The 71,674-nt window shown below is 45.7% G+C and overlaps 1 protein-coding gene across 2 annotated transcripts; it reads right to left on the bottom strand.

Moving 5' to 3' along the window:
- Positions 1–15,046: 15,046 nt before the first annotated feature.
- Positions 15,047–47,153, bottom strand: LONRF3 (LON peptidase N-terminal domain and ring finger 3; the record flags this gene model as incomplete). 2 transcript variants are annotated; one of them, XM_079727634.1, is made up of 12 exons in its annotated part: positions 15,047–15,202; positions 18,323–18,472; positions 19,484–19,646; positions 20,254–20,412; positions 22,559–22,680; positions 24,901–25,015; positions 33,169–33,259; positions 33,958–34,219; positions 36,224–36,379; positions 40,301–40,423; positions 43,565–43,683; positions 46,334–47,153. In XM_079727634.1, 12 exons carry the CDS (start codon positions 47,151–47,153, stop codon positions 15,047–15,049), a joined length of 2,436 nt encoding a protein of 811 aa, XP_079583760.1. The 2 variants fall into 2 exon arrangements, with proteins under 2 accessions (XP_079583760.1, XP_079583761.1); XM_079727635.1 differs by lacking the exon at positions 36,224–36,379.
- Positions 47,154–71,674: the final 24,521 nt, after the last annotated feature.

The following is a 71,674-nucleotide window of genomic DNA, read 5'->3' as shown; positions in this document are numbered from 1 at the left end:
CCACAAGGCCCGTCTCAGACTTAGTTGCACCTCGTAATTTAATGATTTCATAGCTTACAAGAGGTGTGGCTGCCAGGTTGCTATAGAAACTTTTGCTCCACTGACCTTTTTTTTCCCCCTAATAAAATGTTAAAGTTAAATCAACTATCCAATAAGGGATTGGGTATATGTTAAGTATAATGTGCTCTTCCACACCGGTGAATGCTTGAAAGCCTTTTACCTCAGACAAATTCAATTTTGTCTCCTGGGTTTTTTGTTTTGTTTTGTGTTTTTACATTTTCAATCAAATAATCCTATTGAGTTCCCCAAAAGGAGAGATAATAACCTGAAAATTACCCTCAATTGTGTATACTCTTGCCAAAGGACTGGCTTCAGTGTCATGCCTACACTCCACAGGCTGGAATGCAGAAGGAAAGGCCAGGGCATTTATAAGATATGGCAAAGAAGAGTTGGAGGTATCGAAGTCTGGCAAGCCTGAGGTCACACCGCAAAACAATCAGCTAAATCTCTTTTCTAGGCCCAAGGGATTAGGCCACAAAAGCCCCGAGTCCTGTGCCTGGGAGACCCATGAGCAGAGGTAGGGGCCCAGGCAACCAGAAGTCAGGCCCCAGGCAGGTGGCTGAGGAACGGTGTAAGTCCCTAAGAGCAAAATTGAACTTGGGGCTGAATAACTGCCTTCTGATATAATGTTGGGGACCATAGACGCCTCCTGTCCAGGAGTGGTGGCACCAACTAGTAGCTTGGGAGAGCTATATAGACCCCCTCATATCCGTCTCCCAAAGTTACCCTCAAATAAAAATATTAAAAGCCTTCTTTGTTAAGGACAACTTATATTTTAAAATATTGGGTAAAAGCTCCAAAGGACCATATTTGGAGACTTCTGGTTTTCCTGCTCCTCTACCATGTACCACCTAAATAGAAGTAGTGTGCTAGTTATATAAACTCAGCTTCAAGACAGCCCCCGGCCACACGGAGTGCCCCTGCTTCTTGGCCCAACTCCCCACCTCCCACTTAATAGATATATAGATATTCTTTCTTTATAGATATCTTAGAGCTGCCGCTTGGTCTCAGGATGACCCTTGGTTTCCAAGTAATAGAGAATCAAAGGTTACACAAAAATAATGTCGTATTTTCCTTATTTACCAGTCTTCATGGCTGAGTCCAAGAAGGGCTGGGATAGGGCAGAGGGGGACGCATTCTAAGGCAGCTTTCATTCCCAAGACAGCCCAGACTAAGCAGGGCTCACAGCTTCCTTCTCCCAAGGGCCCCACCTCGGGCTGAACAACATCTGTGGGCTAGCCAAAGCATTAGCTAAGGATGAGGAAAGAAAAGGAAGGAACAAAAGGAAGTAGGAAAGAGAAAAGAAAAGAGCACCTCAGGTCAGGTGTTCCTCTCGAGAGCATCTCCAATGGCTGGAGCACTGCTCAAAATTACCTCAATCCTGGGAACTCTGAGGCCATCACCCATCCAACTTTGAATGTGCCTGACACCTGGAAACTTCTGCAGTTGAATTACTCTCAGGTTACAGATGCAGACCTGAATCATAGCGGTCAGTGGTCTTAATCATAAGCCACAGAAGCCATCTCTAACTGATGTAGGGAGAAAATGTATTTATTTAAAGGTTCTTGGTAGCTCACAGAATCCCTGGGAGAGCTAGGGAGCAAGCTAGCTGTAGAACTAGCCCGCCCAGGACATTCCTACAGTTGCCTTCAATGGGCACTAGACATGGCAGCCTGACCTCTTAATGCTCTCAACGTTGAGCTCCATCTTGATGCAACCATTGCTGCTGCTCGAGAGGCTCTGCCTCCCCCAATATTCATCAGTGGGGACTTCCTCAAATATTGGAAGGGGGTTTAGAGTCTGGGAAGTTCAAAAGAAAGGGGGTGGAATTCATTCACTAAGGCTGCCATAACAAAAATAACACAGATTGGTGGCTTAAACAACAGAAATTTATTCTCTCACAGTTCTGGAGGCTAGAAGTCCAAGATCAAGTGCCAACAGGTCTGGTTCTCCTGAGGCTTCTCTCCTTGGCTTGCAGATGGCCACCTTCTCACTGTATCCTCATGTGCCCCTTCCTTTACTTATAAGGACACTGGCCGGATGGGACTGGGACCCACCCTAATGGCCTAATTTTAACTTAATTAACTCTTTAAAGGCAGTATTTCCAAATACAGTCACATTCTGAGGTACTGGGTGGCGGGGTTGGGGGGCGGTTAGGGCTTCAACATATGAATTTTGCAGGGGACACAGTTCAGCCCACAACAGGGACAAATGTTTATTTCCCCAAGTTTGCCACCCTGCGCTATTAGTTTTGGAGGACTCACTACTCCATCCCCTTGACCCTTCTAGGGGCAAACCAGGTTGTCTTCCCCTCCCGCAATCTTATCTAATACCAGCTACTTTTCCTTCTCTACCAGTCCTCTATTGAGGTCCCAGCAAGTTTTGTGGCTGCGCTTACCCAAATTAATACATCTGGAGTTCTTAAATCTCCTGATCTGATGTTCTGCTAGATGAACCATTGAACTTCAAATTCCTTCCTCTAACAGCAGCTAGTTCCTATATAAGGTATCAACTCATGTCCCAAGGACCAGATGGGTGGGGATATCCAGGAAGATATGACTATCATGTTCCTCAAGATAAGCTCTGAAGAAAATGATTTAGAATGTGGTCCCACTGCCCTTAGAGGGATCACAGTGTATGTGCAGCACTGTTAACCTAAAAAATGTTAGGTACAGGGGCAATGTTTTCATTATCAGAAATGCACTATTTTCTTTTTGCAATGCACTTCTAGGTCAATGTGGAGTGTTAACCCAAGAGTTTGTCTATCTAGTGCTCATTTTGAAAAATTCCATAATCCCATTTTGTAAATTGGTAGTCATTCATTTCCCCCAATGGATGGCTATTATTAGAAGTGACCTAGCTAGAATTCTGTTTGAAAAGAGTAAAATGAGCTGGTTTTATTTGTGAGCCCCACATATACATCTCTGGACTCAATGTGATGACCACTTTTCTTTAGCCATATAGACAGAATGTTCTACCATTTAGCTCCACAGCTAAGGGATGGGAGAGGTGGGGAGAGGTGTAAGGCTACTCCTGGAACAGGAGGGTTTTTGAATGGTGGAAGCCAGTAGAGGATGGAAGGAGAGTCAGAATGAGACTTCTAAAAAATATATAACATGGCTTCCTGAGGTGTGGGTTTTGTTTCTCTTCTGGCAAAGCCAAAATCTATGGGGATCATAATCAAAATGCAAATGTATATTGGGAAGCCATAAGGAAGCTCTTCAGGAGAATAAGGCAAAGCCCGTTTGTGGGAGATGCTGGGAACCATGGCCAGGAAGAGGATGATGAGGCACGCAGTGTTCAGAGGCTAATGGGGAAAAAGGGACGCTGAGACCAAAAGACCAGAATGGTGCAATGCGAGCCTCAGAAAATAAGGGCTAAAGGTGTAAAGGAGGGAAACCAAGTGGAAATATAACTATGGATCCAAGATGGGAGCGCTCAGTTGTGGTGGGGCAAGGACAGAGACTACCAGACGAATAGAACAGGGGGGAAACCAGGAGATGAATGTCCAATTGGCTTTAGCTTAGACCCTAGAGTCAGAGAAAGACTATTTCAAGAAGGGCCCAGGTCAAAAGGCAGAGAGTAAATAGAGCTGCCTATGGTCCTCTAGGCAGGATGGTCCATAAAGGCATGTCAGGGGGCTCTAAGAGCCCCCCAATATATGTACCTATGTATATGGCTTTTAGCAGATTCTCAAAGGCAGAACGACTTATATACATTTTCTATTTACACAGAATGGCCCCAGAGAGATTCAGTGAGTATTTACATTTGCTTGTTTTCTGGGTCAATTCTAGGCTGTAGCCAAATAGTCAGCATGCTGGGGAGACCAAGTCAGAGGGAGGTGTGGGGTGCAGTCCTCAAACTGGTCAAGACTGGGAAAGTTGGGAGTTTGGGTCCTCATACTGGTCAGACTGGGAAAGTTGGGAGTTTGGGTCAAGTTCAAATTTAGCATGTTGTCCTGATATGCTGAACCACCACCAAATCACTGGTATATTATGGGGCTCTTATGTTAACCTTGGTGACCTCAAACAATTATGGCTTAGAACTTCCTATTAAAGAGTGTGGACTTTACATTCACACTCATAGTGAAAGCCAGGCCTATCCCTAAATCTGCAGGGTCCAGAGCAAGCGTACCAACAGAAGTATGTGTATCATGTTTATACATATTGAAAAGTTGCAGATAAAGCTAACAAAAGGTTAAATAAAATAATATTCTCCTACCTTGACAACTATTCCTTTATATTGATAAAATCAAAACATTATAACTATGGTTTTCACATGTGGAAAATTAGTAAAATGCCAAAAACTAAAAAAAAAAAAAAAAAAAAAGAGTGTGGACTTTAGTGTGAAGAAAGTTCTTAGACAGAGAGCACATGAATGGGCTTCATTGATTCCGAGGTCTGTAAACTGTATATATGCAAAGTGTATTCAAAATAGTGTGTATGCCTTTTTCTAGAGAGCAGATACATAAAGTTCTGCATTTGTGTGCGACACAATAAAGGTGATAACTAGTGAGATACAGCAATATAAAGAATGATGAAACAACAAGGTCCTACTATATAGCACAGGAAACTATATTCAACAACTTGTCGTAAACTACAATGGAAAAGTATCTGAAAAAGAAAAATATATATATATATATAGCTGAATCACTTTGCTGTACACCAGAAACTAACACAATCCTGTAAATCAACTGTACGTCAATTTTTAAAAGTTGCAACAAAAGAATGACGAAATAAGGTTAAACTATCTGCTTGAATGACCAAAGAAGTCGGGACAAGGTTATTTCAGCCTGGAAGGGTTTTCAAGCTTGTGCAGTCCCTCTGGAAACCACAGTGCGGGTCAGAGCTGTGAAACCGAGTATGAAATTGACAGTACTTGTGAGAGGCCCTCCGCTGCCAGAAGCCTTATGCCAGGTCAGGGCAAAACATGGCCGGGGCAGCTAGGAAAGTCATTTGATCAAGGCCTTACATTCACGACCGACTTCAGGGTTTGAGGTTATCTCACAACGAGGCTATTTTTCATACATTCACAGAGTTTCACTGATAGGTCTGGACAAAGACAGCATTCATCATACAACTTAAAGCTTGTGTCCCATTTTCAGATGACACTGCATATACTGCAATGCAAATTAATTTTTATATAAATACTGGATTTATCTTGTGAATAGTAAAGTCATACTGTATTAAACTGCTCTGTAATTAAATATGTGAATGTGTTACCACAAATTTTGTAACCTTATCTTTGGCATTTCCTCATATTTTTGTTTGTTTTAATACATTGGAAGGATCATAAAATGGAAGTGGTCTGGGACTTTCTCAGCTCCTGTGATTTTCTCACTTAATGGTCAAGTTCAGCCATACATCTAAGCCCCTAGGTGTGCCCTCCTGTAATGGGCAGGGAGAGAGAATAAGCTGGTCAGAGAGAGGAGGGGATGAGTCCCAGCCAAGCCAGGGGAAGAGCCATGAGGACGCCTTTGATGGGAGAAAGCTCCCTGTCATGGTGAGAAAGCAGACTGCCTGGATTCCTATCTCCCTCCACAGCTTGATTGCTCTGTGCCTTTGAGCAGGTTCCTTAACCTCTCTGAGCCTCAGTTTCCTCTTCTATAAAATGGGGATGGTAATGGTATTTGCCTTCCAGAACTCTTGTGAGCACTAAAGTGCACTGCCTGGTACGTAGTAAGCACTCAATATATATTACATGCTTCTGCTATTATTATTATTATTATTATTATTATTATTTACCCTTGTGTAGTGGTGGTAAAAGTGAATCTCTCTAGCTGGGAGCTCCTGGGCTTGAGGATCTGCCAGTCCATTTTGTCATGACCTTAGTGGGATGAATGATGAGGATTCAGCTGCTTAATTCCACAGAAATCCTAGGCCGGGGGAATAGTTTCAGGCTTGTGGTTTGAAGGGGGTGAGTGTGGAGGGATGACCTCAAACAAAAGCATAGAGGGGATTGTTGTCTATTACGCCCATTTCAACAGCCGCTGAAAAAGTTGGTCTGAAAATGTCTTGTCAATCACACCATCTTGGCATCCCCAGAAGTCTCTGTTAAAGCACGAATAAATTATCTAAGAGCCCAGACCAGAAATCTGGACTCTTAGAACTTTGCATGTCCACATTAATTAGTTTTCAGGATTGCATTTTCCTGAAAACAGCTATTGGCATTGGGGGTAAGCTGAGAGTTGGAGAAAGGAAAAAGACCCAGAGCCAGTGCTGTGCTGGTAAAAATGTAGCAAACGGCTCCCTGGGAGAGGACCCCTAATTTCCAGTGTGCTGTACATCACACACTGTGGCTGGTTTTGGCTACCAACCTGACGTCACTGATGAGAGTGAAAAGTAGTACAACAATTAGGAAGTGATAAACTTTGAGTATCCATTATCCATTACTTTGTTTTTAATGTAATTTATTTAATTGTAAGTTTATATAACTCGTTTTAAAATAATGGCCGTGTTTAACAACTGCCTTGTAAAATTTCTGAAATCTTAACAGTTGGCTTTTGTGAGCCAGGATGAGCCAGCTCCAGCGCCCCACAGCCGGGGCCCTGGTTTGTGTTTGGTTGATCAAGGTGCGGAGATTCATCTGGGCCCATTGTCCCAAAGCCTTCAGGTCTTATAAATCACAACCCTCCACTCCAGCCCTGCCAACTCCTTTCTTTCCCCCACTCCACCCTGGCCTCCCCATTTCTAAAGGTTCCAATCACTCCGCAAAGCATGTCCAACCCACAAACCCTCACTTCTCTTTCTCTCGTCCAAACCCTAACGGGGCTCTTGGGCTCAGCAGCAGGAGTCAGGCTGTGCCGAGAGGACTCCCGTGGCGGTTACCCCACGAACCCTGACTTGGCTGGCAGGCTGGGCTCTCACACGCTAGCCCTGCAAGAGAGCAGCTGGTGGTTTCAATCAGGATAAAACAAAAGTGTGAGGCACTGGGCCCTGCTTCCCTGTCAGGAACCACCGTGCCTTGAACCCTGTGCTCTGCCGGGCTGAACTGCTCACAATATTCCACACGATTGGCTGATGCTCTCCTCATGGACCACTAGATTTTTTCATGTGTTTCTTCTGCCTGGAATGTTCTTCAACCCCTCTCCACTCTTTCATCTGGAAAATTTCTCATCCTTCAGGATTCAGCTTCTGCACCACCTCCTCCAGGAAGCCTTCCCTGAATACCTCCCCAAGCAAGATTCGGTGATTTTCCTTTGAGGAAAGTAATGCTCTGTATGATGCTCTGTGTTTTTTTCCCTAGGCTGTGAGCCTCTCAAGGAAACAGACATGTTGTGTTCTTCTCTGTAGCCCAGGGCCTAGCATATAATGTGTCCTGTAAATACGTGTTCCATTAATAAGTGAATGAGTCGGAGGTGCTACTGCTCTTGCAGGACCTGGACTAACAATTACCACTGTCGCTGAGCCTCTATTTTGCTGCCAGTTCCTATAGGGAGAAAGGCCTCTGGTGAACACCCTCCCATCTGAACTTTGAAGTAGAGGTGAGCATCAGAAGATCCCCCTTTTCCACTTACTTATTTTTGAACACACGTCAAATATTATATTTAATTCATAATTAATGAGGGAACCAGTAAGATGCCACAAACTGTTCTAGGGAGAATTCATATTGTACTTAAAAAATCCCTTCATCTGTGGACTTACAGCCCTGTATTGCTGATGGCCAACAAAACCCCTCCCCTTCAGGCATCTGGCCCCCAGCGGGAAGGACCAGGTAGACAGCCTTCTTTTCTTTGTGAAGCTGTTTCATTAATAACGAGGCTTTAAAAACATTCAGGAAAGATGGAAGTGGACCAGTCACTTGATGGGATTATTGGACCTATGAACCAACCTTGAAATCTCTTGCTTCTGGTCTTCCTGTTAAGGTAGATAAATGTCTGTTGGTGGGGGTGGGGAGGCAGTGGTGGGAATACAGCAAACCTAAGGCCCGAGAAGTGAGAGCGGTGGGCTTCATGAGAGGCAGTCTAACGACTGTGGAGTGAGACAGCCTGTATCCCAAGCCCAGCCTCCCTGCCTCCCAGCTGCGTGGCCTTCAACAAGTTGCTTTAGTTTTCCGAACCGCAGCATCCTCCTCTGTAAATGATGGGTGATAACGGCACCTACCTCAGGACCAAACAAGATAACGTGAAGCACAGCACCCAGCACATTGTTCACATTCGGTAAATGGGAACTGCTCTTTTGCTGTCCCCCTTACTGCAGGTTCCCCAACTGAGTATCCACCAGCTGAGTTGTTCTCCTGGGTCTGTAGCACCGCATGGTGGGCAGCTCATAATACTGGTTATGGGTGTGGGCTCTGGAATCACATTGCCCAGGTTTTAGTCTGTAGGACCCTAGGTAAGTCACGTAACCACCCTGTGCTGTTTACTCCCCTATAACATGGGACTAGAGATCTACTTCCTAGATCATAGGGAGGATCCCACAAGAAGCTAAATATTTAAAAACCTAGAAAAGAGCCTGGCATGCAAGGGGCACTCAGTGCGTGTTAGCAGGGTCTTTGAATGCCTAAGCGTTTAAGAACATGACAGTCATTGCTTCCTGAAGACATGACTGCAGTCTTGGTTTGGACATAAGTGGCATCCCCAATCAGGATGGAAGATCAAGTCTAGTCACCATGAGAAGAGGATGCCTGGCGTTCTGTCTAGAAGGCGGTGAAAAGGAAGTCACTTCATTTGTCATGATTAACCATTTCCATACCCTTCTTTCCCTCCCTCCTTCCCTCCCACCAGTTGGAACTCATCCCTGTAGACTGCCGAAACTGAAGAGCCTAACTCCATTTGTGGACTTCATCCTTCCCTAGCCCTCCTCCCTGGTCCTCTTACGAAAGCGCTCACTGGGGCTTGCAGGAGGAGTACGTGGTCCTGAGAATGCAGTTGCACGCCAGGTGTGGCAATGGGCATCCTGATGGGCCAAAGGGGCAGTGATCTCCCCTGTTCCCGAGACTGTGCTGAGTATTTCCATCATGCACCTCTAAAATCCAAGAGAAGCAAGATTTTTTATAGCGAAACTGGACTTCCGTTAAGTAAGCTATTTTGGGACTTCATTTCATTGCACTTGTGGTATCCAGAAATTGTTGATATTGACTTACTGGGAGGTAGGTGGTGCTCTGCAGGAGGGCTAGAGGGCAACACTTCAATAAGCAGAGGAAAGGGGTTTTCAGGGCTTTCTAATTCAACAATGACACTGGCTAATACATGTGTATAAGTGGACAGTAAACATGGATGGCCAGTCAACGGGAGGATCAGTTGAAATGGGGAAATCAGCAGAAAACTAGAAAGGGTGGGAGAGGTGGGCTCCGAGATCCAGAAGCAGGGCTCCTTGGGGCCTCCACTCTTCTGCCTTGACCAGGGCATGGCTCTGCACTGGGCTGACCATGGACAAGTCTGGCTGGGAAGCTTCTGCGTTGCCTGGAAGAAGCCAATATGGAAAGTATTGACACCAGCCCCTTCCCATCCCACCTCAGCCCCTCCTGGAGTTAAGAACTCATAAAACATAAGAGGGGAAGGAAATGTTTAAACATCTGGGAGCCTGTGGATTTAGGGCATTTGTCCTTCCCTTCTCTTGCTCCTATCTTATTTTGAGACTGGGAGTTCCTTCTAGGGAGGCATCTTTGGCCCTGGAGAACTCAAAGGGTGGATCCCAGAGGAGAGGAAGCGGAAAGTGTTGGCTTTGGCTTTGCTCAAACAAGACCTTCTTTTTCGATGATCCAATCCAGTTCTCCAGAAGGGATTAGGCAGGCATTCTGGGCAGAAGAACTGCCTCGGAGGGAAGATTGTGCCTTTGGCCAGCGTGTGCTCTATCTCATGAGAACCAGACAGTAGCAGATGAGGCACAGAAGGGCGAAGTCCAACAGAGCCAAGCAATCATTTTGGTTTTTTTTTTAAATTGTTCTACTCCTATGTCTTTTTTTCTTCAGTGGTAAAATAGAACCTGTGTAAAGTCCTCAATGGCACGAGACTAACATCCGTACTGTAAAGGAGGTGAGATGTTGCTGAAGCTCTGGTGCCAGAGTCAGCTCAGTCAATATTGCTCATTGTCCTAGTCAATTTTACCAATTTTCCTGTCAAAGGGTTCACGCTGTGGGCCTTAGCTTTAGCCTATTGTTGAGAAACCATTTAATTGAAATAAAACGTGTAATTTGCTTTCATCAACTTTTTATCATGCCAAAGAAAACAGAGTAGGTAGTGTGCTCTGCTTTAAGCAAACTCAGTATATGAATGGATTGACACATAAAGTAGGGGCAGATTATTAGCAAAAAGTTTCAATATAATTAGTAACGACAAACTTTTCTGGTGCATTTTTAAACAATTAGTTTAATCAGTTCACACCTGCCTCACTGTCACATACATAAGAGCTTGCTTTCTGAGTGCAGGTCTATTTCCTTGGAAGATCTTCTGGTCAAATGTATTACAATCAATAGGAACAAGAACAAAATAGATGTTCCGATCCCTTTCCGTTCTATTCAGCTTCCATCAAAAAGATACTGAAGTTATTTGGGCAATTCTTGCCCTAAAGTATGGGTAGAGTTGTGTTAGATACAAAGTGAAACAATAGGAAACATTTTTTAATGAACAACAAGCTTTCACAGAGACTGTCTATATCACATTGTTATTACAACATAGATGAGCTGAAACTTCTTTTGTACAGATTTAGAGGAAAGAAGACCCTAAAGAGACATCAAGCATATAGAGGTAGTTGAATAGCAATATGGGAAGAAAAAAAAAAAGCATTATCTTAATTCCCCTTTCAGTTCATTACAGTGCAAGAGTAAAATGGCTGCTTAACAAACAACTGGAATTACAAACACAAAGACACATTTGCCACTGTTTAAATGGCTTGCTGGATATTTTAATCCCGGCATTACTGAGAACTGCATAAAATGACAACTAGTTTATCTAATAAGCCTACGATGCCACATTGAACTATTTGCTCTCCTTTGATTTTGTTGTTGTTTATTATTGTTGCTTTGACTATAGATAAATGTCAAGCAAGTCTTAAAATGATGCATAAGCTACAGTGTTGCTTTGTAAACTTTAAATGGCTACACAGTCACGAAGCAAAAGCTTTAAAATGACACCAGGAACAGAGATTACAGGCACTTCTCTCTCAAGGTTAACTTAGCTCATTTGAAAATACCCATTTGTAAGGGAAAATGTCTTCATTTCACCTCTGGATGTGCATAATCCAGATTATTAAATAGTCGAACAGTGGGAGCTATCATTCTAAGAGGAACCAAATATGTACATTTTACTTGGCTCCTTTTCCTTCTTTCTGCACTCAGGAAAGGCCACAAATTGCAGCCCATGCAGCCGGCTGCTTCTCAGAACTGTCTTCTATCAAATCAAAACCTCATTCCTCAAGCCCAAGAATGGGGCTGAAAATCTGTCCTTTTCCCTTATTTGGGCTGCCTTCTATTTGCATCTCGATTACATATCTCTGCTATGATTCTGCCTTAGGAAACAGAAATGGATGCAAAGTCAACATGTTGGGAACTCAAGGAATGAGTCCCTGAATAAAACTCCCATCTTGGAAATGGAGTTGGTGAGGGGAAACAGCCCCCAGCGGGTTCCAGTCTATCAACAGTATGCGATCTATTGACAGTAAGAGACTTCTGAGTGCTGTGAACCAGCCTCAGAGCTCCACTGCTCCAACAGCCAGTCACAGGGGACTATCTGAGCCCAGTCTGGCTCCACAGGCAGAACTGGAAGTGCCACATGTGCAGTGATTCCACGAGTCCCAGCATGCTGCGGCAGCAAGGGGCTAGAAGCAGTCGGCCTTCAGAAAAGGCAAATTGTTGACACAGTCAGTTCTCTACCCCACTGAGTAAGGAGCAAGCACTCTTTTCTCCAAGTTGTCTACAGAAAATTAGTTTTATCATTTTTCATTTTCTACATTTTGCTGGTTATTAGCTAGCAGCAATAATACAGTACGAAGCAGAAAGGCATAATGTCTGCTTGGTACCTAATATATATACACACATGTACATATATACACAAACACACTCATATATATATATATATATATACACACACACACACACATCTATATACATCTACACACACACACACACACACACACACAGAAAATAACCTACTAGGAAAAGACTAGGTAAATCACAATAAACAGGAAAATTAGTTGAATAAATGGCGCTAACTACCAAGGGGGAAGTCTTGTCCTTCTGGCCTAGATTTAACTTTGTTTTTCCTGTATATACTCTTTATTCCCCAGCTTTGCAGCAAAATCAATTTACAAGCAGTGAAATAGTCATGTCCAATTGATTACCCCATTCAAGTACATATCAAAGAAAGCCAAGGCTTAGCCTTGCACTTTGCCTCCCACCACTACTGAAACAAAAGCTTGCTATAAAACATGTAAAACAGTCCAAATGTGTATCCAGGCTACTGAGAGAAAAGTGCAATTCCGCCTAGCCAAGCTACATTTGCTGGAGTTAGGTCCTCTCTTATCAACGTGAAATATTCTATGATGTGGAATTTTATACATTTTGGAGAGCAGGAAGTGATGAGCTGGTTATTCTAATGGGGCTTGAACTTAAGGCTTTCATTATATCAGAAATTCTAGACCTCCAAACAACACTAATTTTTAGCCCTCTTGAAAGAGGAAAAATTTGCTGGCATGGGATTCTCCCTTATCTCTGACCCTAATTTGTTTTCCAGTCTTTTCATTTTCCCAAACAGACTTGACCCCTAAAGGAATTACATGTAAACATTTCATCAAGTTATGGTCTGAAAATCAGAGGTGTGGATTCCACCAACCAAGTTTAAAGGAATTGGAAATGGGTATTGTGTGTAAAGGCAGGGCCAATGTAGTCCCCTGATGATATTCTGTAACTATGAATAATCTAATCATAGCTATTATTTGTTGAATGACTCCTATGTGCTAGGCACTATGCTAAGTGATGTATATATATTATCTCATGTAATGTTATAAGAACCCTACATGCAGTATTTATCCCCACCACTTGCTAGTTGACAAACTGGTGCTCAGAAAAAGTGAAATCACAAAAGCAACACATCTAGCAATCCAAGACACTTATGACCCTTTTCTTTGTTGCATTTACACTAGATAGTAGGAAATTACTGTCCTAGGACTGTTTTATGACCACATGGTTGTGCACCAGGTGGGAGAGGGAGCCTTTCATTTCCTCCTTCCTGAGCCTTGTAGAGTTTGCTTAGGCAGTAACCACGCCTATGCTTCCATTCTTTACCAGCCCAGTTGGGCTCGAAACATCAAACCTGGTAACATAATGTTCTGACAACACGGTGTTCATTAAGAAAGTGCAGAAAAGGTTATTTGGTTTCTGCTTACATGAATCTCTTTTTTGTTGCCTGGATCATCTCATTCTCCCTTTTCTGTTTCTGGCCACAGGTGGTGATGGAAGAAGTCAAACTGATTACTTGAGGCATTAACCTCTAGTGGGAACAGAGTGGATGGGCTGTGTGTGAGTCTCGCACTGCAGCTGTCCAGAGTCACATGGGGGGAGGATAATTTGCGTGAAGGTAGGAACAACACGATTCACTTCTTCGCTGTCCTAATCTTTTCACTCTTGTCATTATAACACTCCTGTTTTCAGGTTGTCCTGGCACTAAAGAAATCAAACTGGCACTAAGCAAGCTAAACAAGACCTCACTCTTACCCCCTTACCACTATTCTTCCCCTGTATTGAAATCTTTGGCCCATCTCAGTGAGGAGGAAAGACCGTGTTTAGATAAAATCATGGATTAATGGCTTCCTTTGAAAAGATTTAAAAACCAAAAAGATAGTTTGAGGGTTTCTCAAAGGGTTCTACCCTCTTTCCTGGCTTCTTTACACTTTTAATAATGAACTGTCCTTCATCAAGTGTTTGCACACATGCTAGCCAGGCCCTGATCCTCAGAACCCTGAGAAGAGGTGAGGTATGGAGGCTAGCTGGGCATGGCTGTGACACGCCAGACTGAAAACCATTACCTCTGAAGGGCTAAATATTATCCTGCTTAAAAGTCCCATTACTAACTGCCCTGGGGAGAAATTAAGATATAATTAGATTGCTGAAATAAATGCCTACAAGAGATTGTAATAAAAGACACTCCTCTAATTCATCTCTTGATTCCAAGAAAAGAATTCCTTAATCCTGGCTCTGTATGACACATAGAAAATGGATTACTTTTATTGTACCCTGGCTTATTCCACAACCTATGCCAAATCCCTTAAGTATTTTATATTGTTGGATTCAAATTGAAAGCAAAATAGAATCTGTAAGGATAGCTGATCTTGGCATGATTCTGAACTTCCTTTAAGCATCCAATTGGATAGATACAAAAATGGTTCAAGAACTGGGATCAAATGTAGCAAAAACTGTTAAAGCAAGAATCGCACATTTCTAGTATTGTTACTTCCCCCTAGGTACATGGTAAACCACATCAATAAATAAAGCAGTATTTTTCAGTAATGCACACTTAAATAGTTACAAACATACATGTAGAAAAAAAGGATATGGTAGTGCAGAAAATAAATTATTAAAACAGAAGGAAGTATGAACATTATTTTACACAATGTTATATAAAATATGAACCATTTGGAATGACACCTCCAAAGTCAGTGAAATAATGCAGCAACATGATTAGTAACTGGGCATCACATTTCAACCACACAGTCATTCATCTATGAAAGACAGAAAATTAAAGCAAAATCACTTTAAACTTTGAGAAAATTTTATGTCAAAATCAAAAAAAATTTTTTTTTCTTCTGGGCTCTTAAACAACCTCTGCTGTGCATGTAGTTGTGCAGCATGTCAAGAAGCATCTTAAGAAAGAAAGTTTCAAACAGATCACATTCTTTTGGTCTTTCTACTTTGTTTCTTTCTGATCAATAGAAGGATAATGCCTCTGTTTGATACTTCCTTCTAAGATGTTATTGCAGTTAGGTATATTTACAAGACGACTCCCCCAAGGTGGTGAGGGGAGCATGGGAGCTCCTTTTCAGCAATCCACTCACTAGTTTTGGTTTCGGGATATAAAGGCCAGGATTCGCCGAATACCGTTCAGTCTATCCTTTAGGGACCTCATTGCTAGGAACGGGAGCTGAGCTCGGCTTTCCAATGGAAGAACCGCTAATGTCCACCAGCACCAGGCTGGGCCATTGGGGTTGATCTGCAAGAGAAATGCAATGGGTTCGTCTTATTCCTGCGAAAGTGATCCTAGCCTGTAGGCTTCCAAAGTTGCCAGGAAACATCCCAGGTGGAACTGCTTCCGTGTGTGGCAGGGACTGCTAATTACCCCCCATCTCTATTTCCCTTTATCTTAGCTGGGCATACAGCCACCCAGGGGGTGGGGGTGGGAAGGCTACGTTTCTCAGCCTCCCTTGCAGCTAGGTGAGGCCATAAGACAAAGTCCTGGCTAAGGAGATGTAAAGGGCAGTGATAAGTGTAACTTCTGGGCCATGCTCTGGGAAAGGGGCATGCGCCCTCACTTTCCTCTTTCTCTCCCCTTCCCCTAGCTAGAACACAGACATGCTGATGATCAGCCTTCTTCAATCAGGAGGATGAGGGCAACACTCAAAGGATGGTAGAGCTTTGTCAGGAAGGAGCCTGGGTCTGAATGATCTCATGGAACAGGGATGCCCTAGCCCTCCATCTCTATGACTTACACGCTCCATCTAGTTTAAGCTACAGTTATTTTTGGTAGTGGTTAAAGCAAACACATCAATTTCCTAACAAATACACCATACCTTCTAGCCAGTGTGATTTTACAAGCTGAACTATCTACTACAGTCGGCCCTCCATACCCATGGATCCAACCAACTATGGATCAAAATTGGTTGGTTGAATCTGTAGATGTGAAACCTGCAGATGCAGAGGGCTGATTGTACTCATCGCACTACGTAATTTTATAGAAGGGATTTTGGTATCCATGGGGCCTCCTAGAACCAAACCCCCATGGATACTGAGAGACAGCTACTCAGCCTCTTCCACCTCTTAGATTCTGTTTAGGCCCTTTGGCCTGATGCATAGAGCATATGGGTCTTCAGTTCTCATGACCCCTTAGGCTTTGCATGTCTCTTACCTCCATTTCCCTGTTTCTGGCTGAAGGCAACAGAGTCCACATATGCCAGGTCACTAAACAGGGCCAGGGCTAGCTCCTCCCCTAAAACCAGAGCCTATGATTCACAGCCCCAAAGCAGAGCAATCCCACTTTGCAAAAATTCCAATTGGAAAACACAGTCACATAGAAATATATTCCATCCCAGGTTTCCTCTAATAAAGAGCTTTTCTATCCTACAGTGATCCTGCACCAAAATTCTGTTTGTCAGCAGCATCCCAGGTACACATTGTAGACATTGGTGACTTATTTCCTACTAAGCCCCAAATGAGCTTTCTGCCCACACCCTTCAGAAGGTTGGCTTTAGGACTGCAGAGAACCACATTCTACACGCGGGATTGTTTGCTTCCAAACTGGTCACCTGATTCTCTCACAACCTTCACTGCCTCTTTGCTTCTCTGTGCCTCTAGCTCCATTTGGATTATTTTTGTCCCTCACCGCAGTCTGTAACGTGTTCTCTCTCCTATGATGAGTTCTGAATGTTAGATTCACATATCTTGAACTGTATTTCCCAGGATCATTAACAAAGATGTTTAAGCTGATGTTAATACATGTGGTGGTTCCTAAGAAACCTCCTGCGGAGGCTTAGAACATTCTTATGAATGGGACCACGGGGGCTACAGCATTGACTGGATCAAACTGGATGGGTTTTATTTTTTCTGCTGCTGCTGCTGCCAAAGCAACAGTCCTAATAAGAAATGAAATGAAACCCAAGATTTCCGCTTTCTGTGTCACTGAGCCCTTATGAATCACACAGTGGCACCTGTGTTTCCTCTTGTGGAAGATGCTGTTATCATTGCTGATCGCTATCTTCTGCCTGACTAGGGGAGAATGCTTTCCAGAAGGTGAAGGGGAACATTCAACTTGATCATGAGCTTTCTCAGAGCTCTGCCGTAGTCCTGAGTCACTGTGGCCCAGAGCCAGGAGCTGGATCATCTGGAAGCAATGGGCTTTCTCCCTCCAACATTCACGGTGCCTTCGAATGGGGGCGGGAAAAGGAGCCACCTTTGTGGCCCGGAGAAAACAAGACACTGCAGTGCATTAGGGAGCAGACTGGTGTTTTACAGCCTCAGAACGCAAGAGGAAGAAGGGACTTTAGAGACCTCCTCGTCTACCTCCCTCATTTCAGAGATGGGCGAAAAAGTCAGAAAGGGGAAAGGACTTACCCGAGGTCACACAGCTGGAGAGGTAAGTGGGACCAGTTTTTTGGCATGGAAGTCAGAATATACATACTCTATTTTACTATTGTGATAAAGTCAGGAATGAGTACAGGGAAAGAATCAAGGAAGTTATGGAGGCGATTATGTAGGAACCAGGTCAGAATGTGGAAAGGTGATGGTGGGAAAATATTTGACTAGGATATCTCCAACCTTGTCCTAGAGAGAGTATTCCCTGATTTACACCAGGCACACAAAGCTTGGTGAAACTTAACTATCTCCACTTTCCTGGAGAGCTTCAGATCTGCAGCTTGATCTCTCAAATAGACCTGTCCCTCCAGGAAATAGACTGATCCAGTAGAATCTAATGAACTCTTTTCTAGTATAACTCAGCCAAGGGTAAATTTAAGGATTGGGTCAGTTGGCTCAGGAAACCTTGTTCATCCCTGATGAGGACAATGGCAAGGGTCTAGACCTGCAGGGCTAAGCATGGAGGGACCTGGGGGTGAAAGGTTTCTGTGATCCTGCAGTTGGAACCCTGTAAGGTGGCTGGCCCTAGCTCCCCGCTCCTTGCTCCTGAAGCAATCAGGGAGAGAGTTATGAAGCCTCCAGGAAGTGGCAGCCTTTGGTCTCAGCTCCCTAGGTACCCTTCTCTTAAGCCTGGCCTTCTGTGAATCTTGTCACCCTAACACATCATCATGGTGGGAATCTGGACTCACATGAAAGGTTCTTCTGTTGATGGTGCCTGTGTTCCCATCCTCTCACTTGACTAATCTCTTAAAACCTATCTTGGATCCAAGTTCCTACTGCTTTACTTCAGTTACTCCAATTCTGATTTGGGGTCCTTTTGTTCTTACCCATGATGCCTACTGCCCAGCCAAACAAGACCAATTTGGACCCATCTTCCTCTCTACACTAAATGTGCTGGGTGGAAACCATACACGTATCTAATCACAAACCCTAGGCTCTCTCATCTGGTGGGGGTGACTGATTACAAAGAGACATTTTTATATACCTGGGGATCAGCATCTTTCTCTGGCATTGGACCAAAATGACTGAGTATCCGATTCTTCAGAGATGATTTGAGTGAATGAAACCATGATGACGCTTGCTCATAGACACAGTTATGTAATCCTATGAGCTCAGCACAATCCTCTCCTTGAACCTGAAAGTATCAAAGTGGAAGTGAAGCATTCTGTACCTTCTCCCTCATGCCTAGAGCCCCTTTTGACACCTGCCTATTTGAGCATCCATCCTGTCATCCTACGGGAAGACTCGCCCTTCTGGCTTTCTCCTGTGTCGTGTGTGAAAGGCTCCTCGGCCAGAGGATGGACTGTGTGTAAATATTGCTGAGGGTGGAGGACAGAGAAAGGTTCAGCTGGTAAATGAGCTGAAACAGCCAGACGTATAGAAAACCAGCGATGCTGACTGGCCTGAGTGGAGGCGTGCTGTTAAACTAGGTTGTGCTTGTTCACGCCTCTCTCCTTTTCATGTTTTACATCTGCTTTCCCACTGCTCCCTGGGAAGAGAGGGAGCAGTGTCTGTGTCTCCGTATGTAACTTTATCTTCCAAGTCAAATACATTTATTCGTTGAGCAAATGTTTATTAATCTTGTACTATGTAGTGAATGTAAATATAAACGCTTATGGGATTAGTTACCTCTTCTTCTACCCGTTAGTTCAGAAAACCAAGGATTAACTGGACATGTCATCTTTCTGCCTTATGGGATGATGGATTCTTGGGAAGGGCTCTTGGCCAGGTTGCACATTTAAAAATAGACATGTGCGTGTGAATCTACAATTATCTCAAAAGAAAAAGGTTTAAAATATAAATAAAGCGAAAAATAAAATACATATGTATAGATCCAGCTCCAGATCTTGGTGTCCCTGGCAGAGACCTAACTCCTATGCTGAATGGGCCCCAGGGTTGGTCTGGCTTGGCATCTCTTATGCATGAATATAAATCGGCAACTAAGCAGGGAAAGCCCAGACAAGGGGCGCAATCACTGCCATTCCACAATCGAACAGCAACCTGGCAGCATTCAGCGTGGCAGCAGCAAATCGGTGAGAAATCCCAAGGCCCCCATCCATGCCCAGAAATCCTTTTGCAATCATCTTGGTCTGCCAAGCAACAGGGCTAGCTTGGCTTCAGGATTCTTGGCACTGGCCACCCTCACCTTTTGGTCTTCAATGTATTCGATGTCAGCTGTGTTGTAACCATCCCGCTGGCCCTGATGGAGGACCTTGAAGCGCCTCTTGCCTATGCTGTCGACCACTGAGCGGCCATCAGCAAAGAATTGAACATTTCTGATCTCTAGGATGCAGCCATATTCCGCAAACCTGTTTATGGGGAATGGACTCAAGAAAGTAAATTCTTGATGAGCTGTTTCCCTGGCCTGCGCACCTCCCTCCATTTTTATAACCCCATGTTGTGCCTTGAGGGACTTCTGCCTTCTTGCCTGTCCCAGGGTCTATAGCTGCAATAACACCACAGGCAGTGCCTGTGTGAGAAAAAATTTTAATGTGTAACTGCTACCATTTATTGTACTGTGCTCAGTACTTTATGTGCATTATTAACTCACCAATCCTCCCAACAAACCCAACGAGGTAGGCACTATTATTGTACCCACTTTACAGATAAGGAAACTGAGTCACCGAAGGGTCAGTAACTTGCCCGAAGTCAAACTTGCTACAAGGATGGAGCCAGAATATGAACCCAGGCAGTCTGACTCCAGGGACCACACTCTTATAAAACACGCTTTAGACTATATACCACCTGTTTAACAAAAGGTTGATCCTGGGGTTCCTTTAAACAGGCAGCCTCTCACACGGTAAACTAGGGGCTAGAGGGACCCTGATCCTTACAAATGCTCCTGGGAGGGCCTCAAAGTAAAACAAAAAACCCTTTCCACCCAACCTCCCTTTACTTGCATAGCTCCTCACTTACCTTTTGACAGGATCTCCAAGGCACATGCCAAACTGTCGTGTGCCTGTCTCAATGCATCTACGAATCATCAGACGGTAACAAGGCTCAAAGATGTGCAGGGGACAAGGGACCGTGGGATATGCCATGGTACACACGAAAATAGGCACGTTCTTATTTAAGCTGTCAGGAAGAGCAAAGGATATGCATCTCACGGCATTGAAGCAGAACACAGAAAGGCTGGTCAAATTTCACCATGTGGTTCCCCCGCAGGAAGGCAAGGAGACATCAAGTTGAGGCTGGTAAAAAATACTAAAATGCATCTGGTGCTGTGGGCTGAATCCCATTATCCGGTGCACAGGTTAGCCTAAGGGCTATGATTAAAATTGACATTCTACACATTCTAATTTGGGGAATGAAGTTCTCTAGTACCTTAACATTGTCGGTGATAGTTATACCTCATAGTTTTCTTTCTTTCTTTCATGCTCTCCACTCCAGACAATCTCTCCAGGTGTCTTGCTGGCAGTGTGGGGAAGGGTGGTAAAAGTGGACCCAGCTCTCCAGAGGAATGGTGGGAAAATCTCTGCAAGACCCCCGTGAACATCTCACATGTTTGCAAAGCCCCCAGAGGATCTGCATGGCAGGCCCAGCTGGGAGGAGGAGAGAGCAGTGGAGAGGCAAGAGTAATCTAGCCCAGTGATGCTCAAACGCTCCTGTGCATCAGAATCACCAGAGGCCCTTAAACCCAGACAACAGGCCACTGCAGGCCCACCCCCAGAGACACTGGTGCAGTAGCTCTGAAATCGACACCTACGAGTCTGCCTCTCAACATGTGCCCACGAAGACTCAGACACATGACCTGATGGGGAACCACCAACCGGGCCAGCTCCTCCTGGATCACTGTTCTTTTATTTGTCTAGTAAATCCAATACAGGGACATCTGAACATAACCTTACCGATAGATATATAAGATCATTTGCCCAAATCTCAAAAGGATTAAATTTAGGATTCCTTTAAAGAGAAATCCACCTAGTATATTCCAGTGTTTGTTAATCAGACATTAAATGGTATTTGAGAAGAGGGCCCAGGGAGACTCAAGGTGATCTTAAGAATCAGAAATAAAGATAAAGATGCCTTGAGTAGATCTAATATGTTAACGAGCAAAGAACGATTTCATTTCTGGCTCCCCAGCACAGCGTGTTATTCAAAGTGAGAGGCACAAGCAAACGGGTGGCAGTTTAGAAATGTTCTCTACAGGGTGAGCATAAAACCAGAACAGCTTTTGCCATCGGGAACTTTGCCCCCAGAATGCTGTGAGAATTCCACCAGGGATGGGGAGATGGGGGGTCAGCAGTATGAGAGACAGAAATTAGTGCTTTCCTCCTGCTTTTTCTGCTAGGTGAGTTGTGCTTCTGGCCAGGCAGAGAGCTTGGAGCCTTACTTCCTTCTCCACCCCTACCCCGTACCTCTCACAATAGCTGTGATGGAAGAGGAAGCGTAATAACAAGCAGCATTCTTACTATTGCTTTTATTAAGTGCTTACTATGCACTAGCTCATTTGATCTTCGTAACAAGTCCAAGTCTATTATTATCCCCAAGTTACAGACGAGGAGACTGAGGCCCAGAGACGTTAAGTGACTTGCCTAGGGTCACGAAGTATACTCACTTTGTGGCAAAACTGCATCATAAGCCCAGGTCTGGCTGAGATCAGAGTTCTTAACCTCATAGAACCTCCTTATGTACCTGAAAACCGTCTTCTGGATACAGCTGACCCTTGAACAACATGGGGGTTAGGGGCGCCAACCCTCGGCCCAGGTGAAAATCAGCATATAACTTAGAGTCGCCCTCGGTATCCGAAGTTCCTCTGTATCCGCGGTTCTGCATTCGTGGATTCAACCAACCACGGATCGGAGAGTGTAGGACTATAGTATTTACTACTGGAAAAAATCCACGTATAAGTGGAACCGCACAGTTCAAATCCATGTTGTTTAAGGGTCAACTGCACTTCATTAAGCCCCCCTGATGAAATTATTCCAATAATTTGTTATCCGTGATACCCAGTTACTAGTGCCAATATGTGATCTGGTCAGTGGTTTGGCTTAGGTTTCTTCAGTGGGTGCTGGTAAATGAACAACTGGCTTTCTGGGGATGGAGCGGGTAAGCCCTTGTTACAGCATTTGCCAATTTCTGTGGTGTAAATACTCTCACTGTGGCCAATTTCAAGCTACCAACGTGGTATCACTAAATGAGGAGCTGGGAGGGAATGTACACTTTCAGTTCTATGACCTGATATGAGTGAAACTGAAAACAGCAATGTGCATATGCATACTTAGAAAGTTCTTCCATTTCCTCTTCATAAAGCCTCCTTCGTTCCTTGAGTTCTTCTGGAAGGAATTTAGCTATTAGCTCTTCCATTATGACATTTTTACTGTATTTTCTTGATGCCAAGCACTATACGGGGAACAAGGCAATTAGATATTATGCAGAGTCATCAGAAAAACACAAAGCACTTTTGATGTAATCAGCAGAACAGTTAAATGACCCACATACTGGAGTAATTTAGACCCACACATTGGCAGCTGATAATATCATAATGTATATATTCTCTGGAGGTTAGAGTTTAGCTTAAAAAAAACCCACATGCAATGAATTCCTTTTATAATTAGAAAAATTATTTTAAAAAGGGAAAAAGACCTGCAATGGAGTTTTTAAAATATCATAGCTTTCCTAAAACACTGAAATTGATTGAGATCATGTTCTTGTCAAGAAAGGGAGAAAATCCTTTCCTTTCCTTTTTCTGATTATTGCGTTTATAAGCTCCCAGAAATGGTCTCCATCTGGGATATGCTGAAAGTCCGTGGTCAAAAGGTTCAGGGAACTAAAAAGCAATTTTCAATTATTGATCCTTTCCTGCTGTGTCCCACTCCCAACCCCACCCCAATGCTTGGGCTTCGGGATATTTCAAGTCTATATATTATACATAGTTTTTTCTCCTCTAACTTTAGTTTTAAAAAGAAAAGCTATACTGGTGATTTCATTTGCCTATTTTTTTTTATTATACCGTCTAGGTATCACTGGATTTATGTTATAAAACCTGATTTCATAACCTAACTCGGGCTCAGTTGTCAATTGTCACTATTACTCTCCTCCCAAACACCCCTAGTCCGTGCATATCCAGGGATCTGTAAGGAGTGGGTGTTTGTGTGAACCAGACAATGGGAACGAAAACATCTGCAGAGAACTGCTGTCTATGGAAACTACCCACACAGACCCAGCAGGGGGAGCTCCTGAGTATAAAACGGCAGGCTTCAGACATTTTTTCCTTTCCCAGTACGGGCTACGTCTGCCTATTCCGCAGTGAACATGATCGGAATAAGATATTTCTCTCTCTGGAAAATGGTGCAAGTGTGACCCTGTGTGAAGACACACAGAGAGATGGGAATATCTTCTAGCCCCTAAGTCCAGGACCTCACAGCCTCTGCCTCCACGATGCCTTTTCAGCCACTGCCATTGCCTGGCTGCAGGAAAACCGGCTGCTTTGCCCAGTCCCAGTCTTTGGGGAAAAGCAATGACTCAGGAGGTAGCCTCTCCAAGAAGGAGGTGACTCCTCCGCTGATGCTGAAACAAAAACCCAGTAAAGGTACATACTAAAATTTTAACGGTAGATTTTCCTTCTTTCTGTTAATCTGGATGTTGTAGTGTTACCACAACACCAGTGTATTATTGAAGTATAAGGACCATGGGCTTCTCACCTACAATCAGGACAGCAAATACCACCTCTTCACCTAGGCCAGATATGACATTGACCCTGCCCCCCAGCCCAATACACAGCCTCAGGGCTATCCTGGATGATTATTTCACTCCCTTCCCTTAATTTAAATGTTGGGGTGTTGGGAAAGCTTGACACATGACTCCTCTGGATCTACATTCACCTAGAGATAGTCTTGCATCATCTCCAGCCTCTCCTCAGGGATGACAGGGGTCAAGGAACATTTATACTGATTGTAAAATATGGCACACAAGTCCCTGGGGTGGGGGGACAAGATGGATTCCCAGATCTGCTTGTGCTATAGAAAATTACAGCAAGTCCATTTGAAGGACAAAGATGGCCGTTTGTGTGATTCATTTTAGAGAATCTGGAAGCCCCAGAGATTTTCCAGCAGACAAATGTCTGCTAATAAGTACAGTGGCAGCTGAGGAGTGGGGCAAGGACCACAATGAAGGTCTGTGAGGTTTTCCTGGGGACCTGGGAGTGATCTCTTCAAACCACAGAATAAACATTGATGATAAGGGGACATCAGAGCTCATCTAGTCCAAGCCCAGGGAGGACAAAAGATTCACCCAACATGAGAGTGAATCAGCTGCCATGATGGGATTAGAACAAGGATCCATGTTTATCATCATTTTGATCTGTGCTTATCATCATTTTGATACTTTTGTTTCCAACACAAATTAATTTCACTACTGACAGTTCATAAAAAGCTAGATGTTGCCTCATTTCCCTGAAGGACTTTGTGGAGAGGGGAGGGGTGGCTCTAAGACAGGAGAAATAAATGGTCTGAGGGGGTGTTTTGCTCTAGCACAGTGCAGTGGCTTGGGATCCAATAGGATGCTGTCTTCGTACCCAATTCCCAGTAAGCTAACCCAATCAAGAAAGAAAGAACGTTTTACCTGTGAAAGACCATCTTTGCACAGTGGACACTTCGCATTGTGATCTAGGCATCTTTCAAGGCATTTTAAGCAAAAGGTGTGTCCACAAGGTGTTGTGACTGGCTCATAGAATAATCTGAAATTTAGGAATCAGAATGCAAGAAAACTGCAATCAGACCAAACATGAAAGACAGAGCTATTCAATGTTCAGGTTTTATAGTATTATTTGGGAAATTCTATGTGCGGGGGTGGGAGGGGGTTCTTTTTCCTTTTTAAAAAAAACCCTGCTGTTGTTGCATTTCAGAAAAGCATTTGCTTTTTATTTCTGAGCTGGATTGAAATGCGTTAAATTATGCATTCATTAAAATTTAGGACATAGCTAGATCATTTTGTAACATTAGTTCTAGTCGGTCTCTTCCAGGGCATCCACATTTTTTTCCCTGTCAGGTCCTAGAAAAATGAAGATGAATGCCCAGAGTGTCTTGAATAGATTCCATTCTAAAATACTTAGCCAACCTGTTCACCTGAATATATGTAAACACATAGATAAACAAACACACACTCCCATATTTAAGTACTTTATATCATATTACAGTGGGAAAAGACTAGGCTTATTTGCTAACCTTGATTCCATTTTTCACCTAAGCAATGTTTACAGCCTGAAGGATCGCAAAATTGCACCTGTAACAAACATAACTGCCTTTTATATGGATGGATCATTTTCCTAGGGACAACAGAGTAATATTATTAATGTGCTTACTGATGGACAGACAGACAGACACATACATATATACATGTGTATGTATACACATACTTTAATTAGGTCCTATTTTAATTGTTTTGCAGGAGCTGTCTATTTTTTCAAAGCAACCTGAGGATCTTTTAAAAAGCTGTTCTGTACATTCAGAGATTCATGGATTTATTTTGCTTAAAGAAAGGCTCACCTGCAGCAGGACCATTGGATGGGGGCAGCTGAAGATGATGCTTCAGAAGCGGAGCTCGCACTCACCAAGAGGACAGAAAGAAGGGAAAGACGCCTGACCAGCCTATTTTGACCTCACAAGAGTGTTCAGTTGAGAGGAAGAGGCTGCAGGCTGCACAGCCCCCTCGTGTGGCCAGGAGGTGCACCAGCAGCCTGGCCCGCACAGCCAGGCTGAACAGAGGAATCAGAGCGTCAGAGCTGAAAAGTACTTGAGAAAAAAATCGAACCCACCAATCAGAAAGAAAGAAACTGAGATCCAGAGGGGATGAAGTGGCTGATCTAAGAGTACACAGCCAACTGTTGGCAGATGAAATGGAAAAAGAAAAGGTACACGACTTCCCCTTGCAGTAGTGTGCCTTTTCTGTTAGAACAGTGATTCTCAACCACTGCTGTGTGTGAGAACCACGTGTGTTGCTTTTTCTTTAAATAGCTTTAGAGATGTATTATTGACATAGATGTATAGACTGCACATACTTTAAGCGTACAACTTGAGAAGTTCTGACACACGTACACACCTACGGGGCCACCTCCACAGCCAAGATAATGAACATGCTTGTCACCCCCAAGTGTCTCCTTGTGCCCCTGAGTAAACCCTCCCTCTTGCTCCTGCCCAGACCACCGCCCTCCCACCATCACCTGGGGAACTTTAAAAAACTACAGAGGCCCAGGATCTCACCTACAGAGATGCAGATCAGTTGGTCCAGGGTAAGGACCAGGCATCAGGATTTGTCAAACTCCTGGGGTGGTTTTAATGTGTAGCCAGGGTTGGGAATCACTGTATTACACAATCCTACTAACCTCTGCATAGGCGAATCTACTCTATTGGTCTCCAAACCTAATTATCAGAGTCCCAGGCGGAACTTTAAAAACGCAGACGTGGCAGTCTCACTGGATAAAGTTTACAATTCAGGAGGTCAAGGGGAAGAGCGGAGGTTTGATATTTTTAACAAGTCAATGAAGGTCTGGACTAGGAGAGAGATTTTTCATATATTTACTGTTTTCTACTTTTTAAATGTTATCTACCTGTTTAAAAAGCAGTTAATTTGTTGAACCGAGTTAATAAATTTTAGTTACTAAATTGGTCAAAAAGTAAAATTAATTTTCAGAAAACCTCTTTGATGAAGGTCCTAACCAGTGTACTAAGGCAAGGAGAAAAAAAGTTTGAGGACTTAAAAGGGAAAAAACAAATCTGTTGTTATTCACAAATGGTATGTTGATGAACTTAGAAAATCTAAAAGAAGAATGATTATTAGAATTAATGAGAATTGATAGAATTAGCAAAGAAGCTAGAGAAGTACACACACACACACACACCCCATTCAATTGTAGCTCTATATACCAGCAACAAGCATGAGAGAATACATTTTTGAAAAGATGACATTTACAATTGCTTTTGAAAATTGAGTGCCCAGGAATAAATCTAACAAAAGTTTATGAGACCTGTATTGAAAGAAACTGTAAACATTTCACTGAAAGAAAGTAAAGAAGACCTAACTAAGTCCCAATAAAAACCCAAATGGGTGATTTTACTGTTTGCTTGTTTTTGTGGAACTTGGCAAGTTGATTTCTAAACTTTATAAGGCAAGGCAAAGGGCCAAGAAGAGCTGAGACACTTTTGAATAGTAGCAATGTAGGAGGACATGCTCTACCGGACATCAGAACTTACGATAAAGCAGTAGTGATTAAAACAGAGTAAGACTAGCACAAGGACAAATAGATCCGTGGAATAGAAAAGAAAACCCAGAAATAGACTGAGACCCAGATTCTTGATTTATGACAAGTGTAGCACTTCAAAGCAGAGGGAGGATTTTCAATACATAAATAGCATTCTCAATAACGCTATCTGGGATAGTTGGCTATCCATAGGGGGCAAAGAAGTTGGACTGCCTCTCACACCATACACAAAAAGCAATTCCATGTGGGCTGTAAAAATAAATGTGAAAGGCAAACAGTACAGCTTTTAGAAGACAAGACAGAACATCTTTCTGACCTCAGGGGGAAAAAAAAGATTTCTTAAACAGGACACACACACGAAAAAGCTAACTGTAAATGAAAAGATTGATCATTGTTATTGCATTAAACTTAAGAACTTGTTAGCATGTTGAAAGGTGCCATTAAGAGAGCAAAAAGGCAAGCCAGAGCAGGAGAAGATATTTGCAGCACACGTGACTAACAAAGGACTTATATGTAGAACATACATAGAGCTCCTACAAGTCAGTAAGAAAAAGAGAGATAACCCAATCAAAAATGGGCAAAGAGTTATATATGCACCAGCAGACATAAAAACTGTTCATAGTAACGTTGTCCATAATAGCCCTAAACTAGGAACAACCCAAATATCCATCCAGAATATAACTGATTTTGGTTGATTCATACAATGGGAGACTATACACTAATGAAAATGAACAAACTTCACCTACATGGAACAACATGGATAGATCTTCATCCTGAGGAAAAGAAGCCACAAAAAAAGAATCGGTTCTGGATAATTCAACTTATATAAAGTTTTTTTAAAAAATAGGAAAACCGAAATTACACAGTTTAGAGATACATACAAGGGTGTCAAGATAGTGGTTTCAGGGGCAGTGGGGGGCTCGTGATTTGGAAGGGGCACACGGGCAGCTTCTGGAGTCCTGGCAATGTTTTATTTCTTGGGCTGAGAGGGGTTCCGTGAGTATCCTCTTTGCAATAGTTTGTTAAGAGAATATATTCATATTTTTACATACTTTCCCACTGTGTCTATTTCACAATTTAAAGTGTTTTTCAAAATTGAGATTTGCAGGCTGATTTGGGGAACTACTGCTGTGATCTAACTACTAGAAGCAGCCAAACCAGATGATCTCATTTCCTCAGTAATTTGAGACCTATGAATCCGAATGCTTTTTATACATTACTTGACGACGCTAATGATGAAGACTGATTGATGAATCTGTATCTGCAAAACTATTTTTCTTGAGAATTTCAAGCCTTCTGTTCATTGAAGAATGTAATCCACATACAAATAATAATGATATAGCTGGCCAATTAATTGCAATAAATACTGACAATTAATGAGCAGATGAATGAAACAGACACAAAAGGATACAGCAACTCTTAGCAAGGGCTATGATTAAAATGCTCCTGATCTGAGTGGTCACAAACAAGAATGCTGCCACAGAGGCTGCATAATTATTGCTCTGAAATAATTCAAGGTTCAGATGATTAGAATATATCATCTTTCAATACTCAACCCAATTCTATATTCAGGCTGACTGAGTAAAGTGACTGGGGACAGATGGAATATATTTCTCTTGCTATCCTGGATGTGTACGATACTGTTTTTCATATAAATTAACTTTATACAGTTACAGGCAATAATTTGACTGGCTCCATTTTACTATTGAGGAAATTAAGACTCAGACAAGTTTAAGAACTTGCGCAAGGTCACATAGCTAGCTAATAAGTAGCAGGGCTTGGGGTGTGAAGTCACATGTGAGTCACAAGCCCATCTTCCTTCTCCACTATATGACACAGCCACGACTGTGTGTTCATCTATATCTAGAACACATACCAACCACGTACATGTAGATGCACAGTCACACACACACCCTTTTCTCTCTCCTTCTCTGTCTCTCTCCCTTCCTTCTCCCCACTGCCAGAGAGAGAGAAACTCTCTCTATGTAGATAGAGCTAGAAATAGATATATACTCAAATCCCTCTCCCTTTTATGTACCAGTTTAGGTAATGATTTCGGAAAACACTTCAGGGGGGCATTTATAAATCAGAGCAGGGCCAGATTTTCTCACAAGAAAGCATTTTACACTGTCACAGTGATGGAGTAAACAATAGTCATAATAAATGCTTTCAGTTAGATGTCAGCCCGGATAAGATGTTTGGCTTGTCTGGAAATAGCTATCTTTTCCCACCAGTTACATCCTTGTATTGTGCTCTTTTGCTGCTATCAAATGACAGCAAAGAGGGAATGAGGAGGAGGGAGGGGGCAGGGGGAGAGGGAGACAGAGAGAGAGAGAGAGAGAGAGAGAGAGAAAGTGAACTGAGCAGCTAAAACTAGGTTAAATATAAAGCTTTTCATTTCAATTGACAAAGAGGTCACTGGGCCATTAGGTAACTGGTTCAAATATCAAACATTCCTGCTCCACATCTCAAAATATCCTTGTCACCCCAAAAGTGCTGCTCCACAGCAGCCCCAGAGGTGAGCCCCAGAGGTGGCCCCCAGGGCTAGGATATCTGGAGCAGGTAAATCCCAAGGGAGGATCTGCACGCACTAAAGACTGAGGGGCAGACAGTGACTTCCCACAGCAGAGCTCTGCCCGTCCAGCAAGGGAAACTCGGAACGGAGACTGGAAGTTTCTCATTCGCTGTTCCATTCACTCTCTCCACCATTTTCCCTGAGGAATTTATAAGCCGCTCCTGGCTTTCCCTCTAGAATCAGAACAAATAAATTCACACTCTAACTTGTCTTCTACCAATGCAGCACCACGGCACTGGATTTCATTCTAGAAACCTGCACAGGAGGTACAAATGTCTATATGTCTATATGTCAGGACCCAGCAGATCGTTTGAAAATATCTACCCTTAAACCCTCTCCACCAAAGACACATGAGGGTCGTAACAGAACGTAATGATAATCCTAATAACGATTTAAAAAAGAAAAACACTAAAGAGAGGTAGAAACAGGAGCTTTTCCAAGACTGCAATAATTCAAGCTAAAGCATATATTTGAAATGGCCTCTGTCAACATGTGATTTCTGACTTGGAGACAAGCCCTGTTGGAAGGGGAACTACGTGCTTTTGAACTAGGGCTACAGTTTTAAGAGCCTTGCGATCAGAAATGTTCTCTAGACTTGGCAGGCTTCTTTTCACCGTAAAGCAGCTAGAGTCCCTCCCACCCACCCCACCCCTGGCCCCGGTAACTTACCAGCCCATACAATAGCTTCTCCAGGCAAAGATGGGTTTTTGCTTTGAAGTCTCATTTAGAACAGAGGGGCAGGATAAGGGAAATAATGGCTTTTAAACTCAGAGCGAGCCAACTAGAAGGGGGTCTTATCCTCTTGGTGTTTATTTCTTGGACCAAATTTCTAACCCTTCTCTGAAGCTCCCTGTTGAGATCAGGGACAAACAAGATGAAAGGGAGAAAGCAGAGGAAAGGGAACAAAAGAACTTCAACCTCAGGATTCTTAGCCCTCAGGGAAAACACAAACAGGATGAGTCTGCGTGTTTGATTTTGCGTCCCCGGGATGCCGGGAGGAGTGTTAAGGAGGATAAGTACACCGAAGACCCAGGCTTTCTGAGTGAGCTGAATCAAGTCTATCAAAGTCTGACATCTGAAGGACCATGGCTCACATCACGGGCTGAGGGTCACAAAGGCGTTATTACCTGTGGAGGCCCATTTGTCTGCTTGGAAGCACAGTCTGTCTATCGTCTCACAACTTGGCTCTGGCACGACCCACCTGCTATGTTGTTGTGAGGGGGAGGGGGAACTGGTTATACAGCCCATCCTACCCTCGCCCACTCCACCTAAACTCAGACAGCATATGGAAGGCTTTCTTCGAGTGCTGCTACATTCTTTATCGAGTCTGTCTGAGCTTATGAGCAAACCTGACAACTCTAATTTTTTTAAGAGAGAGAAAAAGTATGTGTTTGGGTAATGGCTACCTTACTCATTTTTATTCAGAGGACAAAAAAAGTCATTCCGAGTATGCCTGGGATTGACATGGAAGGCATATGTGCTTGTAAAGGGCAAGAAAACCTCTGAGGAGCCTCCGTTGGCTGGATCCATCTGTGTGGTGGACCGAAAGATTTTTCTTGACACCTCTTCTCTTGGTTCAACCATCTTAACAACTTTTGTGCAAATATCTCAGCCTCCTTTTAAAGCTCTTCTGGGGGGCGGGGGAAGGCACATTTGAGAATCTACTGAAAGCTGTGGACCTTGTCCTGGAAAACTCACACACACGCACACAGACACACACACACACTTTTACATATAACTTCAGGGAATTCTTAGATCTATTAGAATCCATAGATAGAACCCCCTCAGGGGTCCATGGACCTAAAGTTAAAGAACCTCTGGTCTAGGAAAAAAATGTTAACATTTATTGAGTACTTACTATATGTCAGGCAGTATTCTAAGTGTCTTAAATAGATTTTCTCAATCATAACAACCCCATAGAGCAGGTACTACTGTTCTCTATTTTACTCATGAGAAAACAGTGGCAGAGAAAGTCGCTTGCTCCAGGTCAAACAGCCAGTAAGTGGCAGAGCCTCGGGTGAAACCCAGGCACCCTGGCTTTGGAGCAGCTCCTCTTAGCCACAAAGCCACAGCTGTGAAATGAAACAAGTGAAAGTACTTTCTTTGCACAGACCACGACTGTAGCAGTTTCCTTTTTGTGTATGTTGGAGGGTGGGCAGGCATGTGGAAAATTTGTGTGTCCAGAGGTCGGAGAAAGTAGAGATGATGTGGCAGTGGGTGGAGGAGAGATGCTTGGCCAAGTGGTACATGCCCACTACTGACTACTGTGCAGGGCACAGAACAAAAACTAGTCAGGCCCTCTCTTGGCTTCCAAAGAATAGGCCTGTGGTGCTGACACTGGCCCTTGAGCTTTGAGATCTTGATCAAGTAGCCAGTTGAGATTAGTTCCAGGGTCACAAACTTAAATGCCCACAAGGCGCCAGGAAAGCAAAGCAAATGTGAGAGGAAGGCTGGTGTAAGGCAGTGGCCATGGGAGGGGGACCGTGACCAACTGGAGTGTGTGTCTTGTCTCAAAACATTCACCTTTCAGGGCTTCCCTGGTGGCGCAGTGGTTGGGAGTCTGCCTGCCGATGCAGGGGACACGGGTTCGTGCCCCGGTCCGGGAAGATCCCACATGCCACGGAGTGGCTAGGCCCGTAAGCCATGGCCGCTGGGCCTGTGCGTCCGGAGCCTGTGCTCCGCAACGGGAGAGGCCACAACAGTGAGAGGCCCGCGTACCACAAAAAAAGAAAAGAAAAGAAAAAAAAATTCACCTTTCACAAGCCCCCAAATCCCCTGAAGGCCGAACAAAAGACAGCCAGCCTGTGGGCCATCAGTTTGTGACCTCTGAGTAGACCGTTTCCTTCCCACTCCCTAGGTATTTCCAAGTCCGGAGTGCGGGAAATGCAGTCTGTAAACAAGGGACACAAGCTAGCCCGTGTGACAGTTAACGGCGTGATTTCCATTTTGTTAGAACCACGCTTTTCCGTGCTAACCAACCGAGCGGTAGTTCACTAGCAGACAAGTCCAGACACCAGAGGGGAAGAACACTCAGGCAGTGACAGTACACATCACATACCTCATACAGAGGGAGCATTCAAGGTCAGAGGCGTCAAAAGATGCGAGTGGAACACACAGAGCAGGTTTGGCCCCCGGAGCAGCGGGATGATCTGTGGTTTAGAGAGTAGAAGTCAGAGGTGAACCAACCTTGGTTTCACAAAACAGCACTTCTGAGGCAAAAGAACCCAATTATTTTTTCAGTCTGCCACTCTCACCACCTCCCAGAGAATTGATTTAGTGGCCACGTGAGCCACTGAGAATGGGTTACCCTGAAACAGGCGCTCACAGGCTTCCAACAGTCCCATAAAGAGACGCGCAAGTCAGGGACCGTCCGGAGCCCTGGGGGCTTCCTTCAAATGCAACAGGCGCCTCACTCAGCAAGCGGCGGCGGCAGCAACTCCACGGACTGAGCCAGGCCTTCAGAGCTGACACTGAATCTTGGCACTGCCAGCCGCTCTGGGAAAGGTATCAAGCTGCGGCCGCTGCTTCTCAGATGCCTGCCTATGGGAACACGGCTGGGAATGAGTGGAGTGAGGCCGGATCGCGCTGCCCTCGTCCTACCTTCCCAGAATGGGGATGGGGGTGGCCAGAGGCTGGCCTGGAAGGAGGTGACACCATCGAGGGCATGAGATGTCAGTACTTGACGCTGTGCACTCACAGAAACCCCACAGGCACCCCGGAGGCGGCAGAGCTGAGAGCTGGGCTCCATGCAGAGCCGTGGAGCCCTCCCATGGAGGGTGAGGGGCCTCCACAGACTGGTGAGCCGGGCCCTCCTCTGAGCCGCTTGCCCCCCGGGTAGAGTCCGCACCTGGCTTAGACACTTTCCTAGGCACCTCGGGGTCTTGGGGTTCCATCTGGCAGCACTTCCTTTTCTTCTCCTGGCATTTGCCGCTCCTGCTGGAGGCAGCTTGGGGAGAGGCAGCGGCCCCCTCCTCCTGCGCTCCGTCCTGGTCTTCCGGGCCGTCTTGCTGCCTGTCCCCTTTCACCGGCACGAGGTTCATCGGGCTGCCTCTGTGCCCCCCGGCTGCTGCCGCCTCCTGACCAGAACAATGTGGGCGCTCCAGCGTTTCCTGGAAAGGAAGAGCCAAACGTCAGGATCTACTCACGACCAACATCGTCCTCTGATACTTCTCCCCGGGGCCATGATGAGAAGATATCACACAGTGCTGATCATCTAGAGGACGTGTAGCTTAACTGATGGGCAGGCATAGGGCACAGGCAGGCCTGGCTGGGGCGCAGCGGAGGAACCTCTGTCCGAGCCAAGGACAGAAAGGCGTGTAGGGAGAGAGTCCTCGGGCCACGCTGAAGGGGAGAATGGCAGGTGCAGTGCCGGCCCCGCTCCTCTCCAAGTCACACCCCAGTCACTACCTGAGGGAAACCAAGGCATGCAGTACAGCGAGGGTACATCCAGCCACTCAGTACTTCCTCTCACCCTCACTGCCATTCCGGGTCATCCTCGAGCCCCACACCCAGCTCCCAAAGAACTTTCGGGAAGGCTCTGGCAGGGGTGTGTTCACAGGCCTGCCGAGTGCCCTCACGCTCCAGAGCTATGTGTTATACTGGTCAAACAAACTAGGGACAAATTAGACTTTTCACTAGATTTTGGGTGAAAAGTCTGAAAAAGAGACAAGATCATTTGGCAAAACGATCAATAATGTCTCTAGCTTTTTAAAGAATTTTTGTCCAGGAGAAGGATCTAGAAAAAACAAATCCAATGACAAGGTGTTTATGCAGGTTTACCTAGAGAACCCCTCTCTACTCCACATCCACAGCACATGGGTCAAAACGCTCATGCTGTTCTCTCCCCTCCAACTCCAACCCCAAAAAATTGGTAGATAGATGAAAACTGGGCAGTGCACAGCTGGGGGAAAATGATGAGGTAAGGAGAAAAAGGATGTGGGTTTTCTGAGTCCCTAACCTGGGGAGTTCAGGGGTTTTTTTCAGCACTGTGGCACTGCTGCATCCTTTCCACGAGCCCCAGGCATAGTCTACACAGTACACTGCTTTGCAAGGCAAAGTTTGGGTGGAAACCCAATCCCTGCTCCCCAGCTGGCTCACATGGGAAAGCCAGGGGTGCTCTTTTTCTTCATTTCAGATTGAGCTGCCACTAGAAGTCACTCCAGACACTTTGGTTCAGTGTTAGGGTTCTCAATCCTGTAATAATGATCTCAAACAAGTACTGAAATGCACTAGGGGTGCTTTGATTTCAGGAGATACTCTAAGTTCTGCCTCCCCTTTTTTGAGTCAGGTACACCTGCATGTTATTCATTCTCCAGAGCGAGGAAAGAAGTCAGGGAAATGTAAGATTCTCACCTGTCAGAGAATCCAAGAAGCCACAGAGACCCCAGGGCTCACATACAGGGGAGGATCACAGATCACAGATGGAGGGCAGGCAGATGTCCCGAGGTGCCTAGATCTTCAGAGCTCAACTCTGCCTTCACGTCTGCCCTTCTGAGCCCCAGCCTCTGCCCACTTGCCCTCTGCTGGGAAAGCTAGTACCTGGAGACCATCGTTTTCAAAGACTCAAATACCTGCGACTTCCTAAGTCTCTTCCCTCTCCCCGGCTCCAAATATGTATTGGAAGTCTACTTACGTGTAAGTCACGATGCAGGAATATGAAATTACCTCCCCCTGGGGATCAAATGGAGTTGTCTTTGCACAAGGAACTTAGCTGGTGCTCAAAGACGAGCAGCTTGAGCAAACAAAAAGCAGGAAAGGAGGGGCTGTCAGGCCCTCTTCCCAGGCTCCACCCCTAAGCTGATAAAGCCACCCCGACTGAAGGGCTCCAGGGGAAGTGGGCCAGTTCCTTTCTAGGTCTGTCAACTCTCTCCTTCAGCTGGATCTGACCAAGAACTGAAAACTGAACGTAATAAATCATCAACCCCGGGCCCCCACCTAAAATCCAATTTCATCTTTAGGAAATAGCCTTCTAGCAAAGAACGCAGCCATGAGCGACTCCATTTCTTCTTTCTCAGGAACCGAATGAGGTAGGAGGGTGAGGGCTCACTCCCCATGTTTGCCCACAAAACAGCCAAACGAAGCATCACGAGCGAGCTGGGTGAGTGGAGTTTTACCTGTGACAACTTTGGTAGATTATGGCTGGTGCCTTCAGTAGCCAATGACTCTACGTGTTCCTTTAATCTAGGGTGAGGTGCCAACAGCTTCAGGATTTCGGGAGAATGTTCCTGAGAAGCCCCCGGGAATGATGGTGAAAAGAAACTAAGGAGAAGCTGTGACATAAAACAGAAGACTCAGAAGACTTCACTACTTAAGTTTCTACAGGTGCTTGGGTGAAGGGCGCGGGGAGGAAGGGGCAAAGGGCACAGCTTGCGGGGCCAAACTCCAGGGAGGAAGCCTTGGATCAGAGACCCCGACACAGTGGGGTAGGGGGTCCTCACTTCAGCACATCAGAATTGCCTGGGGAGCTTAGGAAAACTCCAGGTTCTAAGTTCCCATGCCCGGCTCCCCCAGGTCTGAAGTGTGGCCCGAGAATCTGGATTTTGAAAAGGCACTACAGATGCCTTTGTCACCCTAGCCAGAGGTACAAACCACCACTCCGCTGCTACCATTCCATAGAAATATCTGCAGGGGGATTTCAAAACCTACCTAGGAGGAAAGAGGCAGAGGTGAAGACGGGAGAGAAACATCAGCTGGGGGACCTGGAGTCGTGTCCGCGACACCCCCATGGGTAGAAGGTGACAAATGTCATCGAGGTTCCTCGCTATTTCTTCCCACCCTGCCCATTTTGCTCCCTCCTCCGTCAGCCCCGGATCATGAATCCCTTCAGCAGTGAAATGTCCGGAAAAGCAGAACCCAACCTTCCTTCCTCTTCTCCTAGTCTCTCCTCCTCCTTTCTGGCCTTCACTTTCCCGAGAATGTCAGGTATCTTCAAGGACTGGGGGCAGGCCGGTTCCAGTCTATGGCTGGCTTCCTTTGCAATTGATAAGCTGGGGGCAGTGGTGCGGGGGCAGGTAGAAGACCCGGAAGGGACTGCGAGTCAAAGATGTGCGGTCGCGTGGACGCTGCGCCATCAGCTGCCCACATTCTTGCTTCAGTTCTCCGCTGTGAAAGCGCCAATGATCAACATACATAAGTATCTATCGTGTGTAACACAACACAGGAAAGCATGTCACTCACTTCTAAAACATATTCACAAGTTTGCCACTGAGACCCACTAAAGGGCGCTCCACCCCTTGTTCCGGGTAATAGGGTATTAACTCATCAGGAGAATCTGACCGAAACTCTGACCAAACTCCCTCTGGTTTGATTTGCTCTTTTGCTGGCCCCCAGCAGTTCCTTCATGATGTTCCTTCTGATGCCAGCACTTTCCACATCGCCAAGCCCTGCTCATCCCTCAAGGCTCAGCTCCAGCACTACCTTCCCCTACTCCCCCAGCCTCCCTGATCTCTCCTGTCCTTCCGTGTTCTCGACTGCACCATAAGATAGCACCTTACACTACACAGTCTTGTGTTAGCCTCAAACTGCATTGCAGGTGTAAGTCTTTCTCTCTAACCAGATGGTCACCTTCTGGAGGGCACGTGACAGATGTCCAATAAATACTCATCACACTGGATGGAACTGAATTAAGACACTAGCCATCCCAGGGCCCAGGGAGAGGCCTAGGGTTCAGACCCAAAGTCTTCAGACAGATGCCTCCATCTCCTCCCAGCTGTAAGTTGGTAAAGGAGTGAGGCGGGGAGGTACTCACAGTGCCCAGGGCCATAAATGCCAGCTTTCAGAGGTTCCTCTTCCACAGGAGCCAAAGTTGGCTCCCAGAAGCCCTCCCGAGTGGCCCACCAGGACCAACCCACTTCTGAAGCAATCTCCCTGGAATTCTCCCAAAATGAGCACTAGCAGCCACAGGGCATCTCAAGGTACAAGGATAAAAGGGTAGAGTGCGGTGAGAGGGAACGAGAGGCAGAGAGGGAACCTGAAGGAAACAAAGCAGAAGTAACAGCGGTACTGACCTTCTTCCTTTAATACCTAAGATCTCAGACTAGGCCTTCTCAGTGGCTTTGGAAAACAAAATTTGGGGTCAACTCTCAGTGGGAATGAGCATTCCACATACGAATGGAAGTCAATTCCACTTCAGTGTCAGCCTTTGAAAGGCCCAAATGGGTCAAGAGGGCAAAAAAGAATCTGAGGTAAATACAAACATTAAAAAGAAACCCAGGTCTGTGAGTGGCTAAGGCAGCTAATTAATCCCAAGTGAACCTGGACCATCTCTGTCATATCTTTATCCCTGGAATGGGAACACTCCAGTAAATAACCACAGCAGAGGGTCCTCAGTGTTCTTAAGTAACTGCCACGCCCTCACCACACTCAGTGGAAATTCGCCTCTAAATTCTCACCCCAGCTTCAGAACTCTGGAACACTCGTCACAGGCAAATGCTCGCTTGTATGGTCTGAAATTTATATTACGCTATATAACAAGTGCAAGATTGTAAGGTAGGTCCTTGAGGACTGACACTGTGGCTTATGCCTCCTTGGGTCTCAGAGCTTAGCACAATGTGTTCCCCTGCCCCGTTAAGGCAGCTGTGGAAATGACACTAGGTGGTCTGTAAAATCGGGCTGTAAAGAGAGATCAACCCAACTGATGAGACCAGAGCCTCTCAGGCCAACTGGGAAATGGACAAATGAGAATAAAGAAACCACTCACTCCTGAGCCCAACGCCTGCCTCTTCTGGCCTTTGCACACTCTGTCCCCAAAAGTCAAGGCTCTTCTAATCGCCTTTGTCCAGCCATCCCAGACCTGGATAATTCCATCGCTGCTCTCCCCCCAGCCCCAGCAGTGGGTGCTGAGACTCCTGACAAGGCCTCCTGGCACAGCAGGATGGTGGAGCAACTCACAAGGCAGACTCTGGAAGCAGGTGGAGTTGGGTTTGATTGCTCTTTCACAAATCACTAGGTGTGTGATCTCAGGAAAGTCACCAAGCCTCAGCTTCCTCATCTGTCTCATCTGTAACATGGGGATAAATAATAGTACCTACCCTCATAGGGACACTGTGGAAATTAAATTGTATCTTCCCTGTAAAGCCCATAGCACAGTGTGGGATGCACAGGAAACGCTCAATAAATGTTAGCTATTATTATTATTATTATTACCCACACTATGGAGTACAGTTAAGATTTGGGAAAGGGTCCACAGCCTGGAGCAATTCTCTGCCACCAGCGCTCTGACTAACCAGGCCAAAGCAACTTCCCGGAAAAGAAACCTTCGGTGAGAGGCATAACCTCCAGAGCTCAGCTTCGCCTAGTTCATTGATTTTGCTAACGATTCCTTTCTGGAGCCTTCAGAAACCACTCCTGTCTCTTGCGCCCTTTCTTCATCCACTGCTCTGCCAAACTGTACTGGGACAGAGGCACTTGGGGAGTGGCGGTGAATAGGGAGTTGTAGAGCAGAGGCCACCACTGATTGTCAGCATCCAACTTCCAGGCCAACTAGCCAGACACCGTGAGAATACACTGCAGAACAGTAAGCAACGAAGTCCACGAATTGAGGATGCTTGAGCCTTCACTAATGCACCCAGTATTTAAAAAATAACATCCACATTCTCCCAGGACTCAAGAGTTGGAATGACTGTTTGGATTATACTGTAATAGTCCTTGACTTATATTCTGCATGTGTTTTATTTCTAGCCAAGGAGCTGAAGGTTGGAGTTCTGCATATGGCAGGGCAGATGGGACCCAACATCCCTTCTGAGGAGCTGGCTGCCCTGTGTGACTGGTGAAGCTGTGACTTAGCCAAAGAAAAGTTCTACAACTGCAGGCAGCCTCACACCCAGGACCTCTTGCCAACAGCCAGAATCTCCTCGGTGGGCCTCCATCCCCATGTTAACTTATTTGGCTTTATTCTGTTTTGTTTGTTTTCCCACTGACAACCCAAACCCCGAGTCAAAGAAGCAAGAACATTCCTCACCGGCTCCTACAGAAATGCAGGAACTGCTCAATCTGATTGTACATGCCAAAAGGATGGTGCTTCCGGGCCATCAATTGGCACTTGTGTCTCGCTCCTGTCCCCTCAACCCGGGGAGCCACCCACTCAGGACCCCCAATCCCCGGAAGGGCAGTTCCCTCACTCCCCCCACCCTGGAGAAGACAGAGGGGTGGGGGCCCACTGGGCAGCTGGACCTGACGTCATCTCAACTCACCCTTTGGGCTTCAGCTCTTACTCTTTTGTTCGTTCCATCGAGGGACACACAATACAGAAACTCCCTTAGTGCTTCCTCCACCTTGCCTAGGGTGGCTAAGGCTTGCGCTTTTCTGAAGTGTGCCTGGAAGAAAACATGAGCATTCAGTCCCATCCTTATCCACCTCTTGATGCTGCTGTATCATTTCATAACACCAGCTAACTGCTTCGTGGGTTTTCATTGTCGTGTGAAGGGGTTTAAAAGGACTATCTCATCTATAGCCCTACTAGGTAGGCAACTGTTCTGAAGCCCATTTTCAAGGAGATAAAACTGAGATCCAGAGAAATGACTCGCCCAAAATAATAAGAAATTGTGGAATCAAGTTTTGAGCCTGGGACTGACTGATACCGAAGCCCAAATTCTCAACCACTGTGCCTCCCGTCTCCCCCTCTCCCGGCCCCACCACTGTACTGGAGGAGGTACCAAATGTAGCAAGAACCCCCATTTGAGCACATACTAACCAGGTTTCAGGACCTGCCTGGATGGGCCTTCCTGGTAACGGGTCTGTCAAGCAGAGACCGAGTCCATCTTACCGGCTGAGTGACCACCGACACTCACTGATCATTTATCAGAAGAGGCCCAAGTGAGCTAAGGCATGTGATCTCTCCAAGACCTTGAAGGTAGCTAGTAGCAAAGCTGGAACTAGAACTGTGCCCCTCCCCGCAAAGCAGACCGCCCTTTGGAGGGCTAACCAGGGCCTGTGCCAACGCTTTGGCTCCGGTGGGCTCAGCTCACGTCTGCTCCCTCACCATGTCTTGAAATAGCATAAGAAGTTTTAGGGCTCCTCAGGGTCCAAGCCCAACTGCCCTGGGAGAGAAACCCTAAGGGGTAGTTGAGGAGCATCCTGGGGAAGAGGGAGGAAAAAGAAAAGAGGTGGGAGGAGGGCTGCCTCCTCTCCGTGCCTTAGGACAGCTGCTCCTGGCAGCTTGGCTTGGAGGCTGCCCCTCAGGGGCCTGCTCCCCACTCCCTCAGCTCCACAGCTGACCCCGAGTGTAACTTAGTGAAGGAAACAATCCAGGGTGCAGCTGCTGGGCACTCTAGTATGCGGGGCCTCCCCTTCCGACACGCCTCTGCAGGCCGCAGTGCCCTCCGGCTCGGGCCTGGCTACAGGGGCCAGCCGGGACCTGCCTTCTTGAGCAGTGGCCCCTGCTCCAAGCCTCTTGGGGGCCTCCCCCAGAACTCCCCCTCCTTCTGGAGCCAGATGCATGGCTTGTTGCATCTTCCCAGCAGTGCTCCAGGGGCCCTCAGGAGAAAGGCTTGTGTGACATTTCAGGGCGGCTAAAGGGGATGAGTGCTGGAGCCTCGAGAGGCTTTGGGATCTGACCAATCATACCAAGCAGCAACCCAGATATACTCCAGCTGCTCAGGGCCGCCAGCTCACTCTCCTGGAGCTGCACCGCCTGCAGGAGAATTTGAGAAGCAAGAGCCCTGGCTGGGTGGCTGCAATAGGGCTGCACGCGGTGAACTCCTCCCACAGGGGCGTTTCGTATAGAAATGGTGGGAAATATGCAAATCAGGGTGTGAGGCGGCTCTGAATCAGAAGCACCGTTCAAGTCTTCTCTTGACCCCCAAGTCAGCAGAGTTCTCTCGTCACTGCCTCTCTGCTTACCCCAGCACTTTGGGGAAAATGAACTCCTGTTTAATATTTCCACCAAACTCTTCCTTCACTGGGGAAGTCACTTTTCCTGTTTCATCCAAGATAGTCCACTGCTTACTCAGCCTTGTTTCCCACTGCACTGTCGAGGCCCCAACCCTTAGGGGGCCTAAGCAGAAAGAGTTGCAAGAGAAGTGCTCTTAGGCCCAGGCAGCTCAGTAGCTTGCACCACTACAAGGCCTGAAATGCTCCCACTGAAGTTCCCGTGGGTTGACTTTGGTGACTTGGAATAAACTGTAACTGTGCTCCTTGGGAAAGAGAATATACTAATCCATCATCATTCATGAAAACCTTCTCATGAAAGAACATATGAGATTCACTCTGACATTAAGGGCCCAGTATGCAGCTCCACGATGTTTTATCTGAGGTTCCCAGATCCAGAAAACAGTCTGCTCATCCACGATTTTCATAAGCTTGACATCAAAATCATTAGGTGGCAAAACCTGACCTAAAATGATGTGTGTTACAGTCTTTGTCCCACTTGGTGTGTATTTTCATGTAATATCCTGCAGAAATAGTGTGTGTGACTACGGGGCGCTGTCCAGAGCTAAAACCTGGTCTTTGTGAGATTGGAAACATTCTGGATTCTGAACATATCTGGCCCCACGGGATTCAGATAAGGGATCACAGCCTTGGATGAGCTGGGGTTGTGTGGAGACAGCACCACACCAAGAGCCAGCGTTACAGCTCACAGAATGGTCTCTTGGCCACGGCCACCTGTAACCCTCCCTGCCTCCCTGTGAGGCGATCAGGGCAGACAGCAAGATCTTCGTCTTGCAAACTAGGACACTTAGGGTTCAGAGAGCGAAGCGACTTCCCCACGGTCACTTAGCTTGCGGGTAGTAGAGCCCAGGCTCAAATCTAACCTTCTCAACAAAATATTGAAATGCGGCTGAGGGCCAGTCCTGAGGCCAGACAGAGATGCAGAAAGTGACACTTTGCACCCTGGCATCTTGAGAGATGCTGAACCTGTCTTTCTCCCCACCCCTCCACGTGACCTACATGTTTAGGGGAAGCGGCAGGCTGACTGACTACCTTAAGGATTTGAGATGGCAGAACGAGCCAGCAATACTTCTCTCTCCCTCCTGCTTCGACCGTCCTGGGAAAAGAATGATGCTGATGACGGCAGACACATACAACGCTGTGTGCCAGGCATTGTTCTAAGTATCTGTGTGCATTAGCTCATGTCATCCTCACAACGAACCCTGTGAAGTAGATGCTTTGAATATCCTCATTTGATAGATGAGGAGATGAGGTGCAGGGAGGTTAGGTAATTTGCCAAGGCCGCACAGCTAGGAAAAGTAGCAGAGCTGGAACATAAACTCAGGCAGTCTGGCTCCCAAGTCCATGCTCTAGAGAGTCACAAGGCCCAGGCTGCTCTGCGGGTCATCAGTGGAAGATCAGATAGGGGAGGAATCCAGCTCCCTTGCAGATCCCTAAGTCACCCTTTGTCAAGGGAACCCCCAGCTCCTCTGAAGAGCCTTCTCCCTGCTCTGAGTAGGGAGGCAGTCCTTCCTGCCAGTTCCTGTCTACAGTACAATTCCTTCCCATCCCTCCCATCCCACACTCACCTTAAACCCCATGGGGCGGAGCTTACACGCTATTTCTGCATCATGCAGTGCATCCTCATGAGACTCCAAGGTGAAATAAATTTGAGACCGGTTGCTGTAAAGCAAGTGGTCATTTGGAGCTGCCAAGATGAGAAAAAACAAACAAACAACAACAACAAAAAAAAAACCTTGAGCAAAATGGCAAGTTATCTAGGACTTTTCTACTAGGGACCCAAAGGGGTAAGCTCGATCTCCAGTCCTAATATTGCCCTGCCTACCACACCCCCCAGCCACTCTGGGTCTGAGCTTCCCCAACTGTAAAGAAGTCATTTATCCCCTTCTCTCAAGCAGTTCCTTAGAGGGCCTGTGGTGTCAGTGGTGCATTAGCAACTTGGACTCTCGAACCCTGGAACTCTTGCACCTTGCTTCATGGCCATGGCTAGCAACGGGCAGCCTGGCTTCTGGGTGAGGTATTGCCCACAAGGAAACAGGCCAGGGAGGAAGGAGAAGGGGATGGCCAGATGTGACCCCCATCCTTGCCACCAGGAAGACAAGTCCAAGTTAGTCTCCCGGTGATATCAGCGACATCTCTGTCTACAAACCCCAGCACACATGAAGTTCTTCTGAAGAAAACAGAAATGCATCTGCAAGCCTCCATCCTCTCGTTACAGATAGGCAGATGTGAATGGACGAGGCTTCTGGGAATAAAGTGAGGTTGGCTCTCACCAAAACTCTGAACCACTAGATGCCAGGGCTGGAAAGGCCTTTAGAGACCATCTGGCTCAATCAACCCATTCTTCAAGGAAAATCAAGCCCAGAGAGGGGAAGGCGTCTGCTCAAAGTCTAGCTAGCTGGCCAGACTCATTACTAACTTGCCAGACTTTGAATCTGGGGTGGGAGACAGGTTCCTTTTTTTTCCGAAGGGGAGTGTAGTACTTCGAATAGTAAGGAAGAGAGACTGGCCATCTTCCGGCACAAAGATACTCTTTGTTGGGGAGGTCCCTTTCCTCTTAGAAGGGTGAAGAGGTCTTGACATTTTTCACCTTGACTCCTCTGGTGGTGCAAGGAAGAACCCCCAGGGGAAAGTGGTGACAGAAACAAAGGGGGAGGAGGAGGAGGGCAGGAAGGGGCTTTCGTGGCCCTTAGGGGTCGGCTGAAAGGAATGGAACCTCCCTTGGAGACCTGGGCTTAAGCGGCTGCCACCTGTCTACTTCATACTGCCCTGCTCTTCCCCAGGGACTGGGCTCCAGCTTCTGCTGCGGGAACAGGCTTTGCTGGGGTTTTTCCCTCAGGGGTGTGCAGAGGGTTCGCCTGGGTGCCCATTACTTGCTCTTAAGACATCAGTCAAGAGTTTGCAGTCTCCTCTGTCCCTTTTCTTGCAGCACACACTGTGCTTTGCTTGGGCACACGGGGTCTCGTTCCTCCCCCTCCCCCATTACCTGTTGCAACCTCGGGTGGGGATGCAACACGTGGAGACGCCAGCCCACCCCTCCTCCACCCATCCGAGTGGGGCTCAGGGCACCCTGGGATCCCAGAGCCCTGTCTGCCCAGCCCTGTCGCCTCCTCCCCGGCACGCTTCGCCAGACACCGTGCGCCGCCGCCGAGCTCCTGGCAGCCGGCCTGAGCTGGGCAATACCCGCGGCTCGGCGGCCACTTCCTGGGTCCAGACGTGGGGGGTCGGGGAGGGGGGAGTCGTTCCCTTAGGGAACTCGGGCGCCCTAGCGCGGCCCGAGGCGCGGGACTGCCCACATCGCCCTTGAGGCCGCAAAGACCACCCATCATCCCTCCTCAGGCGGCACGGGAAAGCGGGACAGAGGCGGCCCCCTTGGCAGCCAGCCCACGGTCCCCAAGGATCCCCGAGCCGTCGCCTGGCCGGTCGCCCTCTGGGGGCTGTCGGGCTGGTGTTCGAGGCGAGAGCGCAGGCAGCGGGCGGTCGGGCGGGGGGGGCATCTATTTCAGCCGAGGATCGTGTGATAGGAAGCGGTGACAATGAGTCACAGGGCGACGGGGCGCGAGCGCTCCCCCCACCCCGCCCGCACACGCTCCCGGGATGGTTTCCGAGGCGAGCGTGGCCCACTTCAGCTACCTCAGCCGTTACACAATCCCGCCCGCCCGCGCGGAGGAGGGGCCGCCCGGCCCGGGCCGCTCGCGGCCCTTATGCAACCAGTGCTCTCCTGACCTAATTCCACGCCGGACCCACCCCACCGGGAGCCGCGGCCCCGGAAGGGACAACTCCCGGCAGCCACGGCGGCCCCAGGCCGGGAGGGAGCGGCAGACGCAGGCGCCGACCGAACATCCCAGGCTGGCGGGAGCCCAGAGGCCCCGGCGCGCGAGTGGGAAGGGTGCGAAGTTCCCCTGCTGGCCCGAAAGCTACGGGCAGGTGTTAAGAGGGGCCCGAGCGCGCAGCGACAGAAGGAGAAGGCGAGCCCGAGAAACAGACGGTGACACCGAGCAAGAGCCAGAGTGACAAAGATACGGAAAGAAAGAAACGGACGGAGAAACAGAGCGACACAAACAGAAGCAGGGACTGAGACACGCAGAAACACACAAGCTAACAGGAGACATAGAGGAAGACAAAGAGCAGGGAGATAGACAGAGACCCAGAGAAAGGGCCATGAACCAGGAGAGACAGAGAAAAAGTCGGAGACGGAACTCCAGAGCCCCCCTCCCCCACTCCGGTCGCGGTCCATCCCAAGGTCCGCGCGCCCTCCTCCGCCCGGGTCCACCCCGCAGCTCCCCGCCGGGCTCGTGCCCCCGCCCGCCCCGGCCCCGGCGGCACGGTGGTCTCACCCAGCCTAACTGCCTCGTTGTACTTGAGCAGCGCCGCCTCCACCTGGCGCTCGCGGTACAGCCGGTTGCCCTCGTGCCGGAGTTGCGACGCCCTTGCCGGGCCCGGGAACAACTTCCCGAGGAGGCCGCTGAGCACCACGTTGACCCGCAGCGGCGGCGGCGCCTGCTGCCCAGCCCGCCGGGCTCCGCGCGCCCGCCCGGTGGCCACCATCAAAGCGGAGAGTTTGACCCCGCACAGCGCACAGCGCCGGTCGGCTGCCCGCCCGCGTTCCAGGCACAGTTTACAAAAGGTGTGTCCGCAGGACAAGGACACGGGGTCTGAGAGAAATCCATGGCACTTCCGGCACTTGAAGCCGTCCCACACCTCGGTGGCCTCGGCGGCCGTCGCCGCCCCTGCCTCTTCCGCCGCCAGCGCGCAGCTCGCCCCGCGGCTCCAGTCCGGGGGCTCCGGCGCCGGTTCCTCGCCTTGAGGGACTTTCTCGGCCAGGCAGCGCACCAGCTGCTCCAGCTGCTCGGCCACCAGCTGCTGCCGCTCCGAGAGCTGTCGGTACACCTCGAGGGCTTCCCGGAGGCGCCCCCCAGACGCCAGGGCGTCGGCCTGCGTGAGCAGGACTTTGCACTCCGCCGTCGAGGCCCTCGGAGGCCGCTCCTGCGGCGGCGGCGGCAGAGTCGGTAGAGGTGCGGGGCCTTCTGTAGCCGCCTCTGGGTGGGGGCCCGTGTCTCCGAGGGCCGGTGATGCCGCCGGCTCCGCCAGCTCTAAGTTGTTGCTGCAGAGCTCGGCGGGCAAGCTCAGCATCTGTTCAGTCTGAAATGAATCCATAGGGAGAGGGACATGCGTGGGGAAGAGGCGTCTAGGGGCCGGGGACGTGGAGCAGGGAGCGGCGGCTGGAGGGAATCGGGGCTGCCACGGCCGCCGCTCTGCCGCTCGCCGGTCCCTGCAATGCCTCCGCGAGCTCCACGCCGGCCGCCCCGCGCCGCCTAATAACTGTCTTGTCTCAGCAAAGTGTTATATAAAACGACACCACGTGACGCGCCGCCACGCCGCTCATTGGCCGGCGGCGGGGCGATTGTTACAAAACCAGACAGTTTTGTAACAGTGTTGCGCTTGCTTCTTTGGGCTTAGCTTTTCTTGGCTTCTTTTTGCGGTTGTTTGTGTTTACACTCTGTCTTAGTTCCCCCTCGCAACGTGGTTCCTTTTCGGAAGACTGGGAGGGACAGAAAAAACCCAGCGTCTTCTCCTGGGTTTCTCCGTCTCCAAACCCTACCCCATCCCACCTCCAAACCCGTCAGCAAACAGGTCCCCTCTGCCAGCCGCCCGCTAGCGGTCCCCTCTCCCCTCGGGAGGCCGGTACCTCGAGGCGCGCAGTCCGCCAGGTCTTTAGGGACGCCGGAGGCTTGCCCTCCCAGGGGCGACGGCGGCTGTCTGCTAAGAGAAGCGGGTTGGGAGGGTCCCCGGGCAGCCCCCACCCGGGGCCCGGCCCCGGCTCCTCACACCCGGGGTCCCTGGCCACCTTCCCCATGGAGTCCCCCAAAGGTAGTGAGTGCGGTTATCCGAGGACGCTTGATCTCCTGTGCCGGGAAAGACTCGGAGCAGCGGGCCCGGCGGGCTCAGCAGTTTGGCGGCGCTCGCCGAGCGGAGAGGGACATGCCGAGAAGATGCGCTTGCCGGCTAGCGCCCGGAGGAGGCCCCCCGCGCGCCCCGCTTCCTCACCTCTCTCTCCTCCAACGCTAGAACCTGCGCTGGGGCGGGAGGCCGGCGCCCCGGCCCTGGGGGCCACCGGCAGGATGGGCGCGGCCGCGAGCACAAGGCCTGCTGGGGTCAGTGGGCACTCACTCCGGGGGCGTGGGAGAACGGCGGGCGGAAGGCGGGAACCCAGAGCGCTGCTCGGGAGAAAGTCCGCGAGTCCCGCGCGCACTCCAGCGGCCGGCCCCGCTGCCTGCCGGTCCGCCGCTCCAGAGCGGAGACTTCCGACGCAGGCGTGTCACAGTGGGGGGCTGCGCCCAAGCCGCGCGATGCTTGGGTCACAATGGCTAGGGGTCTCAAGGGTGCCCCGCTTCCTTCCAGAAGGCCAGAGTGAACCGCCCACCCCACGTCTCCCTCCCACCCCGACACTTCGGACGGGAGCCACTTGCTCAACTAAGGGTCCCACTGCTCCAAGCAGGGAGGTGGGGTCTGGACTTGTCTCCGGCTCAGTGGGCCTGCGGAGTCGGCAGGCTCTCGGTACTGCCTGGAGCCACGACCGAGGTAGAGTGCCGCCGCAGAGGCCTGAGGACCTGCAATCGGCGCCTGCTCTGGCCATTTCTTAGCTGAGTGACCTTGGGCAAGTGATCTAAAACTCTGGGAGCCATCGTTTTGGCTTCTGAACCAGTGTCAAGGATGACTAGTTACGTTTCGGAGCTGGGAACCACAGGCTCCATCCGGGCTGTGTCTCTTTAGGTCATTAATCCCCCTTGAGTCAACACCAAGGTCCCAGAGAACAGGTACTGTGAAGCTATCCTTAGAGCCTCCCTCTGAGACAGGACGCAGGGAGAGGGTCAGAAGGGAGAAGGGACACGGGCACATAGGGGAAAGGGACCAAGAAGAGAAACCAGAGGAACTCAGGATGTAGCGAAGAAGGCACACATCGGAAAACTTGGCTTGCAGCCCTGGCTTTGTCATAACTTGCTGTGAGACTTTGGGCGAGTCCTCCCACAAGGTCTTAGTTTGACAAGGTCTTGTCCTAATGTCCAAGGTTCCCTCCAGCTTGAACCTTGACAGCCTTCTATCCCAAGACTAGATGTCATGATACCCAGCTCAACTACTTCAGTACAAAAGACTAGTCCAGATGCTGTGGGAGATGGTGGCTTGGACAAGGGGGTGAGGTCAGCAGTAGTAGTGGAAGGGTGGGGGTGGCTAGATGGCTGTCCTCTTCTTCAAGGTCAGGCCTGAGCTAGAGTTTGAAGCTGGGGGAGTCAGGAGACTGGCCAAGAGGTGGAGGAGAAGACTATGCCGGGCAGTTGGGGAGAAGCTGGACTCCTGCTGACTTGCTGTCTAAGGGGAGCTCCTTTCACCTTCAGTTTCCCCTGTTATTGAATGGGGTCTATCAGTCCGTTCAGACTGCTATAACAAAACATCATAGACTGGGTGGCTTACAAACAACAAACATTTATTTCTTACAGAGAAATTTATTTCTGGAGACTGGGAAGTCCAAGATCAAAGTGCTGGCAGATCCAGTGTCTGGTAAGAACCCTCTTCCTGGCTCAAGACAGCTGTCTTTTTTCTGTAGCCTCACATGGTAGAAAGGGGCAAGGGATCTCTGTGAGGTCTTTTACAAAGACATGAATCCCATTCAGGAGGGAACCATCATGACTTAATCACCTCCCAAAGGCCCCTTGACAAGTAAGCATTCCCTGGGGTGGCTTTCCTCCCTTACCCGCCATGGCAAGGAGGCAAGGAGAAGGCCAAGTCAGGCAGCGGGTTTCACTCAGTCCTGCAGACTTCGAGTAGAGTTGCTCTCGTCAGGTAGCCCCTCTGGGCAGCTGTGTGTGCCATGGCTAACCAGGAACTCAGGAAGCTTAAAAGCTGCCAGCGTGCTGCAGGGTGCAATGGTGCAAAAGGCAGCACCATCCACTCCCTGACCAGGCCACGTGAGAGTTTTACATTGCATTTTCAAATCAGGACTGCCTGTGGGATAACACCCAGTGGGTTCCTATTGAATACTGGAGAACATTACCACAACGCTTGTCTTTCCTTCTTTCTTTAAACAAACATTCCATTGATATTCATTTGTGGACCAACTCACAAATCTCCTACTCAAAACTTTTTCTCCTCTGCCCTTAATAACTGAAGTTCCCTACAACTTGACGATGCGGGGAGAGGAGAAATTGAGAACGCTTTTTCAGATGCAAATATTCCCTTTAGAGGGCTGGGTCCTTCAAACCTCCATTTATTTTGCCAGCATCTCCTCCTGGCTAAGGTTACCCAAGAAAAAGAGCAAGAGTTGATCCGCCCCTCCTTTGCAACTGACTTACAGCAAGTTTTCCAACTGGGCTCTGAGGATGCTCTCTGGGGCCCAGAGGAGACAGCAGGCAGGGTTCGACTCCAGCTCCCCTCAACCAGGGCAACCTCGCACCCACCTGTTTCATGTAGTGAGCTTTGGGGATGATTTCATTGAAGAAAGGCTCTCCCTTCCTTAAAATTTAAAAGTTTGAAAACTGTGGCAGTTTTCACCTCTTTTAACATATTTGCTGAGCATCTTCTATGTACCAGGCACTGTTCTAGGTATTGGAGACATATCAAAGCAGCACTTCACTCCCAGGTCCTCCCTTATATATGGTGGCAGCTTTTCCCCACACATTCTTGTCCCGGCCTCCCAGGCCAACTAGAGGGCAAGGACTAGTGTCTTATGTCTTTCATTTCCTCCTCAGGGGACAGTATTTGAACAGACCGTACTGAACACTGCAGTGGACATTCTGACCCTACATGGGAGTGTGCAGAGGGACAAGAGGAAACCCAGCTAGAATATGTCATACCTTTGCCCTGGGTTGTTCACAGAGAGAGTGGGCATGCAGATAATTAAGGGTTAACAGTCCTACACTTGGGAAGGACTGGTAACAGCTCTGGGTTGGAAGAATTCAGTCAAAGCCAGGGAGCTGCAGCGAGGAATGAGCGACACCGCCACTCTCTCTCTCTCTCTCTCACACACACACAGACACAGACACACACACACACACTCACGCTATGCATGGAAGCTTGGCCAAAGCATTTACTTGTTCTTTACTTGAGTTTCTCATTTTATAAACTGGAAGTGATCCATCGATTATGTAGTCCTTAGAAGAAAAAAAATTAGGCATGGTGGGCATTAAAGACATTGACATGAAAAAGGCTGCCCCTTGCTATCTAGAGTAGCCAAAAAATCCAGAGCTAAAAGAAACTTTACAGATCAGCCCTGGTTTCACAAGTGAGGGAACCGAGGGCTAGAGAAGGCAAGCGACTTGCTGCAGGTCACAATGGGAGTTTGTGACAGAGCCAAGATTGGAAGCTAGGGCTCTTGCCTCTTTGTTTAAAGTTCTTTCCATGTGACCAGAAAGCTTCCAAGGGACACAGAACGTCTCCCAAATAAATAAGAAATTATTTCAGATTTCCGAATTACAAGATTTGCCATTCAACAAATATTTATTGAAGAGATACTAGGTGCTAATGGAGCTGGCATTTGCGGGGCAATAAGAGAAGGGTAGGTCATGGTTTTTAACCTCCAGTAGCTAACTGAGGAAACAAGAGGCAAAGATTTGAAACAGTTAAGTAAAAATAACAAGCAGTATGCGAGAAGTGCCAAAATTGGGGGAACAGTGAGTCCAAGGGAGAGCTCAAAGGAGACAGAACGCAATGCTTCCCATCTCGTAGCAAAGGTTCCTTTAAGCTGAGTTGGAGAGGATTTACATAGAAAAGTTAAAGACCACCCCGCTGCTCAAATCAAGGGGGTTTCTTTCACCCTGGGGGCCACTTGGCCGGGAGAAAGGAGAAGAAATCCAAGTAAGCCAGGCTGGGCAAGGCCCAGGAATTTGTATTTTTAAAGGCCACCCATGTGATTATCATGCTCAGCCAGGTTTGAAGTTCACCCGTGTAAAGGGTAACGCAGAATAGATTGGATAAGGGCACCCCACTCCTCTCCCTAGCTCATCCAGTTTCTCTGGGGGTAGGCACCAATAAATCTTGTCTACATTTTACTGAAGAGAAAACTGAGGGTCCAGAAACTTTCGATGATGTGTTCCAGGTCATTCAGTAAGTAGGGGGGACTCGGTTTCCTGCCAACCAGTAGAAACAGAAAGATCATAATATACCATCCCGAAGAAGATTTTGCTTCATTTCTCTGTAAGACAAGTCAGACCCGCTGGGTTAGCTAGAGAGTTCGTTTCCCAGAGTACAAAAAGGAGCAAGTCTCTGGAGCTGCCAGGTGTGTGGGACAGAGCCCAGGGCGACGTTAGTTGCTGGGAGATCAGAGGTCTAACTTTGCTGTGTGACTCAGCCCAAGCCAGTTCCCCCCTCTCTTTGTCCTTCACCTATTAATAACGATGCCCCACGTCACCGTTGGGATAGCTACCAGTGATGGAAAATGCACAGCGCGGTTAGTTCCGATGTGATTTCTGGGAACAGAAGGGATCCACAGCCATCTGCCGACTGTTGTGAGTAAAATATGTGCTGGCTGCCTTCGGAGCAGAGGCATTTTCTTCCCAGGAAGAGGGTGGGCTAGAGGCCTGAGGCTGGACTCTGCCCTCTTCAGGGGCATTGACCAATGTGAGGCTCTAGAGATCCTGGCTGAGAGCAGTCTGGTCTTAGGAGGAAAAAGAAAGAAAAGGCAGGTTATCTGGAGGGAAAGCAGCAAACATTCATCAGAAGGAAATTATCTGAAGACTTTGGCAGGACTGGGAAATGGTTAAAATCAAGGCTTGGATCTTCTTTTATGAATTGTGGTAAAATATACGAAATGTAAAATTTACCATTTTAGCTATTTTTAGGCGTACAGTTTACTCTTAAGGTCATTCACATTATTATGCAACCATTACCACCACCCATCTCCAGAACTTCTTTTCATTTTGCAAAACCGAAACTCTGAACCCATTAAATAACAACTCCCCATTCCCCACCCCCTCCAGCCCTGGCCAACCACCCTTCTATTTTCTGTCTCTGTGAATCTGACAACTCTTGGTATCTCAAATAAGTGGAATCATATGGTATTTGTCCTTTTGTGACTGGCTTATTTCACTTAGTATAATGACTTCAAATGTTCATTCATGTTGTAGCATGTGCCAAAATTTTCTTCCTTTTGAAAGTGGAATAATGTTCTCTTGTAGGTATATCCATTTATCCATCAGTGGACACTTGGATGGCTTCCACGTTTTGGCTATTGTAAATAATACTGCTATAAACATAAGTATACAAATATCTCTTCTAGACCCTGCTTTTACTTCCTTTGGATATATACTCAGAAGTGGAATTGCTAGATATATGGTAATTCTATTAATTAATTAATTAATTAGGTTGCACTGAGTCTTAGTTGCAGTAGGTGGGCTCCTTAGTTGTGGCTCATGGGCTCCTTAGTTGCGGCATGCATGTGGGATCTAGTTCTCTGACCAGGGATTGAACCTGGGCCCCGGGCATTGGGAGCATGGAGTCTTAACCACTGCACCACCAGGGAAGTCCCGGTAATTCTATTTTTAATGTTGAGGAACCATCATACTGTTTTCCACAGTGGCTGCACCAATTTACATTCCTACCAGCAATGCATAAGGCTTCCAATTGCTCCATATCCTTGCCAACACTTGTTATTTTCTGTTATTTCTTTTTATAATAGCCATCCTAATGGGTGTGAGGTGGCATACCATTGTGGTTTGGATTTGCATTTACCTAGTGACTAGTGATTTGAGCACCTTTTCATGTGCTTATTGGCCATTTGTACATCTTTTTTTTTTTTTTTTTTGGCGGTACGCAGGCTTCTCACTGCTGTGGCCTCTCCCGTTGCAGAGCACAGGCTCTGGATGCGCAGGCTCAGTGGCCATGGCTCACGGGCCCAGCCGCTCCGCGGCATGTGGGATCCTCCCGGACTGGGGCACGAACCCGTGTCCCCTGCATCGGCAGGCAGACTCTCAACCACTGCGCCACCAGGGAAGCCCTGTACATCTTCTTAGGAGAAAGTCTTTTGCCCATTTTAAAAAAGGATTGTTTGTGGCTGAATGAAATTTTTCCATCTGCAACAACATGGATGGATGGACTTGGAGGATATTATGCTAAGTGAAATAAGTCAGACAGAGAAAGACAAGTACTGTATGATCTCACTTCTATGTGGAATCTAGAAAATACAACAAACTAGTGAATTTAACAAAAAAAAGCAGACTCACAGATATAGAGAACAAACTAGTGGTTACCAGTGGGGAAAGGGAAGGGAGGAGGGGCAACATAAGGGTAGGGGACTAAGAGGCACAAACTATTAGGTATAAAATAAGCTACAAGAACATATATAGTACAACACAGGGAATATAGTCAATATTTTATAATAACTATAAATGGAGAATAACCTTTAAAAATTGTGAATCACTATATTGTACATCTGTAACATATAATATTGTACAACAGTTATATTTCAATAAACAAATAAAAATTAAAAAAATCGGGTTGTTTGTTGTTTGTTGAGTTTTAAGAGTTTTCTATATATTCTGGATATTAATCCCCTATCAAATATGTGATTTGCAAATACTTTCTCCCATTCTGTGGGTTGCTTTTCACTCTGTTGATAGTGTCCTTATCTGAAGACTTTGGCAGAAGTGGGAGATGATTAGAATCAGGGTTTGGATCATAAACTCGAAGTTTCTGGATTCAAAATCTGGCTATTTGCTATTGAGAAAACTAATTAACCTCTTTGAGCTTGCCTTACTTTTTTCATCTGAAAAATGGGGATAATGCTTATAATAATATTGGTCTATAATTTTCTTTTTTGTGTGATATCTTTTTCTGGTTTTGGTATCAGGGTGATGGTGGCTTCGTAGAATGAATTTGGGAGTGTCTCTCCCTCTGCAATTTTTTGGAAGAGTTTGAGAAGGATCAGTGTTAGTTCTACTCTAAATGTTTGATAGAATTTGCCTGTGAAGCCATCTGGACATTGTTTGGCTCCCTTAGTAAAGCACAGGCCCTTTAGGGGGACGGTCTGTTTATATTTTCTAAACAGATAGGTCTATTTATATTTTCTATATTTTTAAATTCTTCCTGGTTTAGTCTTGGAAAATTGTACCTTTCCAAGAATTTGTCCATTTCTTCGTGGTTGTCCATTTTATTGGCATATAGTTGTTTGTAGTAGTCTCTTATAATCCTTTGTATTTCTGCAGTGTCAGTTGTGATTTCTCCTTTTTCATTTCTAACTTTAATGATTTGCATCCTCTCCCTTTTTTTCTTGATGATTTAAACATTCACCATTCATTCAACAGGCTCCGCTGGAAACATAATGATGAGTAAGACAGTCCTGCAGAACTGAGTGGGAGAAACCAACAAGGCAAAAGACCATTTCAATCAGGGTGATGAGTGCTAAGACGTCAGAAGCATGGGATGCTGGGGCGCACTGAGGAGGAGGAGGTCAGACTCCGGGAGCACTTCCCCTACAGGATTACAGGGTTAGGGGGAGGATGGGGTGTGGGGAGGGGCTGAGTGTTCTAGCTAGAGGAAAAAGCTACTGCAAAGGCTGGAGTTGAGAGAGGCTGGCTCACTGGGGAACAGCTACTAGTTTATTATGGCTGGAACTTGAGAGAGGAGCAGAGTGAGATAAGCCTGGAGAGGCAGACAGGTGCCAGACCATGAAGGGCCTTGTACACCAGGGCAAGGGTTTGGATCTTATCCTGAGAGTAATGAGAAGCTATTGAAAGGTGTTAAGCAGAATCGCCATGTAACCGGCTTTGCCTTCTAGAAAGATCTCGTTGGATCAGTGTGTAGAGTGGAATGAAAAGGACACAGCCTGGGGCAGACGAGGTAGAAAGATGAACTAAAGAAGGAACCATGAGGACAGAGAGAAGTGGAGGGTTCAAGAGACATTTAGGATAAAATGGAGCAGATATGGGGACTGATCAGATGACCTCAGTTGACTATTTGGGAATAACTCGGGTATTAGCATCATTCCTTCATTTGAGATGAGCCACAGAGGCTGAAGAAGGTTAAATGATTTGTACAAGGTCCCAGAGCCGGAAAGAATCTGATCAGGACTCTGTCTTTCCACCCTGACATCTCCTGTTCACTCCTGAATATGCTGTTAGCTGAGTTCCTTGATCTTTATGTGTAAATCCCCTTTCAGGAATTCAAATCCTGTTTCTCCATTGATGCTTTGCAGCATGTAAAGGTGTGAAGCCTTAGTTTGAGCTTTTAATTGGCTGTCAATGTCCTAAGGCTTTACACCTTTGAGCTTCAAGATATTCTTTTCCTTCCATTCCACTCAGTGGTTTTTTTTCTGCACAAATCTTTTATGTATTTATTTATTTTTTTTTTAATGATGAATTTTATTTATTTATTTATTTATTTATTTATTTATTTTTTGCGGTATGCGGGCCCCTCACTGTTGTGGCCTCTCCCGTTGTGGAGCACAGGCTCCGGACGCACAGGCTCAGCGGCCATGGTTCACGGGCCCAGCCGCTCCGCGGCATGTGGGATCCTCCCGGACCGGGGCACGAACCCGTGTCCCCTGCATCGGCAGGCGGACTCTCAACCGCTGCGCCACCAGGGAAGCCCAGTATTTATTTTTTTAACAACTTTATTGGAGTATAATTGCTTTACAGTGGTGTGTTAGTTTCTGCTGTATAACAAAGTGAATCAGCTATACATATACATATATCCCCATACCTCCTCCCTCTTGCGTCTCCCTCCCACCCTCCCTATCCCAGCCCTCTAGGTGGTCACAAAGCACCGAGCTGATCTCCCTGTGCTATGCAGCTGCTTCCTACTATTTTACATTTGGTAGTGTATATATGTCCATGCTGCTCTCTCACTTCGTCCCAGTTTACCCTTCCCCCTCCACTTAGTGTTTAAACAGCAATCTGGAAGCAAACCTTTCCATCCCAGGGAGGCTCAAATGAAGAGTCCGGGGCTCAGAAAGAGTGAGCCCAAGTCCTAGGCTTGGCCACTAATTAGCTGTGCGATAGAATGAGTCACTTTCTACAAACTCGTATCTGAAAACTCAGGGGAAGAGAATGAACAAATGCATGGTCACTCGGATTCAACAACTTTAGAATCTCTTAAAGTAAGTATACCTTCAAATTGTGAAAAGCCACTCTCTCATGAATCTGTTTGGTAAAGTGAGTTTCTGGCCCCATATGATGCTCATAGATATTAGGGATTTTCCCTGAAACTCAAGTGTTTGCTCACCAGGGAGTATGCGCCTGCTCTGTGGTTGCTGAGCACGGTGTTATCAGACTTAAACTGCCGACCAACATGCATGAGTATGTTTGGTTTTCTCTCAGACGCTTGTACTGATAAGACTTTTTTTTTGGAGGGGGGAGGTGCGATTCTCTGTTATAAAACCAGCAGGAAGAGGGAAAATGAATGAAGAAGGTGAATCTACAGTTTATGGAAAAAGCTCACCATGCACTATGCCTATCCTGAGGCATGGAGGTCTCGGCAAAGGAGCAGTGTCTGTGAGTGGCAGGGCCCTGCACCCCAACCGTGAGATGACAAAATTATTCTTGCTTCAAACCCCACAATCTAGGGGAGCCTGTGAGTGAAAGGGGGCCTTTGTCGGTGCCAACTCAGCCGGGACCAGGATCCGGCAGGACTGCAGCTCCTGCTCAACAGGAGGGATGGAGTCCTGATACTCCACGCCACTCTCAGGGGCTGGGCTCCGGGTCACAGGCCTGTGCAGTGACCCCCTTGGGATGTGCAAGCAAGATCAAGTCCTGAGACCCCGGCACTCCTGCCGGTCCCCTGCCCCTCCCGTGGCTTCCACGAACAGCAGGAGGTGCTGGGCCTGAGGACCCTGTGCTCTTCACCCCAGGGCTTTTGGCTCCTGTAGGCAGATGGCACCCCTGTGTGGGTGCTTCTCTTCGGTGAGCACCCACAGCCCGGTCTGGCTGTGACACAGCGGTCTAGGAGGCCAGGGACAGGACAAGTCACTCCCTGTGTGTGTGTGTGGGGGGGCCTCACCGGGGGGCGCAGTCTCTCCTTGTATCCGCCATCACAGCACCACAAGCATCACACGCAGCCGTGACAGCGGACACCTCCCGGGAGGCCCTGCAGGGGAGCCAAAGAGACAGGAAGAGGATGGGAAGGCCCTCTGTAGACAGGCCCTGGGCAGGTAGAAGAGAAGCACCACTGATGGTGAGAAGAGTGATTCCAAAGCCCTCGTGATTCAGTCAACAAACACCTACCTGTGCAGACACCATGGGGGTCACAAACTTGCAGAAGATCTGGACCGTCCCCCTAAAGGGCCTGTGCTTTTCTAGGGGAGCCAAACAATGTCCACTCATCTCAGTGCAACCAGGAGAGCCTGTTGGGGGAGCAGGGGCAGCAGATGCAGAAGAGAAGGCTTCGCGGAGGCAGTGAGTTGGGGGCCGGGCTGTAAAGGAGAGCTCTGGACTGGTCTTCAGGGAGTGTGCCCTGCCACGCCCGGCAGGAAGTGAAAACCTCTTCCAGCTGTTGTGGCCTTGGGTCCTTCCCCCGCCCCCCCTGACCCTGATGATGGATCTGCAAAGGGAAAAGACGTGGTCACTTCTGTTGACTAACAGGGTGTAGGGTGGGGAAAGAGAGCACCTTTCCTTAAGGAAATCTGTTATCATTGTCCAAGTGTCTTCCCCTCTAGACCATGAACTAGGGCAAGCCACGAGTCTTGGGCACCTGTCAATCCCCAGCCCCTAACATAACTCCCAGTATATAGTAGGTGCTCAGTACATGCTCAGTGAATGATTGAATAGCTAGGGTCTGGAACATTTGTCCTGTAATTTCAAGTGGACAACCCAGCTTTTTCATGACCTGAGAAGACACTTGTTTTCCTATAAAAAAAAAAAAAAAAAAAAGTCTGCCTGGGAGCATTTGATTTTGCTGTAGGCAAAGGAGCTGACCTGTTAGTCACCCTTTTCACCACAGGACTTCCATCAAATCCCCCAGGTCTGCCCTCAAGCTAGGACAACTTCCTCTTTCTTCTCCCGCCCCAAGACAGGCTTTTCTTATAGCCAAGTACACTCTGAGGCCTCAGGTGCACTTTAACACACACCCTGTGAAGACAACATCCTGCCTTTACTGCCCTCACTCAGTCAGGGGATGCTGCCATCTTTTGAAACTCAAGTTGGAAGCCTTTCCTGAGAAAAGCCTGCCCACTGTGACCCCTCCTGCCTCTCTTGGCTGCACAGTTGAGTGAGTCATTCATTATATTATAGGTAAACATGCTTGAGTCATAGAGATGTTTCATGTGCAGCCTTTTCTCCCAAATAGATGGTGGGCTTCTTGTTGCCAGAGATGGTAGCACCTGCTTTTCTGTCCCCAGGAATGTCTCCCAAAAGGTAATGCACACAGGTGTGCAGTAAACACTTGCGGATTGAGGAGAAGGCAGAGAACTGATCTGGACCTTTCAGGGATCCTCAAGCCCCAGACATTCACTTTGTCTATGACTGGTTAACTAACCTTCAGCTCTCAAGTTGCCACAGAACCTGGATAGGCAAGAAGCAATCCTGTTTCAACTTCGGACTACAGATCAGGAAATCCTGGTTATAGACCTGACTCTGCCACTAACTAGCATGAACTTTGGTAAGCCAGTTAGCTGCTTTTGGCCTCAGTTTGTGCAATTAAAAAAATAGGGAGACTGCTACTCTGGCTAAGATGATATGGTAGAAATTGTATGTACCCTCCTGCATGAAACAACCAAAAAAAAAAAGCCAGACAATATGAAGCAACAATTTTCAAGACACTATATATTAGGCAACAAAGGACAGTGATCCCAGAGAGCTGGAAAGCAAACAAGATGAGCCCTATGAATGACCAGCTTATTTGTAAAACAACTTTATTGAGATATAATTCGTATACCATACACATTATAATAATTATAATTCACATTCATCCATTTCAAGTGTACAATTCAATGGTTTTTAGTATATTCACAGACATGTGTGACCGTCACCAATTTCAGAATGCTTTCATCACCTCAGAAAGAAATCCTATACCCTTTAGTTTTCTATTCCCTATTCCCTCCAGCCCTAAGCCACTATTAATCTACATTCTGTCTATAGATTTCTTTATTCTGGACATTTCAAATAAATGGAATCTTATAATATGTGGTCTTTTGTAATTGGCTTCTTTGACTCAGTATAATGTTTTCCAAGATGAATCCATGTTGTATCATGTATCAGTAAGCACTTTGCTCCTTTTACAGCCAAATAATATTCCATTGTATGGATATAGCACACTGTATTTATACATTCATCAGTTGATGGACATTTGGGTTGTTTTCACCTTTTGGTTATTATGAATAATGCTGCTATAACAAGTTTTTTTATGTGGACATATATTTTCCTTTCTCTTGGAAGGAAGATATTCTTCAATTCTTGGAAGAGAATTGTTGGATTATATAGTAAGTCTATGTTTAAACTTTTCAGGAACTACCAGACTGTTTTCCAAAGTGGCATTTTACATACCCACCAACAATGTACAAGAGTTCTGATTTCTCCACATCCTCGTCAATACTTGCTAGTATCTGGCTTTTTTATTATAGCCATCCGAGTGGGTATGAAGTTCATTGTTGTTTTGATTTGCATTTCCCTGATGATGTTGAGCAACTTTTCATGTGCTTATTGGCCATTTTGTATATCTTCCTTGGGGAAATAATCATTTCATATCCTTTGCCCATTTTTTAATTGGGTTATTTATGTTTTTATTATCAAGTTGTAAAAATTCTTTATATAGTCTAGATACAATCCCCTCATCAGATTAATGATTTGCAAATATTTTCTCCCATCCTGTGGGCTGTCGTCTTTGCACTTTCATGAATGTCCTTTGAAGCACAAAAGCTTTTTATTTTGATGACGTCAAATTTATCTATTTTTCTCTTTTGTTTTTCATCCTTTTGGTGCAATAAGTAATCCTTTGCCAAATCTAAGGTCATGAAGATTTACCCCTATGTTTTCTTATAAGAGTTTTATAGTTTTAGCTCTTATATTTAAGTTTTTGATCAATTTAAAGTTGATTTTTGTATATGGTGTGGAGCATGGTCCAACTTCATTCTTTTACATGTGGTTATCCAGTTGTCTCAGCATTATTTTTTGAAATAACTATTTTTTCACCATTGAATGAACTTGGCACTCTTGTCAAAAATCAGTTGACCATAGACACATGGGTTTATTTCTGGAGTCTCAATTTTATTCCATTGATTTATATGTCTATCTCTATGCCATTTCCACGCTATCTTGATTATCACTGCTTTGTAGTAAATTTTGAAATTGGGAAGTGAGAATCCTACTTTGTTCTTCTTTTTCAAGATTGCTTTGGCTATTCTGGGTCACTTACAATTCCATATGAATTTTACAATCAGCTTGCCACTTTCTAAAGAGAAACCAGATGAGATTCTTATAGGGATTGCATCAAATCATAGATCAATTTGGGAAGTATTACCATCTTAACAATATTAAGTCTTCCAATCCATGGGCATGGAATGTGTTCCCATTTATTTAGATCATTAATTTCTTTCAACAGTGTCTTATAATTTTCAGAGTATAAGTTTTACACTCCTTCACTTAGCTTTATTCCTAAGTATTTTATTCTTTTTGATGCTACTGTAAATGGAATTGTTTTTGTAATCTTCTTGGATTGTTCATTTTAAGTATACAGACACACAATTGATTATTGTATATTGATCCTGTATTCTGCAACCTTGCTGAACTTTTTAATTAGTTATAATAGGTGTTTTGTTTTCTTTGTGGATTCCTTGAGATTTTCTACATACAAGATCATGTCATCTGCAAATAGAGATAATTTTACTTTTCCCTTTCCAGTGTGGATGTCTTTTATTTCTTTCTGTGGCCTAATTGCCCTGGATAGAACTCCAATAAAATGTTGAGCTGCAGACATTGTTTTGTTCCTAATTTTAAGGGTATAAAGCATCTATGCTTTCACCGTTAAGTATGATGTTAGCTGTGGGTTTTTCATAGAAGTCCTTTGTTAAGTTGAGGAAGTTCTCTTCCATCCCTAGTTGGTTGAGTGTTTCTGTCATGAAAGGTTGTTGGATTTTGTCAAATGCTTTTTTGCATCTATTGAGATGATCATGTGATTTTGTTTTTTATTCAATTATTATGATGTATTACATTAACTTACTTTCAGATGTTAAACAGACTGCGTATTCCTAGGATAAATCCCACTTCCCATAGTGCATAATTCTTTTCATATGTTGTTGGATTCAGTTTGCTAAGGATTTTTGCACCTATGTTCATAAGAGATAATAATCTGTAGTTTTCTTTCCTTGTAATGTCTTTGGTTTTGGTATGAGGGTAATATTGGCCCCATAGAATGAACTGGGAAGTGTTCCAGCCTCTTCTATTTTTGGAAGAGTTGGTGAAGAGTTAGTATTAGTTCTTTAAATGTTTGTTAGAATTCAGTGGTGAACCGTCTGGGCTTGGGGTTTTCTTTGTGGGCTGTTTTGTTTAAAATTACTAATTCAGGCTTGTCACTTGTTATAGATCTATTCATGCTGTTTTTTTTTTTTCTTCTTGAGTCAATTTCAGTAGTTTGTCTCTCTAGGAATTTGTCCATTTCATCTAATTTATTGGTATATAATTGTTCATAGAATTCCCACATAATCCTTTTTATTTCTGTAAAGTCAGTAGTAATATCCCCTCTTTCATTTCTGATTCTAGAAATTTGAGTCTTTTTTTCTTAGTCAATCTAACTAAAGTTTTGTCAATTTTGTTGATCTTTTCCAAGAACCAGCTTTTGGTTTCATTGATTTTCTTGATTGTTTTTTCTATTATCTAGTCCAATAATTTCCACTCTGATCTTTATCATTTCCTTCTGGCTTGCTTTAGGTTTAGTTTGCCCTTCTTTTCCCAGCATCTTAAGGTGGAAGATTTGACCCAACTTAGTGCCTTCAGAAAGTTTCCAGGATAGGACATGGGGAAGGGGAGCTGAGGCAGAGCCTGGAAGACTCCCTGGGTTGCGGACACCAATCTCAGAGTTCAGGGAGCCAAGTCAGGTAGAGCTTATACATTTTGTCCTGTTTTTGGTTCTTTAAAGTAAGAGGGTAAATCCAGTCTCTGTTACTTGGTCGAAGCGGAAATTGTGCAAAGTCTTCTTAAGTATCAATATAAAGCTTTATTTAAATCTCAGAATGGCCTCTCCAAAAACAAAGAAAGAGAGAATGAGAGGATCAAAGGAGGGGTGGGGCAAGCATTTGTGGTGTTGGGCAACTGAGACAAGGCTGGTGCGGTCATCAGGTGGCCGAAGCCATCAGATACGCAAGGTTCCAAGTTACAAAAAGAAAATGTATTGTTCTTCTCTCCTTATTGAGATATAGTATATACACACATAAGACTATTTTCTTAGATTTAGAAAGTCACTGGTGCAGGTTAATGTTGTATAATTGTTCATTTTCTCTTATTTTATTCTGTAGTTGGGAGGAGTAGAAAGAAAAGGATGGGGGAAAAAGAAAGAATCTGTTCTTCATTCTTTAGGTTTTTTGTTTTTTAGAAACCTAGGGGAATTTTATCAACACTGATATCACTCCAGAGTTCATCCCCCAAAAAGTGATATCCGACTTTTATCCTACCTTCTACATATATATTTGTCAGCATTTGTTCAAGTTAAAAATAAAAGTTTACTTTCAGTAAATAAGCTTAAGTATGAACAAATTTCTCTTTGGTAAATAACACCAAGTGAAGTCTTTCCTTACATTATTTGGTTTTGTTTTGGCCCACCTTACCTTTGAAAGCCATCACTTCCTATCACTGGGTAAGCCTATTGTGAATTCTTTTATTGGTATCTAATATAATAAGCAGAAACTAACACACCATTGTAAGGCAATTATACTCCAATAAAGATGTTAATAAATACATAAATAATTTTTTAAAAATTAAAATATCAAGTTAAAACAATTTTCGTAAAGAGAGAGATAGACATCTAGCCTCTGGAATCTTGTTACTAAATATGGGGTCTATGTATCAACAGCATCAGCAACACCTGAAAGCTTTGTGGATAAGCAGAATCTCAGGCCCTCCCCGGACCTTCATAGTCACATTTTAACAAGGTTCCCAGGAAATTCCTATGCACGTTAAACTTTTAGATGCATACTGCTCTAAAAAGCACCATTATCAAAGAAAACCCCAGTGATGATCCAGGTTGGCCTAGAGGCCCATGTAATGTTGAAGAGCAAGGCCGAGATTTTGGTTTAGAGAGCCATATGGGAAGAAGCTGGGCTTCACCTAAGGGGGGACCAGGCTTAAGTCACCAGTTTGGGACTACTGCAGGTAAATGGAACAGGACAGAAAGGGTTGGGCTGGGGTGGAGCCTAGAACTCACAGAGGCTGAGACACAGAGAAAGACCTAGAGAGGCAAAGATGGAATGGTGGCGGTGGAAAAACGAATCAGGGAAACTCTAATTTCAGAAGGATACAAATACAATAATATCATTTATATGGATTTTAAGAACATGTAATACAGGGCCTCCCTGGTGGCGCAGTGGTTGAGAGTCCGCCTGCCGATGCAGGGGATACGGGTTCGTGCCCCGGTCTGGGAGGATCCCATATGCCGCGGAGCGGCTGGGCCCGTGAGCCATGGCTGCTGAGCCTGCGCATCCGGAGCCTGTGCTCCGCAACGGGAGAGGCCACAACAGTGAGAGGCCCGCGTACCACAAAAAAAAAAAAAAAAGAACATGTAATACAATTACTATATATATATAGTAATTGTATGTGTGTGTGTGTGTGTAGGCATACATGGGAATGATACATATAAATGTAGCATACATATAAAGACATGTATGGGAATGATAGCACATTTAGGATAGTGGTTACCTCTTGGAAGGTGTATTAGTTATTGTGTAGTATAATAAATTACCCCCAAAACTTAGCTGCTTAAAACATACTTTCAGGAATCCAGGCGTGGCTTAGCTGGGTCTTCTGCTTCAGGGCCTCTCGCAAGCCCGCAATCAAGGCGCTGGCCAGGGATGTCACCTCATCCGAAGGCTCTACTGGGAAGGATCTGCTTCCAAGTTCAGTCACATGGTTGTTGGCAGGATTCCGTTTTTCACAGACTGTTGGACAAAGGATTCAGTTCCTCATAAGCTGTTGGCTGCAGGCCTCCTTGAGTCTCTGGCATGTGGGTCTCCCCACAGAGCATCTCGCAACACGGCATCAAGCTTCATCAGAGTAAGTAAGAGGGCAAGAGAGAGTGCCAGCAGTATGGAAGTCACAGTCTTGTGTAACCTAATCACAGAAGTCCCATCCCAACATCCCAACACCTCTGTCATATTCTATGCATTAGAATCAAGTCACTAAGTCCAACCAAAATAGAGATTTCTCCAAAGAAGACATACAGATGGCCAAGAGGCACATGAAAAGATGCTCCACATCACTAACCATTAGAGAAATGAAAATTGAAACTACAATGAGGTTAACACCTCACGCCAGTCAGAATGGCCATCATCAAAAAGTCTATAAATAATAAATGCTGGAGAGGGTGTGGAGAAAAGGGAACCCTCCTACACTATTGGTGGGAATGTAAACTGGTACAGCCACTATGGAAAACAGTCTGGAGATTCCTTTAAAAACTAAAAATATGATCCAGCAATCCCACTCCTGGGCATACATCCGGAAAAGAGCAAAACCCTAATTCAAAAAGATACATGCACGCCTATGTTTATAGCAGCACTACTCACAATAGCAAAGACATGGACACCTAAGTTTTCATCGACAGATGAATGGATAAAGAAGATGTGGTATATATGTGTATACACACACACACACACACACACACACACACACACATATACAATGGAATATTACTCAGCTGTAAGAAAGAATGAAATATCGCCATTTGCAGCAACATGGATGGACCTAGAGATTATCATACTAAGTGAAAGAAGTCAGGCAGAGAAAGGCAAATATTATATAATATCACTTATATGTGGAATCTTAAAAATTAATACAAATCAACTTATTTACAAACAGAAACAGACTCAAAGACAGAAAACAAACCTATGGTTACCAAAGGGGAAAGGGGAGGGGGAGGGATAAATTAGGAGGTTGGGATTAGCAGATACACACCACTGTATATAAAATAGATAAACAAGGATTTACTGTATAGCACAGGGAACTATATTAAATATCTTATAATAACCTATAATGGAAAAGAATCTGAAGCTGTACACCTAAAACTAACACAATATTATAGATCAACTATAGTTAAATAAATGAAATTTTTTTAAAAAAAGAAGTGCACCAGGGATTATAGTAGCTGTAGTGGTGAAAAATTCATTTTCACAACCCTTAGGAAGTTCCAGGTGAGGCTGGAAACTCGCAGCATTATTAGTGTCCAATAAGGGTGTTAATCATACACATGCTCAGAATGCAGATTTTCTTCCCAACATCAATACACTTTATGATTGCTCTACTCATGATCCATATAACAGAATAAAATCCTTCACTTTAGGACCAACTGTTAATAGCCTTTGGGGCAAGATGAAGATGACAGCTGTGTACTCGTTCTGTACAACTCGGAATAGTATATTGTCCATAAGCAGGAAATTCAGTTCAACTAAGCAAACCTGGAACAAATGCCAAGTATAGCACTTGGCTCCAGTTACCACTGCCGTGTTCTCTCTCCCTTTCTTAAGAAAACACGTCTGTGGCTCCATCACAGGTCTCTTAAGAATTGGCACTTCTTGCTTGCCCCTTGGGCCCAGAAGCACAGAACATGCCATGGTGGAAAGGTTGCAGGCCCATGCTGTTTCTGTTTGCAATTACTTCAATTCCCCAAAATAATCCCTTGACTTTCAACTTCTCAGAAGGGAAACTGAAAAGATGAGGAGGGGGCAGGAACACATATAACCACATTGTCTCACATTATGCTTATTACCTCAAGCCCCTTTTCTTCGCAAAGTGAAGCTTTTGGAGAATTCACAAAGGAGGGCCTTAAACAGACTCTGAAAGAGTTTTAAAGTACTTCTTAAAAATTACCCAAAATAGGATTTACCAAATGTTCAAAAGTAATTATGATGAATCACAATTGTAAAGAAACAGTTTTCTGTCTTTATTACAAAGTTATTTTTAAAGTGTTTCTTCATGAATCATACAAAATAACTGATTGCAACATAAACTGTCATTTTTATAGCTCTGAAAGAGGGAAACTCTGGTGTAAAAAAAAGGCAACCAATATCTTAATTGAAAAAACTAATTTCTGCACAGTAAAAGAAATGATACAATAATGAGACAATGCATCCCCAAGTGTAAATTATATCATTATTTAATGTTACTATTCTTAAATTTTGGTGTAATTCTAATCCATAGTAAACCTCTAAATTCTCTTGGTAAAATGGCAAATCCTTCCAGATTATTCCATTCTTTCAGGATCAGAGCAACACTGTATCTTAATTTTTGAAATTGGAACCAATTTTTTTTTTAAACAGAGAGACATATTGATGATAGAGTCTATGAATTCTCTGTCCAGACAGGTTCCTATTTGGAGTGAAGTAAGGAGCACTGAATACTTTCACAGGAACTGACACCGCATACCATTCCTTTGTTTTTTTAAAAAAAACTGGAGGTATTTTAGTAAAAAAGTGTGATCTCTACTCTCAGGTCCTTCTGTTCTCATCACTACCATGAACATCAATATCTGGTCGTAATGACACTTCTCTTCTCAGGACACAATGTTCTGAATGGAGTGGAGGGCATTTGGTGCTTATAGAACTGTACTGAGATGCTCTCGATACTAGACCCTTCCCCATGTCAGCTGTTCCTGCCATCATGACAGTTGGCATTTCTGAAAGCACCCATCAAGTTGTATGATAACATAAATTACAAGTCTGTATTTCCCATTAGACTGTGAACTTCCTGAGGGAAGGGATAGGCCTTTTTTTTTTTTTTTTTGTGGTACACGGGCCTCTCACTGCTGTGGCCTCTCCCGTTGCGGAGCACAGGCTCCGGACGCGCAGGCTCAGCGGCCATGGCTCACGGGCCCAGCCACTCCGCGGCATGTGGGATCTTCCCGGACCAGGGCACAAACCCGTGTCCCCTGCATCGGCAGGCGGACTCTCAACCACTGTAGCCACCAGGGAAGCCCTAAAGCAGGCTTTTATTTTTTTTTTAGGCTGTGCCACGTGGCATGTGGGATTGTATTTCCTCGAACGGGGATCGAACCCGTGCCCCCTGCATTGGAAGCGTGGAGTCTTAGCCACTGGGCCACCAGGGAAGTCCCCATGAGATGTTTAAAGAACTGTGAGAGACAGGTGAAGGAGCTACAGAAAAGAAAGTAATACAGTTCCTGCCCTCAAGCAGTCTGTAATCCCAAGGGAATCCAAGGCTGTGCAGAACTTATGCCTTGTTGCTAAGATATAGAACAGTGAGAGAAATGGGAAAATGTCCTTCTCTAGACTCACCACACCTTCTCCCCAGCTCTACTACTATCCCTGGGGGCAGAAGGTTAGATCAGTCTTCTCTGGAAAGTTCCCTCTCAGTCCTACAACTCTACTTCTTCTAAGAGGCTGCAGAATCAGCATTTGTTTTGTTTTGTTTTGTTTTTTTGGCCACACCGCACGTATTGCAGGATCTTAGTTCCCCGACCAGGGATTGAACCTGCGCCCTTGGCAGTGAAAGTGAGGAGTCCTAACCACTGGACCGCCAGGGAATTCCCAGAATCAGCGTTTTCAAGCATGGCCTAGGAATCCTCTAGATTTTAGAAAGAATGCAGGAATATTCTTTCAAAAGATTTCCCTATGTGTTTCTAGTTCATTGGAAAATAAAAACTTAAATTTATATTCAATTTTTCAATGACTTACTGTGGTGGTTAACTCATGTGTCAACTTGACTGGGCTAAGGGGTGCTCAGATTAAACATCGTTTCTGGGTGTGTCTATGAGGGTGTTTCCGGATGAGATGAGCATTTGAATTGGTGGACTCAGTAAAGTAGACTGCCCTCCCCAACGTAGGCATCATCCAATCCATTGAGGACCTGAATAGAACACAAGGTGGAATGAAGAATTCGCCCATTTTGCTTCTTGTCTGCCTGAATGAGCTGGGACATTGATCTTCTGCCCTTGTACTGAGATTTTACACCATTGGCTTACCTGGTTGTCAGGCCTCCAGACTTGGACTGGAATTCATCCATTCTCTAAGAATTATACCACTGGCTTTCCTGGGTCTCCAGTTTGCAGATGGCAGATCTTGGGACTTCTCACTTCCGTAATACTGTGAACCAATTCCTCATTATATTATATTATACACACACACATCTATCTATCTATCTATCTATCCTACTGGCTCTGTTTCTCTGGAGTACCATGACTAATACATTTACTCGTTGTATAAAGTAGTGTTATGCAAACTTTTTTTTCTTATTAGGAGTTGAATTCATTTTGCAAACAAAGTTCACAGAGAATATCCACACATAAAACATAAAACAGAACAATTCTGACTAAGGTAGGGTGAGGTCCAAAGCTTCCACCTCACAGCTCTTTCATCCATTACTGATAATAACTCTCAGCAAACTAGGAATAGAAGGGAACTTCATCAACCTGATAAAAAGCATCTATGAAGAACCTATACCTAACATCATACTTAATGGTGAAAGACTGAGTGCTTTCCCTATAAGAAGATCAGTAACAAATCAAGATGTCCATTCTCACTCTTTATTAATTAATTTATTTATTTTTGCTGTGTTGGGTCTTTGTTTCTGTGCGAGGGCTTTCTCTAGTTGTGGCAAGCGGGGGCCACTCTTCATCGCGGTACGTGGGCCTCTCACTATCGCAGCCTCTCTTGTTGTGGAGCACAGGCTCCAGACGCATGCAGGCTCAGTAGTTGTGGCTCACGGGCCTAGTTGCTCCGTGGCATGTGGGATCCTCCCAGACCAGGGCTCGAACCCGTGGTCCCTGCATTAGCAGGCAGATTCTCAACCACTGTGCCACCAGGGAAGCCCCATTCTCACTCTTTATATTCAGCACTGTACTAGAGGTTCTGGCCAAAGCATTTGGTCAAGAAAAGATGTGCAAAACCTGTATGCTGAAAACTATAAAGCTTTGCTGGGAGAAATTAAATAAAATCTAAATAGTGATATTTATACCTTATTCATGGGTCAGAAGACTCAATATTGTTGAGATAACAATTCTTCCCAAATTGATTTACAGATTCAATATAATCCTTTTCAAATTCCCAGCAGGAATTTTTATAGAAAATCACAAGCTGATTCTAAAATTCATATGTAAATGCAAATGACCTAGAATTGTCAAAGCAACTTTGAGAAAAGAACACATTTGGAAGGTTAACACTACCTGATTTTAAGATGTATTATAGGAAATTCCCTGGCAGTCCAGGGATTAGGACTTGACCCTTTCACTGCCGGGGCCCGGGTTCAATCCCTGATCAGGGAACCAAGATCCTGCAAGCCATGTGCGTGGTGCAGCAAAAAAAAAAAAAAAAAAAAAAAAAAAAAGTATTATAAAGCTACACTATAATCAAGACAGTGTGGGATTGATGTCCAAACAGAAAAATATATTAATGGAAGAGAACAGAGAGCCCAAAAATATACTCACACAAATATAGACAACTGATTTTTTTTACAAAGGTGAAAAGGCAGTTCATTAGAAAAAGAATAACTTTTTCAATAAATGGTCCTGGAAATACTAGATATTCATATGCAAAAAATAACTTGGATTAATACCTTGCACCATACACAAAATGGATCACAGTATTAAATATAAAAACTAAAACTGCAAAATTTCTTGAAGAAAATTTAGGAGAAAAATCTCATGACCTTGGGTTAGGCAATGATTTCTTAGATATGACACCAAAAGCATAAGCCATTAAAAACAAATTGATAAGTTAGACTTCACAAAAATTAAAAACTTTTGTTCTTTGAAAAACACTGTTAAGATAATGAGAATGACAATTCATAGACTGGAAGAAAATGTTTGCAAAGCATATATCTGATAAAGGATTTGTATCCAGAATATATAAAATACTGTAAAAACTCAAAAATAAGAAAATAGACAACCCCATCAATATAAAATGGGCAAAAGATTTGAATAGACACTTCACCAAAGAAGATATTCAGATGGCAAATAACACATGAAAAGAGTTTCAACATCACTGATCGTTAGGTAAATGCAAGGCAAAACCAAAAGGAAAAGCACTACACATCAATTTGAATGGGTAAAATTAAAAAGAATTGTCATAGCAAGTGTTGCTGAGGATGCCAATAAACTGGAACTCTATCACATGGCTGGTGGTAATATAAATGGTACCACTTTGTAAAACAGTTTGGTAGTTTTTAAAAAAGTTTAACGTACACCTATGAAATGATTCAGCCACTCCTCTCATAGATATTTACCCAAGAGAAAAGAAAACATTATCCATAGAAAGTCTTGTACACAAATGTTCATAAAAGCTTTATTTGCAATAGCTAAAAACTGGAAATCCAAACATCCATCAACAGGTGTATGGGTAAACAATTAGTTGTATATATACCCACACAGTGAAATATTACTCAGCAAAAAAAAGGAATGAACTATTGATATATGCAACAACATGGGTGAATCTCAAAATAATTATGCTCAACAAAGGAAGCTGGAAAAAAGATGTATGATTCAATGTATGATTCAAATATAAATTCTAAAAAATGCAAACTAACCTAAAATGACAGAAAACAGATCAGTGA

The sequence above is a fragment of the Hyperoodon ampullatus genome (genome assembly GCF_949752795.1).
Source record: "Hyperoodon ampullatus genome assembly, chromosome: X".
Taxonomy (NCBI): Eukaryota; Metazoa; Chordata; class Mammalia; order Artiodactyla; family Ziphiidae; genus Hyperoodon; species Hyperoodon ampullatus.
The sequence above is the reverse complement of the archived record's forward strand: the minus strand, read 5'-3'. Positions and strand labels throughout refer to the sequence as shown.